General features: G+C 41.5%; 3 protein-coding genes across 3 annotated transcripts; all 3 read right to left on the bottom strand.

The window, feature by feature from the left end:
• Window positions 1-22,120: 22,120 nt before the first annotated feature.
• Window positions 22,121-26,696, bottom strand: LOC307064841 (ciliary microtubule-associated protein 3-like; the record flags this gene model as incomplete). Its single annotated transcript, XM_079721546.1, has 6 exons — window positions 22,121-22,189; window positions 23,195-23,312; window positions 24,705-24,835; window positions 25,570-25,668; window positions 26,298-26,440; window positions 26,678-26,696. 6 exons carry the CDS (start codon window positions 26,694-26,696, stop codon window positions 22,121-22,123), a joined length of 579 nt encoding a protein of 192 aa, XP_079577672.1.
• Window positions 26,697-51,293: 24,597 nt separating this feature from the next.
• Window positions 51,294-58,206, bottom strand: CIMAP3 (ciliary microtubule associated protein 3; the record flags this gene model as incomplete). Its single annotated transcript, XM_079721540.1, has 4 exons — window positions 51,294-51,362; window positions 52,403-52,520; window positions 55,143-55,273; window positions 58,069-58,206. The coding sequence occupies 4 exons, from the start codon at window positions 58,204-58,206 to the stop codon at window positions 51,294-51,296; spliced, it is 456 nt and encodes a 151-aa protein (XP_079577666.1).
• Window positions 58,207-60,366: 2,160 nt separating this feature from the next.
• On the bottom strand, window positions 60,367-66,102 carry LOC307067652 (acidic mammalian chitinase-like; the record flags this gene model as incomplete). The annotated part of the gene is made up of 7 exons (XM_079725158.1): window positions 60,367-60,620; window positions 61,369-61,510; window positions 61,598-61,717; window positions 62,227-62,412; window positions 62,926-63,049; window positions 63,231-63,355; window positions 65,947-66,102. The coding sequence occupies 7 exons, from the start codon at window positions 66,100-66,102 to the stop codon at window positions 60,367-60,369; spliced, it is 1,107 nt and encodes a 368-aa protein (XP_079581284.1).
• Window positions 66,103-72,089: the final 5,987 nt, after the last annotated feature.

Here is a 72,089-nt window from a genome sequence, read left to right as displayed (position 1 = left end):
ACACAGGGAGGGGGAAGGGTATGCTGGGACGAGGTAAGAGAGTGGCATGGACTTATATATACTGCCAAATGTTATCAGCTTTTGAGGCTGAGGCCCAAGCCATCCCTGTCTAATGATCTTGGCAGTTATGTCTGCAGGCAAAGGAACTGTTGTTTTGTGTTATGAAATGGCCAAGATCAGAGCATGCGTCAGGCAGCAATACCCGTAGGCCTGAAGAGCAAGTCCCATTCCAGGGTGAAATTTAAACCTGAGGGATCCATGGAGCTGCAGTCAGACTAAACTTAACTTAGTCTGTACATCTTCGCCTGGTTTTTGTGGGGTTCCCCTCCCCTTTCTCCTCCTCAAGTCTCTCGCCTGACAGCTGCTGTATGCTAACCACTCTTGTCTCCTGCTTAGGACCTAGAGAGTGTTTCATGTGTCCTACGTGACTTGAGGCTCTCCATGGGCTTCCATGAATGCATGTGGTCCAGCTACTGTACCGATCCAGGGAGAGGAAGGCTTGCTGCATCCACTGAAAGCATGCCACTAGTGAGAGCAGAAAAGGAGAGTTAGAGAAAGTTCTGTATTCTGAGTGCAATCAAGCCTACTGTCAATGCCCACCTGAACAGTGATGAGGCAAGCTAGGTGTGTTGATAATTCCTCTGCTTGTATTTCCCCTAGGACTGTTCTGGGAAAATTTTTTTATATTATAGCCTGACACTAGGCATGAAGAGGTGAAAGGGGTCTGGCTCCAGGGTATTCTTCCCAAGACTCCAGCAATAGCTAGTTCATCAGCCCCCTGAGCTATCCACTTCATGAGAAACCAGAGGGGTCTCTGAGGTCACAGAACATCATTATACAGAGCTGAAGGAAGCCTATTTGGAATGCACCTGAATGGCACACTAGTTCATTGGAGATTTAAAGGAATAGAGAAGTTTTTTTCCTGGAAGAAATTCTGAGATCCAAATTGGCAGATAATCAAAGTGCTTTGCAGAGTGACTGTAGTTAATACAGTGTTGCATATTTTTAAAAGTTGCTAAGAGAGTAGATCTTAAAAGTTCTCATGGGACTTCCCAGGTGGAGCAGTGGTTAAGAATCCGCTGCCAATGCAGGGTACATGGGTTCAAGCTCTGGTCCGGGAAGATCTCACATGCCACAGAGCAACTAAACCCGTGTGCCACAACTACTGAGCCTGCACTCTAGAGCCTGTGAGCCACAACTACTGAAGTCCGTGAGCCTAGAGCCCATGCTCCGCAACAAAGAGTAGCCCCCACTCGCCGCAACTAGAGAGAAAGCCTGCGCGCAGCAAGGAAGACCCAATCCAGCCAAAAGTAAATAAATAATTAATTTTTAAAGTAACAATAACAGTTTGGTAATGATGTATAATAAAGTTAATCTAAAAAAATTAAAGTTCTCATCACAAGGGAAAAAAATTGTAATGATGTAAGGTGATGGATATTAATGAAACTTACTTTGGAAATCATTTCACAATGAATGCAAATATTGAATCATATTGCATACCTGAAACGAATATAACATTCCATGTAAATTATTTTTTAAAATAAACTGCTGAGTATTTTTTTAATTAATGAAACTACCATATGATCCAGCAAAAAAACCCACAAAACAACAACAAAAAAAGTGGGGTAGGGGAATCATGTACAATTACATCTGAGAGCACAGACTTGTTTTGTTGGTCCTGAATGAAAAGCTAGTGCCAACAGGAAGAAATTACAGGCAATCATTTTGCAGATCAATAAAACAATTAACTTTCTAGGGCCAGTTGTTAGATTGAGAGCCACATCATAATGGTATCAAATGCCTGATTAGGATTAGCTCAAAAGTGTCCAGCAAAGGCTAAATGAACATTTTTAATGCTCGGGTGGGAAATTACATCAAACCAGTGGCTTTTAAACTTTTGAAAAAGCATTGTAACTCCTTCTCAAATGAAATATTTGTCAGATCTCTAATCAGAAAAGATATAAAAGTGAAAGGATTCTGGTTGACATGGTTCATGCATCCTTGTCCAGGTTTCTAGGATTCTGTGGATCACCACTGAAAACCAAAACAAAAATCCACACCGCCAGATAATCCACTGGGTCCCTGAGAAATGTCTCAGCTGCAGGCATAGCCATGGCCATGACCCCTGTCTCAGCCATCATGACAATGACAGCTTCAGCTGCTGTCCACCCTCCTGTGCCATTTCCCTCCTAGGCTCCTCGGCTTCATCATGTGATGACCTATGATGTTCATGGAGGTTGGGACACTGGCACAGGACAAAACAGCCCCCGCACCAGGATTCCACTGACCATGGAAATTTTGTCTACTTCAACACTGTAAAGTAGGAGCCATTGGTTAGGACTGGGAAGCAGAAATGGGGAGGAAGGTAGAAAGGAACTGGATTTGAGCCTTAAGCTGAATATTCCCCCAGGAACTTGCCACAAGAATATTGGTGAGATAAGGGAGTTTCTGATGAGAAGCTCATCATGGGGTTCACCACGTATGGACAGACCAAACACCTTACTTCTTCAAATGGTGGGCAACACCCACCTCAGGACAGGGTCTGTTGGGACCCACACCCAGGAGGCTGGCTTCTGATCTACCATGAGGTAACTCCTCCCAGGAGAGACTGCAGTGGAAACTCTGGTCAGTTAGGGAGTGAGATTAGATAAACTTTGGGTTCCTTTCAATTATAAAATAACTCTTGTTGCGTAATTGCTTATGTCTCTCCATATACCCCAATTGGAGATGAAAAACATTCCCCAGGAAGAGATAAATCACCTTGGAAATTGAAGTGGTCTTCCCATGTATAAGATGACCTTAGTTTGACTTATAGGAGAGGTAACTCCTTTTAATAGTAAGAGTTTAAACCCAAGTAAAAATGCAAAGTTTTTAAATCTCTGCTTTTTAATTTTTAGAATAAAAAAGCTTTCAGGGAAATAACTCTTTTGTGAGCTCAATGTAATACTCAAGCTACTTCTGTTTAATAAGTATGTCTAAGATAACTTATTGGGCACTTATATATGTCAGGCAGTGTGCTGGACATTGGGAATATAGTTAAGTTAAGACATAGTTTCTGCTCTCATGGAGCTCATAGCCCAAGTATAGGAAGCAAAAACACAAAGGAATAATTACAATAAAGTGTGATTTGTGCAACAGTAGAATTATTCGCATGTGAGCATCTAAGCAAAATATTCACCTTTCCTATTGACAATCCCATCATCATGATTTTGCTCACTTGGTTCCCTCTGCTTAGATATGCACATTTGTTTTTACCTCAAGCCACCATTTCATGGATTAAAGACCAGAAGCCCCCTTAAGACTACAAAGGAATGCATGGATTGGGTTTGACAATACTGAAAGCTATGAGCATAAGTTTAGTTTCAGCCCGTGGACCTTAAGACTATTTACATTATCTCTGCCCTTGAAAAATTCGCTAAGTGGGAAGAGCCCTAGTTAAGATGACAGGAAATAACAATTACAGTCACAGCTTTGTTATGGTCTTACTGTAATTTTAAGCCAATAATTCCCATTATTAAGCTCGTTTCCTAATTTTTAAAACAAGGCCACTGGAATGGATGATTTCTGAGCTGCCTTTCCTATGTTCTTGTGAGACATAGGAAAGGCAGCTCAGGAATCAATAACTGAGATAGCCTCATACACCAGAGGGCAGAGAGCAGAAGCAAGAAGAACTACAATCCTGCAGCCTGTGGAACAAAAACCACATTCACAGAAAGATAGACAAGATGAAAAGGCAGAGGGCTATGTACCAGATGAAGGAACAAGATAAACCCCCAGAAAAACAACTAAATGAAGTGGAGATAGGCAACCTTCCAGAAAAAGAATTCAGAATAATGATAATGAAGATGATCCAGGACCTAGGAAAGACAATGGAGGCAAAGATTGAGAAGATGCAAGAAATGTTTAACAGAGACCTAGAAGAATTAAAGAACAAACACCTAGAAGATTTAAAGAACAAACAAACAGAGATGAACAATACAATAACTGAACTGAAAAATACACTAGAAGGAATCAACAGCAGAATAACTGAGGCAGAATAATAGATAAGTGACCTGGAAGACAGAATGGTGGAATTCACTGCTGCGAAACAGAATAAAGAAAAAATAATGAAAAGAAATGAAGACAGCCTAAGAGGCCTCTGGGACAACATTAAATGCACCAACATTCGCATTATAGGGGTCCCAGAAGGAGAAGAGAGAGAGAAAGGACCAGAGAAAATATTTGAAGAGATTATAGTCGAAAACTTCCCTAACATGGGAAAGGAAATAGCCACCCAAGTCAAGGAAGCACAGAGAGTCCCATACAGGATAAACCCAGGGAGAAACACACCAAGACACATAGTAATCAAATTGGCAAAAATTAAAGACAACAAAAAATTATTGAAAGCAGCAAGGGAAAAATGACAAGTAACATACAAGGGAACACCCATAAGGTTAACAGCTGATTTCTCAGCAGAAGTTCTACAAGCCAGAAGGGGGTGGCATGATATACTTAAAGTGATGAAAGGGAAGAACCTACAACCAAGATTACTCTACCCGGAAAGGATCTCATTCAGATTCGATGGAGAAATCAAAAGCTTTACAGACAAGTAAAAGCTAAGAGAATTCAGCATCACCAAAACAGCTCTAAACAAATGCTAAGGGAACTTCTCTAAGTGGGAAACACAAGAGAAGAAAAGGACCTACAGAAACAAACCCATAACAATTAAGAAAATTGTCATAGGAACATACATATCAATAATTACCTTAAAGGTGAATGGATTAAATGCTCTAACCAATGCTCTAACCATGCTCTTTTGGTTAGAGGCTTGCTGAATGAATATAAAAACAAGACCCATATATATGCTGTCTACAAGAGACCCACTTCAGACGTAGGGACGCATACAAACTGAAAGTGAGGGGATGGAAAAAAATATTCCATGCAAATGGGAATCAAAAGAAAGCTGGAGTAGCAATACTCATATCAGATAATATAGACTTTAAAATGAAGAATGTTACAAGAGACAAGGAAGGACACTACATAATGATCAAGGGATCAACCCAAGAAGAAGATGTAACAATTATAAATATATATGCACCCAACTTGGAGCACCTGAATACATAAGGCAACTGCTAGCAGCTATAAAAGAGGAAATCGACAGTAACACAATAATAGTGGGGGACTTTAACACCTCACTTACACCAATGGACAGATTATCCAAAACGAAAATAAATAAGGAAACAAGCTTTAAATGTCACAACAGACCAGATAGATTTAATTGATATTTATAGGACATGCCATCCAAAAACAACAGATTACACTTTCTTCTCAGGTGCACACGGAACAGGATAGATCACATCTTGGGTCAAAAATCAAACCTCAGTAAATTTAAGAAAATTGAAATCATATCAAGCATCTTTTCTGACCACAACACTATGAGATTAGAAATGAATTACAGGGAAAAAAACATAAAAAACACAAACACATGAAGGTTAAACAATATGTTACTGAATAACCAAGAGATCACTGAAGAAGTCAAAGAGGAAATTAAAAAATACCTTGAGACAAAAGACAATGAAAACATGATGATCCAAAACCTATGGGATGCAGCAGGAGCAGTTCTAAGAGGGAAGTTTATAGCCATAAAAGCCTACCTCAAGAAACAAGAAAAATCTCAAATAAACAATCTAACCTCACACCTAAAGGAACTAGAGGAAGAAGAACAAACAAAACCCAAAGTTAGCGGAAGGAAAGAAATCATAAAAATCAGAGTAGAAAGAAATGAAATAGAAACAAAGAAAACAATAGCTAAGATCAATAAAACTAAAAGCTGGTTCTTTGAGAAGATAAACAAAATTGATAAACCTTTAGCCAGACTCATCAAGAAAAACAGGGAGAGGACTCAAATCCATAAAATTAGAAATGAAAAAGGAGAAGTTACAAGAGACACCGCAAAAATACAAAGCATCCTAAGAGACTACTACAAGCAATTCTACGCCAATAAAATGGACAACCTGGAAGAAATGGACAAATTCTTAGAAAGGTATAATATTTCAAGACTGAACCAGGAAGAAACAGAAAATATGAACAGACCAATCACAAGTAATGAAAATGAAACTGTGATTAAACATCTTCCAACAAACAAAAGTCCAGGACCAGATGGAGTCACAGGTGAATTCTATCAAACATTTAGAGAAGAGCTAACACCCATTCTTCTCAAACTCTCCCAAAAAATTGTGGAGGAAGGAACACTCCCAAATGCATTCTATGAGGTCACCATCACCCTGATAGCAAAACCAGACAAAGATACTACAAAAAAAGAAAATTACAGACCAACATCACTGATGAATATAGATGCAAAAATCCTCAACAAAATACTAGCAAACAGAGTCCAACAACACATTAAAAGGATCATATACCATGGTCAAGTGGGATTTATCCCAGGGATGCAAGGATTCTTCAATATATGCAAATCAATCAATGATGCACCATATTAACAAATTGAAGAATAAAAACAATTTGATCATCCCATAGATGCAGAAAAACTTTTGACAAAATTCAATACCCATTTATGATAAAAAACTCTCCAGAAAGTGGGCATAGAGGGAACCTACCTCAACATAATAAAGGCTCTATGTGACAAACCCACAGGTGAAAAACCGAAAGCATTTCCTCTAAGATCAGGAACAGGACAAGGATGTCCACTCTCACCACTATTATTCAACATAGTTTTGGAAGTCCTAGCCACAGCAATCAGAGAAGAAAAAGAAATAAAAGGAATACAAATCAGATATGAAGAAGTAAAACTGTCACTGTTTGCAGATGACATGATACTATACATAGAGAATCCTTAAGATGCTACCAGAAAACTACTAGAGCTAATCAATGAATTTGGTAAAGTTGCAGGATACAAAATTAATGCCCAGAAATCTTTTGCATTCCTATACACTAATGATGAAAAATCTGAAAGAGAAATTAAGGAAACACTCACATTTACCATTGCAACAAAAAGAATAAAATACCTAGGAATAAACCTACCTAAGGAGACAAAAGACCTGTATACAGAAAACTATAAGACACTGATGAAAGAAATTAAAGATGATACCAACAGATGGAGAGATATACCATGTTCTTGGATTGGAAGAATCAATATTGTGAAAATAACTATACTACCCAAAGCAATCTACAGATTCAATGCAATCCGTATCAGATTACCAATGGCATTTTTTATGGAACTAGAACAAAAAATTTTAAAATTTGTATGGAGACACAAAAGACCCCAAATAGCCAAAACAGTCTTGAGGGAATAAAATGGAGTAGGAGGAATCAGACTCCTTGACTTCAGACTATACTACAAAGCTACAGTAATCAAGACAATATGGTACTGGCACAAAAACAGAAACATAGGTCAATGGAACAGGATAGAAAGCTTAGAGGTAAACCCACGCACCTATGGTCAACTAGTCTATGACAATGGAGGCAAGGATATACAATGGAGAAAAGATAGTCTCTTCAATAAGTTGTGCTGGGAAAACTGAACAGCTACATGTAAAAGAATGAAATTAGAATAGTCCCTAACACCATACAGAAAAATGAACTCAAAATGGATTCGAGACCTAAATGTAAGACCAGAAACTATAAAACTCTTAGAGGAAAACATAGGAAGAACAGTCTTTGACATAAATCTAAGCAATATCTTTTTGATCCACCTCCTAGAGTAATGGAAATAAAAACAAAATAAACAAATGAGACCTAATGAAACTTCAAACTTTTGCACAGCAAAGGAAACCACAAAGAAGATGAAAAGACAACCCTCAGAATGGGAGAAAATATTTGCTAATGAATCAATGGACAAAGGATTAATCTCCAAAATATATAAACAGCTCATGCAGCTCAATATTAAAGAAACAAAGAACACAATCCAAAAATGGGCAGAAGACCTAAATAGACATTTCTCCAAAGAAGACATACAGATGGCCAAGAAGCACATGAAAAGCTGCTCAACATCACTAATTATTAGAGAATTATAAATCAAAACTTCAATGAGGTATCACCTCACACCAGTTAGAATGGGCATCATCAGAAAATCTACAAACAACAAATGCTGGAGAGGGTGTGGAGAACAGGGAACCCTCTTGTACTGTTGGTGGGAATGTAAATTGATACAGCCACTATGGAGGTTCCTTAAAAAACTAAAAATAGAATTAACATATGATCCAGCTATCCCACTACTGGGCATATACCCAGAGAAAACCATAATTCAAAAAGACACATGCACCCCTATATTAATTGCAGCACTATTTACAATAGCCAGGTCATGGAAGCAACATAAATGCCCATCGACAGATGAATGGATAAAGAAGATCTGGTACATATATACAATGGAACATTACTCAGCCATAATAAAGAACGAAATTGGGTCATTTGTTGAGACGTGGATAGATGTAGAGACTGTCATACAGAATGAAGTAAGTCAGAAAGAGAAAAACAAATATCGTATATTAACGCATTTAAGTGAAACATAGAAAAATAATACAGATGAACCGGTTTGCTGGGCAGAACTTGAGACACAGATGTAGAGAACAAACTTATGGACACCAAAGGGTGTAAGCCGCAGGGGGGGTGGGGATGGTGGTGTGATGAATTGGGCGATTGGGATTGACATGTATGCACTGATGTGTATAAAATTGATGACTAATAAGAACCTGCTGTATAAAAAATAAATTAAATTAAATTAAAAAAGAAAACAGTGATTTACATATATGTCAGGATTCATGCTTATGTATTATATATAATTTATATAACACATATGTAATATATATAAAATACATGAACATGAATCACTGACATTTACCTTCTTAGACATGTACACAGACACACATATACACTAATACCCAAAAGACCTTTACAAATAAACACACTCACTTCTGGTTCTTTGTAATCAAATCCAGGGGTTGTGGTAGAGAAGAAATTGAAACTGGAATATTTGTTTTTTCTTCACCAACCCCGACCCACTCTTTTATCTCTAACTGCATGTTCAGCCTTGCCTTTCTATCTCTGTCCTCCCTCCTTTGATAAGTTTAGAGAAGAGTAAGCAAAGGTAAGACAATGGAAGATGAGATTGTCCTGGGGCAGCAGGAAGGAGGTTCTGAGTGTTCATACACCTTTGTTCATAAGAGAGGAGATAGAATTAAAGCTGCCCAAGAGAAGGAACATTACCCCTTATACTGATGAGCAGGGTAACAAAAGTGCCAAACTTTTGCCATGGTGGGGGGTCACAGAGGGCCCAATAATTTTGCTGGTATAACTTTTAAGAAGGAGACGGTAAAGCTAACCATAATCAACCCTATTACCACTAATGCAAGTGTGTGAGAAGTGGGTAGCCTCAGTCTCTCAGACCTTGATGATTCATTGGTGACCAAAAGGGGACTTGATGGTGCCTGTAGGTGCACTTGCCAATAAAATCCTGGCCATAGGACCATGTCTGCATGCTTGTTGGAGGCTGCTGGCACTCCATAAGCGTAACTGAAGACAAAGCTCTCTCTGCTTAGAGAGTTCTTTTTTGAGATTATGACAAAATTTATTTTTATTCCATGGAAAGAGAAGGAAATCTACATGTTATTGATTATCTACAATGTGCTAGCTTTTTTACATATGTTATTCCATTTAATTCTTATAATAAGCCTAGAGGCTGGATTACATGAAGAATGCATGATGAATGTATGCTCAACAAATGGAAGTGTTATTATTATGAAATATGTATTATAATTTTCATTTTCTAATAAGGAAATTGATGCTAAGAGAGGTTAATTTACTTTTGGAGGACATATAGTAAATGGTGTACTAGTATTTGGTTTACAGGTCTGAATAATTCCAAACTTATCCTCTATTCACCACACCTTAACAGTCTCCCAGTTTGTAAGAACACTTGTCATTCCAAGAGCCTCTTGTATAGGGTTCAGTTGGCTTCCTCTTTTGGAAAACAATATGGCTGTATATAACAGGAATTGTGTAAATATGTATACTCTTTAGCCTCCAATTTCAATTCTTGGGTATTTTTGGAAAGACAATATGATCAAAGCATTTATGTAGTAAGGTATTTCTCAGAGTCTTGCTTATGATTGTAAAACATCACAAGAATGAATAATGGTATATTAAATTATATTTCATAAACATGAAAAAGTATTTTAAATCATTAAAAATAAGTATAAAGATTAAGCAGAAACATGAGAAATGTTTATTTGTCATCCAAAGTGAAAACAAAGATAAAAAACAGGATAGAGATGGTTTTTATGCTGTGATGGTGACCTTGTAAATGATGATGGTGGGTGCATGAAGACTGTGATTAACATGCAAAAGTGATGAGTTATTTTACAGTGGTATGATGATGTTTTTCTTTATATTTTCTTTTTACAAAGGTATTGCATAATGCTTTCAATAATTTTATAGTGTTTTTTAAAAAATTTATTTATTATTATTTTATTGTTGGCTGTGTTGGGTCTTCGTTACTGTGCGCGGGCTTTCTCTAGTTGCGGTGAGTGGGGGCTACTCTTCGTTGCAGTGCGCGGGCTTCTCATTGCGGTGGCTTCTCTTGTTGCAGAACATGGGCTCTAGGTGCGCGGGCTTCAGTAGTTGTGGCTCGTGGGCTCAGGAGTTGTGGCTCACGGGCTCTAGAGCGCAGGCTCAGTAGTTGTGCACGGGCTTAGTTGCTCCATGGTATGTGGGATCTTCCTGGACCAGGGCTCGAACCCATGTTCCCTGCATTGGCAAGCGGATTCTCAACCACTGCGCCACCAGGGAAGTCCCTTTTATAGTGTTTTAAGAGACTTTGTGCTAGGTTGATAGATGACACTCATATCACAAGTGAAGTTTCTGAAAGCCAATGGGTTTGATGGATGGTGCCATGGTTTGGGGTCTTGGCTTAGATGACTTCTTGGGAAACTTCTGCAGTGAGGGTTTATACCTTCTGATCTCCAAGCTCAAGTCTCTGCTGGGGCTTTAGACACCAGGTAATTAGAGAAACAACTTGAACCAAAGAAACTATACTTCCATACACATTGTTTCACTTACTGATTCTCTAGGAAACAGAGGCACAAGGCATGATTCCTGCTGTGGGGATTTAAATTTATTTTTACAGAGAAAAATTAAAAATTCTAGCAAGGATGACCATATGCTTTACTTCCCAACCTGGGATACTTTTTTTCCCCTTCTCTAAAAACAACTTTATTGAGGTATAGTTTACATACCATGAACTTTACTCATTTTAACAATATAATTTTACAATTTCACTCATATTACGATTCAAAGATTTTTGTAAAATTTACAGACCTGTCACCACAAATCAATTTTAGAACATTTTCATCATCCTAGAAAGATCTCTCAGGGAACTTTCCTGATTGTCCAGTGGGTAAGACTGCACGCTTCCACTGCAGGGGGCGTGGGTTTGATCCCTGGTAGGGGAACTGAGATCCCACATCCTGCACAGTGTGGCAAAAAAAAAAAAAAAAAAAAAAAAAAAAAAATCCCTCAAACAACACATTTGCAGTCACTCCCCATTCCTGCTCAGCCCCAGGCAACACTAATCTGCTTTCTGTGTCTACAAATTTGTCTCTTCAGGATATTCATATGCACGGAATTGTAGTATTCATGTTGTAAATGTATCAGTACTGGGACATTTTTGAGTGAATAATACTATAACCCTATAGAGTCCACAGAAAAGTGGGATGGATCGTCATCCTATTTAGAGTAGGCCAGGGCCCATGAACCATTTCACCTAGGCATAGGACATTACAATTTAAATGATGTACCATGAGAGTCAGTACCTTGAACATCAAGACAACTTATGGTTTCTAACATTTAATAATTTCTCATCTGAGAGTTTGAGATGGGCTTTTGAGGTAAATTACTGAACAAAACCCTAGAAAATATGCACTTTTCCATCTGTCAGTATGTTATATACAAAATTACTGCCTTGCTATGGTGAACTTGAGGCTAATTCATTTTGCCTATCAAGAAACAGCTATTGCTGTGTAACCCAGCAAAGAAACTAAATACCAAATATTTCAAGACTATATATTTTTTCCAGTCTATCTAGTGAAAGGACTAAAACTAGCATTCTTTTCACTTTGAGCAAAGAATTCTGTGGTAATCTGCAACTCTGCTCTAATCTTTGGTGAAAAGCATCCTCCTACCTCTAATCTGGATTGATTTGGATTTAAGACTTTTCTAATTTTGTATGTTTAGGGTATTGATCCCTCTACTATTCTAGTGAAGAGCTCACTTTAGACTTATCTGAATGTGGAATCAATATGTTGTTTTCTTTCCAGAGATTACCATTGATAAAAAGATGATTCAAATTATAATAAACTAAAAGATCTAGATGAATAAATTGTAGGGAAACATGAACTAATCAAATTGACATAAAAAGAGGTAGAAAACTTAAACAGACCAATAACCTTGGAAGATGTTGAAAGTGCTATTAAAAATTACCCCCAAAGCTACCAGGCCCAGACAGTCCTCAAACATTTAAGAAAGAATTAAGAACTTCCAGAGCCTAGAAAAATCTTTTCAATTTATTTACATTTCAACTAAACCTGATAGAGATAAAGAATAAGCATATATGTATTGAGCATCTATTATTTCCCAGAATTCTGCTAGGCCCTGGGGATCAGAAGCAAATAAAATATATAAATTTCTTTTCTTCATGGCTTTTCTAATCCATCAGAATAAATCATATACCTATATGGGAAAACTCAACACCATAAATCTGTCATTTTTCACATAGTAATTTCTAAATGTATCACAATGTAAAAATCCCAGAGCTGTGTGTGTGTGTATTTTAATTGGATAAACTGATTATCAGGTTAATCAAGAAAAATACACTAGTGAAAGTGGTCAAGAAAATATTTCTTTAAAAATTTGGAATAAGGCTTCCAAATTGCCTTTCAGTGATTCTTGCCTCCTTGTCTTCATGCCCTTGTATCATCCCCTCCCACACTGAGAAGACTGGCCTGTGTAACCAATAAGGACACTGTGGATATGTTGGAGTGGGACTTCCGTCATGCTCCTTCTTGGTTCATTTACCCTGGGAGAATCAGCTGATATTCCACCAGCCCTAAAGAGAAGCCCACAAGGAGGTACTGAGACCTCCTGCCAATAGCCAGCACCAGCTTGCCAGCCATGTGAGTGAGTCATTTTAGGAATGGATCCTTCAGACGCAGTCAAGCCTTCAGTAACTGCTCCAGTCAACATCTTGACTGCAACCTGCAGTCCTCATGAGAGAACCTGATCCAGAACCACTCAGCCAAAGCTGCTCCTGAATTATAGACTCTATATGAAATAATACATATTTCTTATTGTTTTAAGTGGCTAAGTTTGGAGATAATTTGTTATACAGCAATAGATAACAAATAGAGTCAGGAAGAGCTTGGTTGTTGATATTTGGCTATGAGATTGTCCAACACCAGAAGTGTTGAAGAAGAGACATCCATTTATTCAACCAACTTGTATCAAGTGCCTAGTCTGTGTCAACTTCCAGGGACCCAAAGATGAACTCGAGAAGACTTAAAGGAGGCTAGATACACTGAAGAAATTCTTGGCTCAACCTGATGACCTGCTTTAAGGCCAAGGCTGGCAGCTGCCCCTCCACCTGTATCAACTCTTATCTGCCCTGTTGGCTTAGGCCCAGGTTTGAGGGATGTGGCTGCTAGCAGTGGCAAATCTATGGCCTTGGGGCATCAGATGAGATAAAACAGGCCCTGACCTCTGTAACTCCTGCCTGCCTTGTAGCACTGACTACTCTCCCAGGCACACCTCTCCCTCCTTCCCCCACACCTCTAAACCTCATCTGGTTTTCCTAAGGAGTCAAACTCTAGCAAAACTAGGACACAATGTTCCTTATACCCTAATACCACCAGCCCTCCAAGAATGAGGAGGTGGGGGCGGAGATACAAGGTCCATGTTTCTCTGGCAGCAGCTGCTTTCTTTCCATCTCTTCCCTGGGCTGGAATAAGGGTGGAGAGCTGGCAGCTGCAGCATCCTATGTCTGCCCCTGTCCTTTCCCTCCAGAACTATGGCAGTAAAATCACTAGGGGACAAGGGGGAGAAGATGAGCAGGATTAATCCTTCCCTGAACCAGGTTCCTTCCAGTACCCTTGCCACTGGCCTTAAATGGTCCTATAGGAGGAAAATTACATGCCTTAAATGAATACTCAATATCGCAAATAACCGCCCCCTGCAATGTGTTTTCCTGGTTCTGGGCCCTTACCTTGGGACCCTCACTCCAGCATTGTGCCCTTCATTCCTTCCCTGGGCTTCCACATCCCCAGGGAGACTTGGCCTCAGTGCTAAGCTAAGGCTTCCAATAGTAAGCAGTTCTTTCAAAGTAGCCAGTCCTGGGCTAGTGAGGGAACTCTCCTGGGATTCTCTTCCCCTAAGATTCTCATGAATCTGGGATGAGATGGGATGGGTGGAGATATGAATGTGACAGCCTCGGGCATCTGTGATCATAAGATGGCAGCTGTAATGTTCTCAGAATGATAAAAGGGGTCTCCTCTTTACATAAGGACTGCGCCAAGAGGCTGCCCAAGATGGCCAGTGTGTAGGCATGGTGGGGAGGATGCTGGTCTGGGCTTGTGAGTCTCCTACTCTTTTAGCCCTTCTTCCTTCCCACAGGTCATAGGCTTTCCCTGGGAATGGGGAGGAGGGTAGGCTTCTGTTTCAGTGAGGCTTCTATATGCCCCCCCGCACCAATACCTTGGGCTCTGAAAGACCACTGATAAATCCAAAGGCCTTTGGGCCCTTGACATCCTGGAAGTCTCCAGGGTAGCAGCAGGTCCTAACTGGGAAGCCCATTTGAGGACTCCTTGTTTTTGTATTTTGTTTCTTTGTTTGTTTCAGGCTTGGCTCTTCTGCTGCAGGTACAACTAGGTAAGGAGTAACACAGCCTCCTGTCCACACTCCAGTTTTCCTGATTATTACTCTTTTTTCCCTCCTTCCTTCCAACTCTGCATTTCCTTCTCCTTTCGTGATGTCAGGACTAGAACCCCAGTGTGTGTTGGGGCACAGGCTGCTGTGGTCTCAGCAGCAGTCAGCATCCCAGACTGATCCTGATCCACTGCCTCCTTAGGCTCCAACAATGGCTGCCCTTGCCCTGTTGAGATGCCTTCTGGGTCCAAGCCAGCTACATCCCTCCCAACTACATGGTCCGCTGGGCCATAGCAACTCTGACCCTACTGTGGAGCTGCACTGCAGAGAAAGAGTAGCCAGAGCGGGTGCTCTACTGAGGCTGGGGCTCGCACTGGGGAAGTGGTGGGAAATCGGTCAGAGTCCCAAGCAGTTTCAATCTGCTTCCTCCACCTTGTTTTGAGGATTAGCAAGTGTGTGTACACTTTTCAAGAGTGGAGTCTAGGTTTCTTATAGCTCCTTGCCAGTCCCACTAGTTTTCAAAGCTCCTAAGGGGACTTATCCTCCTGGTGTTGGACCCCAGGGCTGAGACGTCCAATATGTGGCCCACCAGAGAGGATCTCTGAGTCCACATAATCCTCCTCCTCTTCTGTGTCCCCTCCCAGGGGTGCAGGTCCTGACCTGATCACTTCTCTTCCCTTCCTACCTGATTACATGTGGATCTTTCTTACAACCTTGGTTGTATAAGAGTCATTCTGCCAGTCTCCAGTTTGTTTTCAATGAGAATTGCTCCACATGTAGATGTGTTTTTGATATGTTCATGGTGGGAGGTGAGTTCCGCGTCCTCTCACTCCGTCATCTTGCTCTCCCCTCTGAGGGTGTATAAACATGTGTTTATAGACTATAAAACTGCTGACTATGGCAGAGGAGCTAAATTTTCTAGATATTAAGACACCTTCAAATACAGGATTCAGAAAATATTTAATAGCATATTCTTTGTGCTGTCAGAAGTGCCTCATTAAATATATTTGCAGATTGTAAATCACATCTTAATTTGGGAACAGTAAGTATAAAAAACAAACATCATAGTATCAAAGAAATATAGTTATCTAAACTACTGCCCCTGAAAGATCTCACTAAAAAAGAAAATGTACATGTACCTTTGATCTTATGAATAAGTAGAAAAATACTATTCAATGGGTATACCAAAGAAAAAAAAGTTTAAATTAAAAATATTCATCCATTAATTAACATTAACATTTTTGAGTTCATCTTAACTGTAAAAATCCAACAGGGGTTATTATAAAATGCAAATTAAAAATTAACATTAGAATGGTGTGGGGAGGACTCCTGGATCTGTGATGTTAATACAGACAAACTCTCTACCTAGATTCACCATCATGGTCTCCACAGCTGTCAAAAGCAAAATCTTCATCCGTCCTCTCATTGACTTCCTTCGTCAACATGGATTTGATGGCATTGACTTGGATATAGAATATCCAGGGGATAAAGAATATCCCAGGGAATATCCCTCCCACCTGAGGACAAACAGTGATTTACCATCTTGATTAAGGTGGGAATGAAGCACTAGCTCTGTGTCTTCTTGTAGAAAGGCTGGTACCTTAGTAGATTTTCTGTGAGAGTTGCATTTCCTGGGGATAGCAAAGGATGCTGCCCTCGGAAGTACACTAGTGAAGGTGTTTGTGGTTTGCAGGCAACAGAAACAGACTCTAGCTAACTCAAGCCAAAAGAGGATTTATCGAAAGGATACTGGTATCTGAAGGAACCCAAGGAGGACATTCTTGAGTTGAGGAGGTGGAACCATTTGTTATATCATTTGTTCAGTAAGTATTTATTAAGCATCTACTGTGATCCAGACATTGTGCTTTTCACTAGAGATAGAGCAGTGAACAAGACAAGCATGATCCCTGCTCTTGCGGGGTTAGAGCATAGTGGAGGATACAGAGGGGGAAAACAAAGAAAAGAAAGAAAAATAAAATGAAAAAAGAAAAAATCAAATAATTGCAAATGGTGATAATAGCAGTGATAGCAGCAAATAGGATGGTTGGGGCGTGGGGCCTTCTCAGAGGAAGTGATATTTAAGCTGCAATATGCAGAGTTAAAAGGAGCCAGGCATACAAAAGGTAGGAAGAAGAATTTTCTAAGGAAGTGGTAACAGCATTAGCAAAGGACTGAAGGCAGGAAAGAGGCATGGCTATTAAAAATTGAGAGACTAGAGCTTTAAAAGGGAGAGTGAAGTCACAGCAGGAAAGATAGCTCCTAGACCCTCTGCCAGGAGTTCCTGGGCTTTTTCTTTAGAATTGTCATTAAATGTGACTTGGATTCAAGGACTGTTAGTGTCCTTGTATCTCTTTGGTCCAAGTTACACCTTGCCAGAACCTATCCCTATATTTCAGGGGTTATTTCCAGAAATAAGGGAATTGCTATAAGCTGGAAAGCAGCCCCAAATGTACATACTATTGGACAGAGATAATGAAGACGACTGCAAAAATTCACCCTTTGTTCTCTCCAGGAAATGCTACAGGCTTTTGAAGAAGAGGTTAATGAAACAGGATACCCAAGACTACTGATCACAGCAGCTGTATCTGCTGGCAAAGGGACCATTGACACAGGATATGAAATTGCAGAGGTTGGGAAGTGAGTGCGATGAACTTCCCAGGGCCCCCAAATCCTAGAGCAGAGATTCATAAACTTTTTGGTGGAGAGCATCCCAAGTAGTTATGTAAACATAATGTTGAGAAAGCTTGTACCTTCAATTGCCAAAGAAGTTCGGGGAATTAATGGCTCCGGGATAAAGAGAAGACTCATTTAAATTGCCACTATCGTGGGTGTTGGGGAAAAGAGGAACAAGATTCAAGGCCTTGGCAAATCCTTATATGTAATAAAAATTCTCATTAGCAGTTCCTTTTCGAAAAGGTTGTAAAATCAGGAAAACTATTATTGACAAAGCTACTCACTTGTGCTTACCATGGCCCTGGAGATGTGTGTTTCTAAAACACACTCTTCTAACAACATATCTTTCCCTCTTCTCTGGGTTTGCCCTTAATCTTTCAAGGAAGTAAAGGAGACTTTCTGTCTAGCCCTATGGGAGTCACAGAAGATAATCTGCTCCCTGGAGACACCAAGGAAGCCACATTAGTGGGGCCATATGGACATCTACTTGACATCATGAATTTCCACAGCTACCATTTCTTGCTCTTAAATTGTCTATAAGAAAATGCTCCCAGAATCTTGATGGCTCAAAATCTATTGTTCCAGGCTCCTTGATCCCATCAGTGTGATGACCTATGACTTCCATGGTGGCTGGGGCACATATACAGGACACAACATTTTCCTGCATGTAGGAAACAAGGATGGAGGTGACATGTGTTATTGCAACTGTGTAAGAAAGAAAAGATTCAAATCATATGTAGAAGGGAGATGGGGAAGGGATTGGGAGCCTTGGTTGTTGGAAAACAGGGTTTCTCTTTGGGGGACAATTAGCTAGACTTTGTTGATCATATGGAACAAACACTGGTGAGCAATAATGTCTGTGTTGCCTTCTGCAGGAGTATGCCATGAAGCCCTGGAGAGACAGTGGGATCCCTTCGGAGAAGCTCATCATGGGTTTCCCCACCTATGGGAGGACTTTCCGGCTCAGCACTTCTGACACCTCAGTCTGTGCCCAGTCTCTGGAGCAGGGTCATTTTGTCCTTATACAAGTGAGGCTGGCTTCTGGTCTTACTATGAAGTAACTAACACAGCTAATTCAGGTTAAAATGCCCTGGGGAAAATTCTTCCACTCTCCAAGCCATCTTGCTACCCTTCTGCTCTTCAGATCCTCTATCCATCCCAGCTTTCACAGATCTGACAGCTCTGAGCATAGAAGCCTGTGGAAAGGCAGGTTGATGGCTGTGTAATACTTTTCACTTAAAAAAATCAATCTGAATTTCCTTTTTGGATTTTGAAGTATATGGCACCATCTTTCCCACAGCCCAAAGCAATACTGAATTTTAGTACATCCATGTAAATAGGTGGAGAAGGATTTCAACAGACTAGCCTGGGGATGGCAAATATTTTGATCTCCCTGCCAATCTGAATTGATTGATTTTACTCAAATTCTATGCTGAAAATCCGGAGAATGATTAACAGTGTTTGCCAAAGACTAGAGTGTTTGTGGAAGAATGATCTCAGCACATATGGTCATGCTTACCATTTCTCAACCTCTGGGTACAAAATTAGAATTTCACTTGTTTGTATCCTGTTTTCATAGAAATTTGTGTTCATTTTATGAAACAAAATCACTTTTGAGAGAAATATGTGAAATTAATGTAGATATTTCACAACGTCCCCTTTTCCATCCCCCTCCCATTTCTTATTATTTTTCTCCCATTTAAGTCCTTTCTCTTCCAATACATGACATAATCTGTGACGTGTTCAATGTTGCCTCCTTCATTCCCCGCATAGATCTGCATATTCCTAAATAAAGACACAAATGCCTGGACTGAAGACCAAAAAGTCCTATATGCTTATAAAAACACTGAATGGTTTGGTTATGACAATATTGAGAGCTATGGATATAAGGTATGAACAGTGTAAAAAAATTACAATTCTAGCTTTGAATCTTAAGCTCATCAGGAGCCCATTTCACTAAGATCTATGGTTTCAAAGTTTAAATATGCACAAAGTGGGGTAGACACCAGGCAATGTCTAGATAAATACTTTGAATGTGACTCCTATGATGTCTGACCTTGACACACCTACAGTAACTTGTGAGACTTCAGGGCATCGTTACAATTGGGAGTGGGGGACAGATACAATCCACTAGTCTCCCTGGGGAGTCCTTCTCATACTTCAGCCAGGCCCAAGGAGCCAGTAGATGAGTTTATTTTGATTCCTGCTGTATCGCCAGTGCTTGCCACTACCTGATCCATGGTAGGAACTCAATATGATGATGTAATGGGAAAGGAGGATTTTTAACTTTTATATATATATATATATATATATATATATATATATATATGTATTTGGCTGCGTGGGGTCTTAGTGGTGGTAGGCAGGCTCCTTAGTTGCAGCTCTAGGGCTCCTTAGTTGCAGCTCACTGGCTCCTTAGTTGGATCACGTGGGCTCCTTATTTGCAGGTTGCTGGCTCCCTAGTTGCGGTACGTGGGCTCCTCAGCTGTGGCAGGCAAACTCTTAGTTGCGGCATGAGTGTGGGATCTAGTTCCCTGACCAGGGATCGAACTCAGGCCCCCTGCATTGGGTGTGCGGAGTCCTATCCACTGTGCCACCAGGGAAGTTCCTGAAAGGGGCGATTTTTGACTCTGTGAGTTTTACATGAATATGGGAAAGGCAATCAAATCAGTACATTCCCACTCCATGCCAGGGAACTCAGACACTTGGAAGAGCTCCTTTTCAGTTATTGTATTCTTCAACTCTGTTTGGTTGTTCTTTATATTTTCTAACTCTTTTTTAGAAACTTCTTGTAACTTCTCACTCTGTGCATCCATTCTTTCTCAAGTTATTGGATCATCTTTACAATCATTACTTTGAACTCTTTCTCAGGTAGATTGGCTCTCTCCACTTCACTTTGCTGTTCTTCTGGGGTTTTATCTTGTTCTTTCATCTGAAACATATTCCTCTGCCATCTCATTTTGTCTAAACTTCTATTTGTATTTTTATGTATGTGGCAGGTTAGTTATATTTCTCAGCCTTGGAGAAGTGGCCCTCTGTAGGGGATGTCTTATGTATCCCAGGAGTACACTCCCCTCTCATCTCCCAAGGACCAGGGACCAGCTGGTCCCAGGGTAGGTTCCGAGCTGTGTTTGAATACTCACTCAGTTCCACAGGCCGCAGGACTGTAGTTTCCTTGCTTCTGGTGTCTGCCCCCTGGTGGGTGAGGCTGGTCTAGAGGTTTGTGCAGGCTTCCTGGTGGGAGGGGTCAGTGCCTGCCTACTGGTGGGTGGAGTTGGAAGTCTTGGCCCTCTGGTGAGTAGGGCCATGCCAAGGGGCATGTCTAGAGGTCGCTGTGGGCTCAGGAAGTCTTTTGACAGCCTGTCTGCTTATGGGTGGGGCTGTATCCCCATCCAGTTTGTTGTTTGTCCTGAGGCGTCCCAGTACTGGAGCCTAGAGGCTGTTGGATGGGGCCAGGTCTTGGTGCTAATGACCCAAGCAAGATGTCAGCCTCCAGCAAGAGTTCATGCAGATGAACACTCCCCAATATTTTCACCACCAGTGTCTATGTCCCCAGGATAAGCTGCCCCTGCCTCCCCAGGAGAACCTCAAATACCAGAAGGTAGGTCATGCCCAGGCTCCTATGAAGTTACTGCCTTTGCTCTGAGACCTGGTGTGTGTGAGATTTTGTGTGCACCCTTTAAGTGAGGTCTCTGTTTCCCCCAGTCCTGTGGAGCTCCTGCAATTAAGCCCCACTGGCCTTCAAAGCCAAATGCTCTGGGGGCTCTTCTTGATGCCAGACCTGCAGACTGGGAGCCTGATGTGTGGTTCAGAACTCTTACACCTGTGGAAGAACTTCTGTGGTATTATTCTTCAGTTTGTGGGTCACCCACCCAGGGTGTGTGGGATTTGATTATATCATGAATGTTCCCCTCCTACTGTCTTGTTGTGGTTACTTCTTTATGTCTTTGGATGTAGAATATTTTTTGGTAGTTTCCAGTCTTTTTTACTGATGGTTGTTCAGCAGTTAGTTGTGGTTTTGGTGTGCTTATGAGAAGAGGTGAGCTCAAAGTCCTTCTACTCTGCCATCTTGTCCAGGAATTGGAAGAGCTCCTAAAACATTTGTTCTGCCTTAAGAATCCTCTGCATACAGCAAGCCCAAACACAAGGCCAAGCAAGTCATCCAAATCTGTGATATGTGTAGACCAACAGTCTCCTATCACCCACCAGGGCTAGTGGTAGAAAACATAAAACTCGTGCCTGGGAATTAGAGCTAGAGGGCAGGGACCCACAAGTATTTCAGAAAAGTGAAGCCACCCCACTGAACACTCAGTAGAAACCCCCCTGGCCCATCTACATGTATACACAACAAACCAGCACATGGAGAGAGAGCCCTCTGAACTAGTCTTTATGCTGTTATATAGTGGTTATGAGCCCCTTGCCCCTCCCTGTGCCCCATGCTGGCAGACAGGTGGGCCAGAGCAATGCAGAAGGACAAGAGCAGCTCTGCCCTCAATCCTGGAGAGTGTGGTCAGGAGGAGCACATGAAGGTAGTCACAGCTTTTCAGTTGTAATACAGGCTTAGGTAAGCCACACGGTTCCGATGCTTTCTAAATTCTTTGTCTGTGGGCAGCTGCAATGGAAGAATGTTGTCTAGGTTAATATTAGAATGAGAACCCTCTGCCTCTGGTCTTCTTGGCTGTGCAAAATAGAACTGTACGTTAGAGCTGTTGTGGCCTAGCTGAACCCCAACCCATAGGAGCCTAGCCTTAGTGAGTCTCTCAACATTGCTATGTACATCTACTCTTTGTCATCTTACTCTAGGATATATCATAGGAATTATTTTCTCTTGGTAAATACTCAAGTATAGCTGGTAAATTTCTTGAAAACAAAGATTATGTGTTTAATTCTTGAATGTTACCGATAGGCCCTATCACAATTAGGTTAATTCATTTGGCATTTAATAAATACTTATAGAATTAATCCAAAGTTCCACTAGGGGAAAAAAGGGCACCTCTGGAATTATGATAGCTGACACGGATTGAGCATTTATTATGTTACAGGTATGGTGCTAAATACTTTTCTACGATCTCTCAATCTTCACAACTTTATCAGATTGAGTCTATTATTACATCCATTTTAAAGACAAGCAAACTGAGACTTAGAAAAGTTAGAGGACACACAGCAAGCAAATATGGAATTAGTATTTGAACCCACTCAGTCCGTCCCTGGTATCCATGTTCTTGCCAGAATGATCTACAGCCGCTTGATGATCTAATACTCAAGTGTTGTGATGGAAAGAGAAGTGGCTTAGGAGTCACAGCTACAAGCTGCTTAATCCGTCTGAGCTTCAGTTTACTCTTCAATCATAGAGGATAATTATCTTGGACTACCACAAAAGGTTGTTTGAGGTTTAAGTAAGAAAATGTGAATTTTGTTCAGCACACACATCTTTAAAATTCAAGTGAAATTGTGTAACTCTGCAAAAAGATCCCCATATCCATATACACACAAAATTGTGCAAGTAATTTCAGGGGAACAAGGACTTCTTGAAGTTTATTCACAGACTCCTGGTTAAGAATCACTAATACACGTGAAGTATTAAATACAGGGCTCCATAGAAGTCCAATCTTATTACCTCAGCTCTCAGGGTCCTTTTCTGTAGACTTGGAACCTGGGCCCAGTCTGGAGATCCAAATTTCATTGGCCAGGTGATTTTTTTGGGTGCCTTTATCTCTGGGTTATATGTGCCAGGGCTAGAAATAAAAATATGAAATATTATGTTGAATGAGTTAGTGACCATATACAAACCTCATCAGTACCACATGTGCACCTGAACTAGTCCTCACTCCTTTAGAAAAGGCAACAGACTGATTAGATCTTAATGTCAGGCAAGCATAGTGTTCCTTTGCCAGTTAGTGTATTTCTAAATAGATGTTAGTGTTCAAGATTTCTAGTCTTGACAGGCAGTGAGGGTAAAAATCGACTCGTTTAAAATATTTCTGAACCTCAGTATTCTTAGCTGAGATACCAAAAGATCCCAGAAATGATGGATGATAAAAGAGATCTTCCACAGTGATGCTTAAGTTCTGCCCATGATGTGAAATTTCCTGACAATGGGATATTTTGTATTGCCTTTGTTCATAACACTTTGTCTTTTGGTGTAGACTCTTTGCTGTGGAAATAACACATAGAATGGTCATGGGAATCAAGATTTAACACTTCTACTCCTTTACTGAAACCTTGAGAGAGGTACACTCACTCTCTGATCCTTGGAATTCTCACCAGTAAAAGAAAGACCTTGACCCTGTGCCCTACAATTCTGCATACTCTGAATGGCTTCCTAAAGCACTTAGAATGCCTTCCTGGTCTACTAGGCCTATATACTCTAGCCCCTCTTCCTCCTCTGTTCTCATTTCCTCCTTGCCCGCTACACTGTAGCCATACTAGTCTTTTTTCCTTTTTCCTCACACCAAATTCTTCCCAATTTACAGCCTTTGTGCTTGCAGTTCCTCCTGCCTGGGAAGCTCTAGGCCTAGATCATCACAGGGCCATTTTAGTCTTATCACTGTGATTTCAGATCAGGTGTCATTTCCATAGAAAGACCTATCTTGACAGTCCTTGCCAAAGTAGATTCCAGCCATCACTCCATATCATATCATCTTGTTTGGTTTTATTAAGCACATCACTAGGTCACTATACTTCCTGGTGTGCTCATGACAGCCCTAGCTTATGGCTACAGTCTTGGTATAATTATTAGTAAGATCCCCTTTCACTCTCAGAAGTGACACACTAGCTAATAAATTATATGGTCACTCTCCTTATTACCACTGATATTTTCTTGTTTATTTGCTTCTCACCTGTCTGGACTCTAGAGTGTAAGCTCCAAGAAATCAGGAACCTTGCATGGTGGGTTTAGTGCAAAATCTTCAGAACCTACAAAACTGCTTGGCCATTTATAAATATTTATTGAATGAATCACTATCCTCTATAATAATTTTGTAATTCTAGAGACCTGGAAGGCAAGAGGTTGAATCTTTAAAGATAGATAGTTTCTTATTTAGAGGGCATGGTTGGGATGTAACCCCTTTTTGTACTTCCTTTCCTATTGCTCTTTGTTGAAGTGCACCAGAAAGAGGGGAACTTACCCAGGATAACAAGTGTCCTTAGAGTATGTCCTAAATCGAGGCAACAAGGCATTAAATGGAGCAAAATTTTGTTTGTGTGTTTGCTCCTGAGGACCAACTGTTTGGTACATGCCTGGGTAAGGTGTCATATCCTATTTCCAAGAAAAAGATCAATAGGTTAGAGGGTAATATATATGCATGTAAAGCCTTCTAAGTAGAAAAAACAAAATCATCATCTCCCTGTTCATGTTATCAGCTATGATTGAACCACCTCAAGCTATAGAAATAGACCTACAATAGGTAGAAAACCAAGATAAGGGTATGGTTCAGCTACCTAAATGTACCTAATGCTTAGGTTGTAGAAGTAAACCTATGGTGGGTAGAGAGCCAAGGTAACTATTGCAGCTACTACCCCCACCATCCCACCATCCCGCTCAGAGATTCTTTTAGAGCCAGTATCCCTCTCGAGCTAAAGCATCAAGAAAATGTCCAACAAGAGATTAGAAACCTATACTGAAGACTTGAAGTCCAATCACACAAAAGGGTGAAGAAGTTGGAATTTGTTTTTTAACTGACAAGATAATATGATGCATATAAACAAAGCTTCCAGTATTTTAACATCAGGTATCTCAGGACTGAAGCCTTGCCTTGGTACCATTCCTTCTGAGAATTATTTTCCACTCTCCCCGGACACTCACACATACACATTTGCAATGTTAACATCTAAGCTTTTCATATAGGCTTCTTAGTAGCTTTCATCTAAATGACTTTTTTTCTCGAATTTCAGGGCATGTCCTTTAGGTAACCTCTAGCTTTGTTCCCCAATGCAAATACATGCAGCATCATGGATCACACTAAAAGCTAAGTACATTCAGACATTTCTAACCTTGCTGATTGGCTTAAACCTCACAGCTGTTCTGGCTCCAAAAGCATATCCTTTTGTACTGGTCGGGATCTTAGAGAGGTTGTATGCCAAGCCATACCTCTTCCGGTAGTATATAGAAAACAAAGAAAGAAAGAAAAAACACACATAGAGAACATTATAGTTATTAAAACAGAATGAACTTAGAGTATTCCTGAATCTTCTCTGCCAAAGTTGCTCTTTCTTTCTTGATTCCTCTGCATCAAGACCATACAAGCAATTACATAAGTAACACAGGCAACTCTACAAAGGAACGTGGCTGGATAGGTAGAGTGAATGACATTTCTATGCATTCCAGTGAATCCAGTTTTCTAAGGCCCACAGAGCTGAATCTTCTCTCATGCAGTTGTCAGTCTGATTATATGATTTCATAAACTGACCTACCAGCACAGCCACAGTCCAGGTTTGGACTAAGGGGAGCTATTGATTCCTTTGTAGGTGGGAAGGGTGTGGGAACTATACTGGGGGCCGCATAAAGCCAAGGCTTGCATTTGGTGGGGATTCAAAGGGGAGCAATGCAAGCAACGCAATTTCTGATATTGGCCCTGACAGCTGGTTGCAGAGGACCAGGGCACTTTCTCATGTTGGGACCCTGAAGGTCACAAATCTTACAGGGCTTTTCTTCCAGGAAACTTAGGTACCCTTAGATAGTCTGGGAACTGAGACCTATTTAAAGAAAAGTGAATACTCACATCTTCTGCTATGTAACATCCAGGCCCTCTGTGGGGCGCTCCCCTAAGAGGGAGAAACTTGTTCCCCAACAAGTTTGGGGGGTGGAAGTGAGGAAAGAGCTTCCTCTGTTGACATGTTCCAAAGGAGTAGTTAACCAGCGTCTCTGGAGAGCAAGAAAGAGGAGAAACTCCACATGAGGGAAGGCCCCATGGTCTAAGTGAGAGCTTGGGGGCAGGTGGGGTGTGGGGAGGGGGAGCAGAGACCTGGGCAGACAGAACTCTGAACAAAGCCGTGACCAACCCAAGGAGGGGGGTGAACACATTTCCCTCCTTTCCCCTTTGGTCTTTCCCAGTCTCCTCAGTCTTCCTCCCGCCTCTACTCTTGACTCAGCCCTCCTCACCTGCTTTGTCGAAGTGCATTGCACCAGTGCCACTAGGGCCAGCGTTTGTGTATTGCGTTGCCTAGGAAACAGAAGCTGGCCGGCAGCTCCAGTTCCGGTGCTCCTTGAGGGGAGTGGCTCCTAGCACACATGCGCGGCAAGCGGAGCTGCCCCGGAGCTGCCCCGGAGCTGCCCCGGAGCTGCCCCGGAGCTGCCCCGGAGCTGCCCCGGAGCCACGTTGGGTGGGAACCTGCACCTCCAGGGCCAGGAGCCCAGGAGAGTGTGAACTAGCAAAAACAAAGTGACTGTATGTGTACCAAGGATATGAGGAACATAAAAAGGCTGAGGAATTACTTCAGACTGAGGGATATTGATGAAACATGAAAATCGAATGCAACACGTATTCCTGAATGAGATAAGAAAGATGTGTTGTTGTGACAATTGCCAAATTTGAATAGGGTCTGTGGATTTAATGATAGTGTTTATCAATGTTGATTTTCATGTTGGTAGGGGTGTATGGTCATAATGTTTGAGAGAATCTCTGGGACAGTAACAGTAGGGTTTTTAGGGTGGTTGGGGAATCATATCAGAAAAATTATCTATACGTGGGACAGGGGTGGGGGCGGGGCGGAGGGAGAGAGAAGTAACATTTAACCGTAAGAAATAGAACGTAATTTTAAAAATGGGTAAAAATTTGAATGTGCACCTCAGAGAAAAGAATGTCCAATCTGTACTACCTGTATCTTTCCGTTTCTTCCCATTTTGCTTTCTTTGTTTTGAATATCAGGCTCAGCAATGGAGACTCTGGAATTTAAAAAAACATCATTTGGATGTTGGCAGACATTCCATGGAAGGTAAAAGTGGGACATTAAAAGTTGAGCCTCTCTGGCAGTTGAGCTTGAACACTACTTATTCAGGACAGCTATGTGGAGGGGTTTTGAACTTAGCCAGTCACTGAGAAGACACTGAATTATTCAACATATTTTTTATGACTCTGTAAGACATTTATTCAAATTGTTCAACAAATATTTATTAGTGTCCAAATAACAGAGAAGATTTAACCATACTGGACTGTGTGTTACACAGATCATTGTGGAGATTCATCTTTGTCTCCTAAGAATTATTTTGCAATGTTTTCTTACTGGAAGCAGGAAAATGGATTTTACTAGCCATTCCATCTTTCCCTGTCTTTTTCTAGAAGCTTTCCCCACCTAATTTTCTGGACTGTTAGTAGGACATCAGTAATGCCAGAATAAAGCCAAATGGCTTGAGAGTTAGTTAAACATTCTAAAGATGCAGACTTTGCTTTTATAGGAATAACTTAATTTGTTAGTTTATTGACAATGGACTACCTGAATCCTAGAAGTGAATTGCTGTCTTGGCATAATCCAAGCTTGTTTTCCTCACCCTCTTCCCCACTCCCAATAGGTGCTGTTGAATTGTGGAAGCTGGATGAGAATGAGACACTCATTGTCAGCAAGTTCTGCAAGTATAAGCATGATGACATCATGTCTACAGTCAGTGTGCTGAGCTCTGGCACAAAAGCTGTCAGTGGTAGCAAAGACTTCTGGTGAGTCCCTGCTCCCATTGAGTCTCTAGGCCTCCTTTGTGTGTCTTTAGTGTCATACTGGCCTCATTAAGTAATGTTTTGGACTTATTATAAGAACCCAGTGACTAATTATGCCATGTCTATAAGGTTTCCTTAGAGATTTTTCGATCTACTGTAAAAATAGGCTGTATCGGATGTCCAGTAGGCAAAGACATAGGATATGTCTGTTAAAGGAATTTCTTGTTTGAACACATGTTTTTATGTAAACAGTGTAGGTCAACATTAAGTTTCTGTTTCCTTTTGCTTCTTAGCATCAAGGTTTGGGACTTTGCTCAGCAAATGGTTCTGAATTCATACCGAGGTGAGTGCATGCTCTTTCTTTTTCAGTCCTAGCCTTGGCCGTTTTGTTTTTAGATGGTACTAGGAATCCACCTGGAAGAGGCTTTCCTTGGCCAGAGTCAAAGTGTAGGTACCAGATGCCCAGTCACTTTGACACAAGTGACAAAATTGTTTTCTTCCCACTAAAGTTCTGCTGACCCCATTTCATGCAGTGGGTCCCAAGAGGAAGGGCTGATTCCTGGGTGGGTCATTTACATTTCCTGGATGGGTGAACAAAGGGGTCAGAGTTGTTATCTTCATGCTTTGTTTTGAAACTTGCCCGTGACTCACGTCTGGAAAGGGCAGGAGGCTGATGGGTAGATGTAGGTTGTGAGGGTCAAGAATGAGGACAGGACTGCCTTAGCAGGGCTTGGGAGACTGAATAAAGGTGATCCTGGGATTTTGAGTGACTTCACCTGAGAAGCTTCAGCTCAGAGCTAGGCTCGGAGTCTTGTTCCAGACCCCTCTTCTCCCCTTTGCAGGCTGCAGTGCCTCTGGCTACCTTCCCGCCTCCCTGGCTTGGCATCCTCAGCAGAGTGAAGTCTTTGTCTTTGGTAAGGCAGCATGTCGAACTGTGTGTTGACTCTGGGAAGGGGAGGATGAGCAAGAGAGCTGACTCCATAATTTGAGGCTCTGGCTGCTCAGTCTCATCAGCACACTTGGGTGCAAGGTGAATTATATTAATGGGGATGTAAGGAGGTGGGATTATCCAAAAGTGGTTTTAGTTTAGCTTTGAAGAACATGATGACTTTTGTCCTAGTAGATTTGATTCCTGACTGTTTGCTGTGGCTCTTGTATTCATGGCTAGAAATCAGTGGGCCGCAAAGCAAGTGGATTGTTACATAGGGAATGCAGTTGTATAGTAGGGACAGTTGTGTTAACATGATGATATGGCTGGGTATATGGTGACATAGTTTGTGATAACAATTATGTCACCCATTAATTTAATTTCCACAACCCCCAAATGACTAGTTATTCCTACTTTACCAAAGAGGAAACTGATGCTCAGAGTGGTTAACTTGTTCATGACGGAGGGCATTCAAATCCAGAACTGGCTGAGTCCAAAGCCCATGCTCGCAACCTCTGTGATGTACTCTCTCTTTCCTTCAGGTGATGAGAATGGGACTGTCTCCCTTGTGGACACCAAGAGTGCAAGCTGTGCCCTCAGCTCAGCTGTGCACTCCCAGTGTGTCACTGGGCTCGTGTTCTCCGTGCACAGTACTGTTCTTTGTCATCAAGGGCCTGGTGGGTATGAATAGGAAGAATGAGAGGGGATGCTTGTGTTGGCGTAGCATTAGCTGATTAGGTAGCTCCTTAAAGCAGGCACTGTTGTAGCTGAGATTTTAGAATGTGAAAGATCTCTTAAGACTGTAGTCCATTTTTTGGGTTGTATGGTCTCTGACTGCAAATGGCTAAAATATGGTCTTTTTCCTGCTTGACATCCAAAATGATTAATATTGTGGGCTTCTAGGGCTGTGTGGTTGGAAAGCCTGCGTTTCTGGGTTATTGCCAAAGCTACAGGGAGGGACCAGATGGGATGGTTAGTTGCCAGGATGGCTGTCAACCCTGGCTTCCCTCCATTTCCTTTATCTTTCCTTGGAACTTGTACTGTAGACTTGAGTGGTAGCCAAAGTGGCTATCAAGCCACCTTCTCTGATCATTTTAGGTGGGCTTTGGGGATTGCCCAGTCAGGTTTTGTCTTGAGACCCATGGGCTTTACCTTTCTCAACCTTCTTCTTCTCTCCTAATGCTCCCTTCCTGGTCTCTGTTAGTGAAGACTGCTCACTTGCTGTGCTGGACTCAGGCTTTTCTGAGCTGTAAGTGTGATGTAGAACCCTGTGATCAGGAATCAGGGAGGGGAGCAGCAGATTGCTGGGTCCTTTTTCTCTTCTGAAAAGTATTGTCTCTTTCAAGGGGACTGGGTGATTGAAGCAAGCAAACTATTGACTGTCTCCCTGTTCTGAGGGGTTGACTCACAACCAGCTCTGTCCCTGGTAGAGGAGGAATGTGGTAGTGGGTGTGAATTCTAAGTCTGATATTCCAGGGGTCAGTGCTGTCTGGAAGTGTGCTTTCAATGTTGCAGCTGCACCCTGAGTCAGCTCCCCAGAGCCAGCTCTGCCCACCAGTACACCTACAGCAGCTCTTGCTAAGCTTCACTTTCAGCCAGCTTGGAGGCTAGTGCCACCTACCAGCACACCCACAACTGTCATAGAACCACCACAACGGGAAGGCCCATGTGGGGTACACCTCTAGAGTGCCTGGCTTTGGTGACCAGAAGTGATTGCTCTCTGGTCCCCATAGGAATTCTTCTACATAAAGCCACTCCTTCAGGACTCGGATATGTAGCTGACCTATCTAATATATAGAAAGAAACAGAGAGTTAGAAAAAATGAGGAGACACAGGAATATGTTCCAATGAAAGAACAAGACTAAACCTCAAAAAAATAATTGAACAAAATGGAGATATGTAATCTACTGATAAGGAGTTCAAAGTAATGGTCATAGAGTAATGATCATAGAGTATGAAAGGATGAACACAGTGAGAATTTCAACAGAGAGATAGAAAATATAAAAAAGAACAAATCGGGAAGAATACAATAACTGAAGTAAAAAATACACTAGATGGAATCAACATCAGATTAGTTGACAGAGAAGAAGAGATCAGTAATCTGGAAGACATAGCAGTGGAAAACATACAATTGGAACAGCAAAAAGAAAAAATAATTTTTAAAATGAGGAGAGTTTAACAAACTTTGGGAACAACATCACATTGTAGTAACATTCATATTATAGGAGTCTGAGAAGGAGGAGAGAGGGAAAGGGACAGAAAGCTTATTTGAAGAAATAATGGCAGAAAACTTCCCTAACCTGGTGAAGAAAACAGACATCTAAGACCAGGAAGCACAAAGAGTCCCAAACAAGATGAACTAGAAGGGACCCACACCAAGACATAATTAAAATGTCTAAAAGTTAAAGATAAAATAAATCTTAAAAGAAGCAAGAGAAAATCAACTAGTTACATTCAAGAGAACCCCCATAAGACTATCAGCTGATTTTTCAGCAGAAAGTTTACAGGCCAGAAGGGAGTGGCATGATATATTAAAGGTGCTGAAAGAAAGAAAAAAAAAAGCAAGAATACTCTACCTAGCAAAGTTATCATTCATAACTGAGGGAGAGGAAAGAGTTTCCCAGAGAAGCAACTGTAAAAGAAGTTCATCACCAGTAAATTGGCCCTGTAAGGAATGTTAAGGGACTTCTTCAAATGGAAAAGAAAAGGCCACAACTAGATACAAAAAATTATGAACGAAAACTCTCACTGGTAAATGGAAACATAAAGTAAAAGGCAGAGGATCAAGCACCTATAGCTAGTATGAAGGCTAAAGGACAAAAGTAGTAAAATAATCTACATCTAAAATGATTAGTTAAGGGTATGCAAAATAAAAATATGTAAAATATGACACCAAAACTATGATACTCCCACAAAAACAGACACATAGATCAATGGACCAGAATAGAGAGCTGAGAAATAAATCCATGCTTATATGGTCAATTAAGCTATGACAAAGGAGGCAAGAATACAGAACAGGGGAGAAAAGAGAGTCTCTTCAATAAATAGTGTTGGGAATGTTGCACAGCTATATGTGAAAGAAGGAATTGGGCCACACTATCTTACAGCATATACAAAGCTAAATTCAAATTGGTTTTAAACACTTGAATGTAAGAATGTAAGACCTGAAACCATAAAACTCCTAGAAGAAAACATAGGCAGTCAGATCTTTGACTTAGATCTTAGCAATATTGTTTTGGATCTGCCTTCTCAGGCAAGGACAACAAAATTGGGGGGAGGAAGAAAGAAAGAAAGAAAGAAAAAGAAAGGAAGAAAGAAAGAAAGAAAAGAGAGAAAGAGAGAAAGAAAGAAAGAAAAATGGAGCTATAGCAAATTAAAAAGCTTTTGCAAGGAAAAGAAACCAGCAACAAAACAGAAAGGCAAACTACTGAATGGTAGAAGACACTTGCAAATCATATATACAATAAGGGGTTAATATCTAGAATAATAAAGCACTCATATAACTTAATATCAAAAAAACCCAAACAACTTGAATAAAAATGAACAGAAGACCTGAAATACATTTTTCCAAATGTAAATAAATAAATAAATAAATATGGCCACCAGACACCTCAAAAAATGCTCAACATCACTAATCGTCAGGAAAATGCAAATCAAAACTACAATGAAATAACACCTCAAACCTGTCAGAATGACTATTATCAAAAACCAAAACATAAACAGGACAGCTACATGTAAAAGAATGAAATCAGAACACTCCCTAACACCATACACAAAAATAAACTCAAAATGGACTAAAGACCTAAATGTAAGGCCAGACACTATAAAACTCTTAGAGGAAAACATAGGCAGAACACTCTATGACATAAATCACAGCAAGATTCTTTTTGACCCACCTCCTAGAGAAATGGAAATAAAAACAAAAATAAACAAATGGAACCTAATGAAACTTAAAAGCTTTTGCACACCAAAGGAAAGCATAAACAAGACAAAATACAACCCTCAGAATGGGCGAAAGTATTTGCAAACGAAGCAACTGACAAAGGATTAATCCCCAAAATTTACAAGCAGCTCATGCAGCTCAATATAAAAAAAAGCAGCTCAATATAAAAAAAACCAAACAACTCAATCCTAAAATGGGCAGAAGACCTAAACAGACATTTCTCCAAAGAAGATATACAGACTGCCAACAAACACATGAAAGAAGGCTCAACATCACTAATCTTTAGAGAAATGCAAATCAAAACTACAATGCGATATCACCTCACACCGGTCAGAATGGCCATCATCAAAAAATCTACAAACAGTAAATGCTGGAGAGGGTGTGGAGAAAAGGGAACCCTCTTGCACTGTTGGTAGGAATATAAATTGATACAGCCACTATGGAGAACAGTATGGAGGTTCCTTAAAAACTAAAAATAGAACTACCATACGACCCAGCAATCCCACTGCTGGGCATATACCCTGAGAAAACCATAATGCAGAGTCATGTACCACAATGTTCATTGCAGCTCTATTTACAATACCCAGGACATGGAAGCAACCTGAGTGTCCATCGACAGATGAATGGATAAAGAATATGTGGCACATACATACAATGAAATTTTACTCAGCCATAAAAAGAAATGAAACTGAGTTATTTGCAGTGAGGTGGATGGACCTAGAGTCTGTCCTACAGAGTGAAGTAAGTCAGAAAGAGAAAAACAAATACCGTATGCTAACACATATATATGGAATCTAAAAAAAAAAAAAAATGTGGTCATGAAGAACCTAGGGGCAAGACTGGAATAAAGACACAGACCTATTAGAGAATGGACATATATACACTGCCTGTGTTTCAAGACTCTTCTATAACATGCCCATTGATTGTAAGTTGCCTTACAGGCTTTCCTTTGAATTCCTGTTTTGATTGATTTAGCCAGAGCCGGTATCTGTTGTTTGCAACCCCACAACTCCAACAATTACTGTCTTGGTCAGTGGGGAAAATGCTGCATGTTCTGTGAGGTTGGAAGTGAATAGAAGCTGTTGTCAGAGTTATGGGAATCTTTCTGCGAAGTCATCACTGTCATCAGGAATAACAGTCCCTCTTCATTGGTTTCTGTGAAGGGTATTGTCTTTCTTGTTCTGACCCTGCTCTTCTGACAGCAACCCCCCAAGAGTCTTTCTGGGCCACATGCACTCTGTTGTGCCACCAAAGGTTGGGCAGCTGCTCATTAACATACACTTTAATAACAGTGTAGCCTGCGCAGTTGACTGTCTAATAACTATTCTCCCTCCTTCCTCCATATTTACCAACAGGACTTTGATTTTGTTCAGGTACGGGTGGCCATGTCCTTTAGAGAAGAAACATGTCAAGACCTTGGGTCCTGGATGATTGTGCTGAACACCTGAATTAAGCAGTGCTGATTAAGCCATCTCTTCTGGGTTTCTTTTAATGGGTGTAAATAAGTTTTCATTTTGGTTAAATTGCTTCTAGTTGAGTGTTCTGTTGCACCTAAAAAAATGCAAATAGTTAACAGTCATATTTTTGAGTACTTAGTCTTTAAACACTCTATTTAAAGTAAGACTTTTAATAATCTGAACACTTGGAAAGAAAATTATTAATATTTTACCGTTATAGGTGGGAAAACAGGCTCATAAAGATTAAGCAACATGATCCAAGATTATATGGTCTGTCAGTCAGGGTCCTAAGGAAAACAGGTGGTACACTCAAATTAAGATAATGTGAGGAGGGTTCATTTACAAAGAGAGTAACTACGGAGTTTTGGGAGTGGTGTAGGGGAATCATAGAGCTAGTATAGGAAGCCAGGGCTAGAACAGTGGAGCTGTTACAGGGAGAGGTTACCTGAAACTGGAAGAAGAGATAGTCAGGTCAAGCACTCTTCCTTGAGAGGAACAGTGAACCTCGAAGGAGGATTATGGTCATCTTGATGTGAATTCACAGGGAGTGATCCCTAGGGGAATAAACTCACTGACCTCACTCTCCTTCCTCCCTCTACTCTTCTGTCAGGCAGAGCCCACTGAGCTATTGGATGTAGTCCAAACAGACTAACTTGCAGGGGCAGAGAGCAAGGTGGAGAAAGATAGGGAGGTAGAGGGATAATTGGAAAATATCTGTTGTGGTCCAGCCTGTTTGCCTCCTACTGTCCTCTCTTGTCCGAAATGCAGGTCAAATGTCGTGACCTCAACACAAGAGATACCCAAAGTTCCATCAGCTATTTATCATCATGGGATGATGTTCATTTGTTCATACTTTCACTTTAAACCTAAACAATTAGCCATCAACAGTGCCCTCATATAAAGTAACAGGAGGGAAATGGGAAGATAAAAACAAGTAATATAAAATATAGCTGTTACAATCCCTGCTTCTATAACTGGACCCAATGCCAGTTGCCTCTTTCTAAGCCAGAGTGTGCTTCTTTTTTTTTTTTTTTTTTTTTTGCAGTACATGGGCCTCTCACTGTTGTGGCCTCTCCCACTGCGGAGAACAGGCTCCGGACGCGCAGGCTCAGCGGCCATGGCTCACGGGCCCAGCCACACTGCAGCATGTGGGATCCTCCCGGACTGGGGCATGAACCCGTGTCCCCTGCATCAGCAGGCAGACTCTCAACCACTGCGCCACCAGGGAAGCCCCAGAGTGTGCTTCTTGGCTGTGCTTTTCCTTAGCTCATTCATTCCAAAGGCAGACTATTTAATTATGGGTTCTGGGGCTACAAAGATAAATCAATCATTTATCCTCACTAAAAGAGCTCACTTTGCAATAGTTGAAACAGTTGTTTAATTTTAAATCTAGGGTAATAAGGGGTAAGTATATACGTGATCTCAGGTTTGTGATGGCATTAAAAGAACACGAACAATAATGAAAGCAGCTCTGCTTTAACTGGGTTTTTTTTTTTCACCCTTGGGATTATTAATTATCAATAATGGATAATTCTTTGCTGTTGGAGGCTGTCTTGTGCCTTGTAGGGTGTTTAGCACCATCCCTGTCTTCTACCCACTAGGTACTAGTAGCACCCCTGTCCCCATCGTGACAAGCAAAAATGTCTCCAGACATTGCCAAGTGTCCCATGGGGGTGATTTATTGCCCAGTAGAAAACCACTGTCTCAAAAGGTAAAGAAAGAGGTCATTGCATGGATGTGCAATAACATATTTATGTGTCTCCAAGTAATGGTCATTTAGTTAGTTGGGAATTCTCTTTTTTGTTGTTGTTACAAATAAACCTGCAGTGAACATACTTTCTTTGTGTACTTGGGCAGATACATCTGCATGGTAAATTTCTAAAAGTGAAGTTGCTGGGTTACAAGATGCGTTTAGGATTGTGGTGTTCTCAAAATGTCTTCTAAGGAGATTGAATGAATAGTGTTACCTTTACTACGTTATTAAAATATTCTTTTTTGAATTGCCTCAAGTTTTACACTTAAATAATATCTAAGAAATCATGGGGTTTTTGGATAATTACATTTTCTAACACATTAAAAATAAGCACATAAATATTAAAATTTAAAAATCCTAATGTACAACCAAAAATCATCTTTTATATTAACTATTGGGAAATAATGCTCTAGTCTATCTCCTTCATTTTAGAGATGTGGTAAAGCTATTTCAAGTTTACACTGATCTGGAGTCAACACTCTTTGTGTTCTTATGTTATTCAACCAATTGCTTTTGTTCGAGTCATACTTCTCCAATTCTTCCACATGAGAATCATGAAAAATTTGGTCAAATGCTTTGTTAAACCCACAGCCCTTCACGTCTGTGATCTTGCTTTCATCTAGTTGAGTGTTGTAGAATGTGGAAGAGGTTGTGCTGCAGTGGGGATTTCTTCAGCAAGCCAACTAAAGGTATTGTACGTGCCTTTTCTCATTTTGTGAGAACAGGCTGAGCATTAGGAAGGAGTGTTTTCCAAGTATCTGGGTGGGTGTGTGAAAATACAAAGCAACGGTTGTACTTTTAACAGCAGGAACCCAAGGAGGAGGATTGGGAGTGAACAGTGCGACATGGCACAGCGATCTTCAACCTGACCCTCACTCAGCATTTCACTATTCATCATCTCCTACACACAGAGGCTTAGTTGCCAATTCTTTGGCACAGTCATCCTTGAATGAAGCAGAGGTCACTCCTGGGCATCCGTTGTTATATCTTGCCGTTCTTCTCAGCATCATTAGTCACTTTTGAATGTATGGAAGAGGGAGGTCTGGGATCCAGCCTTGCCCACTACAGCAGATTAGGAGCCCAGAACACTGAGCCAGGTACAGCTGAAGGAGGTTCGGTTGGCAGGCAGATTTGACCCTGTGATGGTTACAGCATGAACAGCTAGTGCCCCTGGCAGGAGTCTGGGTGGAAGGGCACAAACCTTGTGGGAAATCTCCGTGATGTGGCATCTGGGGAGAAGGAGGTGGTGTGAAGGGAGGCTTAGAAGCAGAGAGAAGCAGGCGTTCACATCAGGGTGGTCTTAAAAGACAGGCAGTAAGGCCCCAGGAGCCTGACAAGAATGAGTTAGGACCCAGGCCCTAGGAACCAACTGTGGTGCCTACAGTTATAAACCAGGAGAAATCAAAGTGGAGACCCAGAAACAAGAATTAGAGCACAAGGGCTAAGAACTGGGAAACAAGTAAGAGCTTGGTCATTAGAGTTAGAAACCACACCAGGGGTAATCTACCAATGGTGTGAGATGTTGCCAAATCTGATCTAGCATTGCATTCAGGGACTTAGTTATCTCCTGATTCAGGTTAATATTAGCCCAAGGTATGGAGGGTGGCATTGAACATGCAGGTGGGACGTAATGATAGTGCAGAGCAGGAACTGGATCTCAATCCTGTTTAGAAACAAAACTCATGTGATTTCCACTGCACTCATCCAAGAGATACAAGAGAGAGACACACACTAGCTCTGGAGGATGTGATCCATGTGCTCACTAGACTAGAAGCTCCTTGAGCAGAAACTGTGTCTTCATCACCACAAACATAGGGTGGCTATCAGGGCCTGGCCCATGCTCAATGAATATTCATTGAATACATAAAGGAAGGCAAAGAGGGCTGAACGAATGGAGACACAGCCTCTGTTGGGTGGGGTATTCCCTCAGGCTTTCCCAAGTTTCAGTGAAATATCCTTGCCCTAAACATTCTATACCATTGTTTATACTTATTGTTTTTATTCCATGATATGCAAGCAACCTGCTGATACAAATTAAACTTTCCTAGTTTCTGCATATTGGAAATGAAGTGAATTCAACCAATAGCCATTGTTATTTGCCAGTGTCAGTTATTATATTGATATCTGGTTAGCACCTCCATGGCGTGTGGATTGGGTCAGCTGTGTGAGTCTCCAAGAGGATGGGCATAGTGGATACAGTGAGAACATCCAGTTTCTGGTCCCCCATGGCTGAGGTTCAGACCCAGAGATATGGGACCTTCTCATGGTCTGAGAGCCTCTGTAGCAGAAAAAAAAGCTGATGGATCATTGGAGTATAGACTTATGTTATTTATCCTTCATAAATTGTTGTACCCTTCATATTATTGCTGTATTATTGTTGTATATTTTAAAAATCCCGGTGTCCAGAACTGGATTCATTATATTCCTTAGGTTCATGACACTTCTCATGACAGTGTCCCCATTGGCTCTTATACTGGCTCAAACATTGTTGACTCAAACAAAAATTCAGATTTTTGTTTTCTCTTGAGAAATTGAAGAATCCTCCAAAAGATTGGTTCTACTTCACTACAATGCAGAAATTAGTGGCTACTCAGAGTGCTGTCCCTGTTCATACCAATCTCTGCTGCCTCCTCATGTTAGCTGAAGTGTGTCACTGAGCTTGAACTGTTATTCTTCCAATTAAGTGGAAAGTGAACTATTCTTTTGTGTCCACTACATTGATTTACATTACCTGCCTGTCAGCATTTGAGTTTGAGAACCCTGCTCTCGGGGAAACTCTTATGGTATCACTAATACCTGCTACCATTAACTGTGCCCTTACTATATGCAAAGCACTGAACTAACAGTTTTTCACACATTATCTCTTTTTTAATTTTTTTAACATCTTTATTGGAGTATTATTGCTTTACAATGTTGTGTTAGTTTCTGCTGTATAACAAAGTGAATCAGCTATATGTATGCATATATCCCCATATCCCCTCCCTCTTGTGTCTCCCCCCCACCCTCCCTATCCCACCCCTCTAGGTGGTCACAAAGAACCGAGTTGATCTACCCTTGTGATGCTGCTGCTTCCCACTAGCTATCTATTTTACATTTGGTAGTGTGTATATGTCAATGCTGGGACGAAGTGACACATTCTCTTTAATATGTATAAAACCCTATGAGGTAAGTTCAAGTGTTATCTCCGTTTTACAAGTGTGGAAGCTGAAGCTCAAAGAGCTAAGTAACTGTCCAAGATGATAAAACTTCTACTTTATTTTTTAAATGAATTTATTTATTTAGTTAATTTTTATTTTTGGCTGCATTGGGTCTTTGTTGCTGCGCACGGGCTTTCTCTAGTTGTGGCGAGCAGGGGCTGCTTTGTTGCAGTGCACAGGCTTCTCATTGCAGTGGCTTCTCTTGTTGCAGAGCATGGGCTCTAGGTGCGTGGGCTTCAGTAGTTGTGGCATGCAGCCTCAGTAGTTGTGGTGCACGGGCTTAGCTGCTCTGCGGCATGTGGGATCTTCCCGGACCAGGGCTCGAACCTGTGCCCCCTGCATTGGCAGGCAGATTCTCAACCACTGTGCCACTAGGGAAGCCCTAAAACTTCTAATTTTTGACACTAGGATTCAGACTTTGGCCTGCCTGAGTCCATGTCTGGTGCTTTTTAACTTTACATTACACAGCTCTCTAAAACCACTGATCTTAAAACAATAGAATTACTGCTGCCCTTCAGTGTTTCTTCCTCATACTCAGTCCACGTGGGGCTGAATTCCAGAAAGAGGGGCTGAGTACCACCCTGCCCTCGCCAGGGCTCATGGTGGACACCCACTCTGTGTCAGTGTCAAAGGGAGTTGTTGCTTTGTTGGATCTGAGAGCTATAGCTCTGCTGGGTGGGAGGACAGGAGATTCTGGGGTCACTGTGACTCTGGGGCAGCTGCCCATTAATCATTGTCCCTGGTTTTGTATGTATTTAGCTGGGCTATCCCAGTGTTGTCCCAGGGTCATACTTGGGGAAGCGCATATAAAGGGGTTCCATGTCTAGGCTTACAGCTCTCAGAACATGGAGATGGGGAAGCTGTTCCTATGGGTTGGTGAGTGTGGTGGGTTCCAGCCCTGCAATGTCTCTCAGTCCAGGGGTGCCAGGCTTCATAAGCTTGTTGTCTCTCTGGTGCCTAAGAAGCATCCTGGGACTCAGGGGCCTGGATTAGGTAGAGGTGGGACATTACACAGTGAAGGGCCAGGGTGGCTCAGGGAGGAGAGATCAGAGCAGTGGTGGAGCTCTGGCTGCACATTAAACATTTTTATGCCTGGCATCCACCTCAGACCTATTCAATCAGAATCCCTGGGGGAGGACACAAGATAACACGACTTTTATTTTATTTATTTCCTTTTTTAAACATCTTTATTGGAGTATAATTGCTTTACAGTGGTGTGTTAGTTTCTGCTTTATAACAAAGTGAATCAGCTATACATATACATATGTCCCCATATCTCTTCCCTCTTGCATCTCCCTCCCTCCCACCCTCCCTGTCCCACCCCTCTAGGTAGTCACAAAGCACCGAGCTTATCTCCCTTTGCTATGCCGCTGCTTCCCTTTAGCTATCTATTTTATGTTTGGTAGTCCATGCTACTCTCTCACTTTGTCCCAGCTTACCCTTCCCCCTTCCTGTATCCTCAAGTGCATTCTCTAGTAGGTCTGTGTCTTTATTTCCATCTTGTCCCTAGGTTTTTCATGATCATTTTTTTTTTAGATTCCGTATATATGTGTTAGTATACGGTATTTGTTTTCCTCTTTCTGACTTACTTCACTCTATATGACAGGCTCTAGGTCCATCCACCTCATGACAAATAACTCAATTTCGTTTCTTTTTATGGCTGAGTAATATTCCATTGTATATATGTGCCACATCTTCTTTATACATTCATCTGTCCATGGACACTTAGGTTGCTTCCATGTCCTGGCTATTGTATATAGTGCTGCAATAAGCATTGTGGTACATGACTCTTTTTGAATGATGGTTTTCTCAGGGTATATGCCCAGTAGTGGGATTGCTGGGTCGTATGGTAGTTCTATTTTTAGTTTTTTAAGGAACCTCCATACTGTTCTCCATAGTGGCTGTATCAATTTGTATTCCCACCAGCAGTGCAAGAGGGTTCCCTTTTCTCCACACCCTCTGCAGCATTTATTGTTTGTAGATTTTTTGATGATGGCCATTCTGACCGGTGTGAGATGATATAACATTATAGTTTTGATTTGCATTTCTCTAATGATTAATGATGTTGAGCCTTCTTTCATGTGTTTGTTGGCAATCTGTATATCTTCTTTGGAGAAATGTCTATTTAGGTCTTCTGCCCATCTTTGGATTGGGTTTTTTTCTTGGTTTTTTTTTTTTTTTTGGATTATTGAGCTGCATGAGCTCCTTGTAAATTTTGGAAATTAATCTTTTGTCAGTTGCTTCATTTGCAAATATTTTCTCCCATTCTGAGGGTTGTCTTTTCATCTTGTTTATGGTTTCCTTTGTTGTGCAAAAGCTTTTAAGTTTCATTAGGTTCCATTTGTTTATTTTTGTTTTTATTTCCATTTCTCTAGGAGGTGGGTCAAAAAGAATCTTGTTGTGATTTATGTCACAGAGTGTTCTGCTATGTTTTCCTCTAAGAGTTTGATAGTGTCTGGCCTTACATTTAGGTCTTTAACCATTTTGAGTTTATTTTTGTGTATGGTGTTAGGGAGTGTTGTTGTCTCATTCTTTTACATGTAGCTGTCCAGTTTTCCCAGTGCCACTTATTGAAGAGACTGTCTTTTCTCCACTGTATATTTTTGCCTCCTTTATCAAAGATAAGGTGACCATATGTGTGTGGGTTTATCTCTGTGCTTTCTATCCTGCTCCATTGATCTATATTTCTGTTTTTGTGCCAGTACCATACTGTCTGATTACTGTAGCTTTGTAGTATAGTCTGAAGTCTGGGAGCCTGATTCCTCCAGCTCCGTTTTTCTTTCTCAAGTTTGCTTTGGCTATATGGGGTCTTTTGTGTTTCCATACAAATTGTGGAATTTTTTGTTCTAGTTCTATGAAAAATGCCATTGGTAGTTTGATAGGGATTGCATTGAATCTGTAGATTGCTTTGGGTAGTACAGTCATTTTCAAAATGGTGATCCTTCCAATCCAAGAACATGGTATATCTCTCCATCTATCTGTATCATCTTTCATTTCTTCCATCAGTGTCTTATAATTTTCTGCATACACGTCTTTTTTCTCCTTAGGTAGGTTTACTCCTAGATATTTTATTCTTTTTGTTGCAATGGTAAATGGAAGTGTTTTCTTAATTTGACTTTCAGATTTTTCATCATTAGTATATAGGAATGAAGAGATTTCTGTGCATTCATTTTGTATCCTGCTACTTTACCAAATTCATTGATTAGCTCTAGTAGTTTTCTGGTAGCATCTTTAGTATTCTCTATGTATAGTATCATGTCATCTGCAAAAGTGAGAGCTTTACTTCTTCTTTTCTAATTTGGATTCCTTTTATTTCTTTTTATTCTCTGATTGCTGTGGCTAAAACTTCCAAAACTATGTTGAATAATAGGATAACACTACTTTTAAATTAGCATCCAAGGTTGAGATCCACTGACCTTGAGCTTTTGCTGGGACTTCTAAATGTCATGGTTGTCCCTGTGCAAAGCATGTGTGTATACATATGGTGTTTACTGAAGTGGTGTTTATTATTTTAGGTAGATCTGGCTTCATCTGCTCAGTGTAGAGAACAGGAAAGAGGGAAGTGTGTGTGTGTCTCCATTTGTGTTAGTTTGTGGATGTACTCAGAACTGGAGGGTGTGCTGGATTGTGTCACTCTGGGTGTGCCTGTGAATCTGCGTGTGATTCCTCCTTTGTGTCCTGCAGGGCTGGTTCTTGTGCTGAAACATGACAAGGGTAAGGACCCTGTGTGGTCCTCTCCAGAGCCAGGGAGAGTGTCCACCTGAGAAGTGCTCCAGGTCGAGTGCCCCTGCAGCCCTGCCCTACCCTGGCTCTGTGTCAGGAATCACTGACCCAATGCAGTTCAGCAGAGGATTTTCAGTCACCTGTTGTTTGGCTTACTCTCTGTGCCAGGATCCAAAGTCGAGGATCCATTCTGACCAGGGTTTCACAAGGCATAATTCCCCCCGCCCCTGGGTACCCCAGCAGTGGGGGAGGGACCTGCCTTCAGTGTAGATTTGGGGTGTGAGTGGGGTGGTGTTACAGTGGCCTTGCTTCTTGAGCTGTGTCCACGCTGCTCTGTGGAAGCTGAGCTCCATCCCCACCTTGCTTTCTGCCAACAAATGCCTGCTCTCCCCTGCCAGGTTCTGCCCACAAACTGGTGTGTTATTTCACCAACTGGGCATTTAGTCGGCCCAGCCCTGCTTCGATCCTGCCCCGGGACCTGGACCCCTTTCTCTGCACCCGCCTGGTATTTGCCTTTTCCTCAATGAACAACAATTGGATTGTTCCTAAGTATCCCCAGGATGAGAAAATCCTCTACCCAGAGTTCAACAAGCTCAAGGAGAGGTGTGTTCACTTTGGATGTGGGGTTGTATTTTACAAATGGAAGAGAGTTAATCCTTTTCTCCTGTAAGTCGTCAACTTTCCTCTGATTCTTGTGTCCTAGCCTCCTGTCCAGGGCGCTCCGGAGCTCCCCTGCCTTGGGAGCTCCTCACTGACCAGCACTCTGAGCTTGTCCTTGTCTCCTTGCCTTCGTGGCTGCTGTGACCCCTGCTTGGAATGGCCTCCTCTCTCTTCTCTGCCTGGTATCTCCCAACTCACCCTTCTAGCCCCGTGTTGAGGATTCTATGTATTAATGCTGTTGAAGTGCTTCAGAGAGGGCTGTGCATCACAAATGCTTCACAAATGCTAGTGTTTCTATTATCATCTATCACCTGCAAATGAGCCCCCCAAGGGAAGGGCCAATGTCTCTGATATCTTTGTTCACCAGTAACTGGGTCAGTGCCCGGCAGAGAGCTGGTGCTCAGTACTCCCTCCCCAGGACTCCTGGGCTCTCCTGCCCCGGGGGTGGTCTGTCACTGCATGCATGGTTATAGAAGGGTGGGGGAAATCCATGTCACTAGATTACAAGCTCTGGAGAGGAGAGCAGGGAGCCTGTCCACTGTTCACTGCTGTATCTCAAGCACCTAAAACAGCCAGTGGCAAATAATAATTGCTCAGTAAATATTTTTTGACTAAGAAAGTGAGTGTAGAGAAATTTTAGGCTGCTTTTTCTTTTCCTTTTTATGGGACTGTCATGGGAGCGGGGAACTTAGGGGTCTTTGGACAGCCAGGGGGTTCCTGGGTGTGATGACTTTTGTGTGGGCTGGTTGTTCTCCCTCTTTTCCTTCTTCCCTTCTTGGGTTCTGCTGGGCTCTGCCCTTTTCTTCCTTAGGTTTCTCCACCCGTCTCCCCCTTTCTGTTGCTGTCGCCCCATCCCCCCCTACATGCCACAGTTTCCCAAATGAATGAATGAGAACCCAGCTCACAGACTCTGTCCTGCATCACAGGAACAGGGAGTTGAAAACACTGCTGTCCATCGGGGGTGGAACTTCGGCACATCGAGGTGAGACTGTGCTGTCAGGTCTTCTCTCTGGGGTGGGGGCAGTGTATGGGGGAGGAGCAGGCAGGCCGGAGGTGAAGACAGAGTGGGGAGCCAGCTGGGCCATGGGGAGACACGCTAGTACTCCCCCGAGTCCTGACCTGGCCCTGGACTCCAGGGTCCCCTGACCTCTCCTCTATGGTGAGTGAGGGGAGACAAGGCAGGTCCAGGAGGTGGTGAGAAAGGGGCTGGGGGGAAATGAGGGGCAAAATGGGGTGCTCACAGTTATCCCCTCAATGCTTCAGAAGAGGCAGGGCTTTTTCCTCAGAGAGGGGAGAAGTCTTGTTTGGGACATGGGTAAACCCCAAGCCTCCCAGGGCCTGGGTTTCCTTGCTTTATAAATGGAGCCAGTGGTATCAACCTGAAAGGATGGGAGGAAAGAAAGTGATATAAATAAGATGCTCAGCTGAGCACCTGGGCACATGGTCTGTGTCCAGTGCATGGTGGCTACTCTTCGTTACCCTCCACTAGGCAGCGTGGTGGTGACAAACTGCCTTCATGTTCTCTGAAGAAACTTGTCCCCTATTTCATGGCTGAGGCCAAGGGTAGAGAGTTGCCTCCCTTCCTGCCTTAGAGGAAGGAGCTGTAGGACAGGGACACCTGGAGGCCTGAGAGTGGGGGAATGTGAGGAAGCACCTGGCCCAGAACCCAGGAGCAATGCAGGGAGGATGCAGGGAGCTGGGTGAGAACCGGCTCTGCCTGACCCCAGGCCTCGTCTCTCCCTGGGCCACGACTTCTTGAACATTCGCTGTGTACAGATGCTGGCCAGAGGCTTTGCATGCATTATCTCATGGTTACTTGGGAGAAGCTTACAGAGTGGCTGTTTACATTCTAAATTTGCAGAGAAAAGCAAGAGTGCGAGCTTAAGAAACTTAACCATATTTCACACAGGTGACCATGAGAGATCGCCCAGCTATGGGTGGAAACCAGATAATGGAACTAGGCCTGCCTAAGTCTGAATCTGGTTAATTTTCTAATCATTGCACTCAGGACTAGTCCCAAATTGCTTAAAGTTCAACTCTGATAAGTTACAAGTTTTCCAATAGTGTTTTCACTGTGGAAGAGAAAGCACTAGAAAAAAAAAAAAAAGAAAAAGAAAACAATCAAACAGCCAAAGAACAAAAGAGCAAAGAGTACTGAACTCCTAGTCAGAGCATGGCCCTCTTGTGCCACGTTAGCTCAGAGATCTTTCTGGAAATGCTGGCCCTTGGCTCATGTTCCCTCCCCTAATCTGTTCAAGCAGAGAAAGTCAGTGCCAGGACAGAGTGTCAGGACTGAACTGTTACCCACGAGGAAACTGCAGAAGGACAGTGCCTGGCTAGGGGCAGACCATGTTTTCAGAGGCCAAGCTGGCCTGAGCCTGCAATCTCCACCCCAGGTTGTGTGCTTGTTTCCATCTGGCAGGGGAAGTTGTGGTTTGCAAATCCTCCCTGGAGCCTGAAGTCCCCATTCCTGGGTATTGTAGTCCCGTGCTGGGATAGGCTTTCAGAGGCTCTGAGAGTTTCAAAGACCCGCCTTCCTTTCCTCAGTCACATCCACTGTGCCCTCCACGGGGTCTTGTAAGGGAGGCTGCGGTTGTGCAGAAAACACTCCTGGTCTCACCTCTGGTCTCCCTGCAGGTTCACCACTATGCTGTCCACATTCACCAACCGGCAGAAGTTTGTCAATTCAGTGATAGCCCTCCTGAGGACACATGGCTTTGATGGTCTGGACCTCTTCTTCTTGTACCCTGGACTCAGAGGCAGCCCCAGTAGTGACCGCTGGACCTGTGTCTTCTTACTTGAAGTAAAGCCAGCCTGGCAGCTCCTGAATCCAGAAATGATTCTACTTTGATCATATCTGGGCTCGGGGCACAGGGGAAGCCTAAGGCTGGGGACAAGGGCAAGACAGCGGTAACAGAAGTTTGTTTACTGCCATCACTTGCAGGTGTTGGACAAAGAGCTGCCTAGCAAGGGCCCTATGGTGGCTCTTTCTGTCTGTCAAATCCGGGCCTTGGACCAGCCAGCCCTCCAGCCTGAGTGATGCCTTCTCTGTGCAGCTCCTGGACTCCCTCAGGTGGGCTGTCTGAACTCTGCTCCTGGGCCTGCCGCCAGCATTCTGTTCAGTGACTTACCACGTTGGCTCACATCCGGCTCTTTCCTTCGCACTGCTCTGTCAGTTCATTTTTACAGAATCCTGGTCAGGAGAAAGGTGATCAACATGGAGGAGGAAGGGGCTGTATGGTGCAGTGGTTAACAGTCTAGACTTTGGTGTCAGATATACCTGGTTCTCAAGTCCTCATCTACGACTGGGTGAGTTCCCATAAATCTGTGAAGGAGTAATAATAATAGGATCTACTTAGTAGTTCCTGTGAAGATTAAGCAAGTAATGAATGTTAAAATGTAGCTTAGCTTGGAATACTAGTATTAAATAAATATTAGCTTTGTTTATATTAATACCCAAGAGTTTATTAACTGGAGCAAGAAAACAAAAATAGAACTGAGTTAGACAATCATACCTTGAATTCACAAAGCACGTATCCTTTCATAAAAGAAAAATTCATAGGGTTTCAACCCACTTGCATTTTTCTCCCTAATATCCCCTTGTCACCCTGTACTCCATTCTTTGTTGTGTAGATGCCATTTGATTCTGGCTACCAAGTGCTGTTTGTGTCTGCAGGTTGACTTTCTTAAGGAGAACAATTTTGGTGGGGCCGTGATTTGGGCCATTGATCTGGATGACTTCTTAGGCTCCTTCTGCAATAAGGGCAAATATTCACTCACAATCAAGCTGAAGTCACTCCTGTGCTTGTCCTCAGGTGCATCACTACTAAGTTCACCACATTGTTCTAAAGATGATGTAGGTCAAGCTGCAAGAATGGCAACTGCAGAAGGGCAAGAGTGCATGGAGGTAGCCACAGAGCGTCATGTGAAAAAGGGACAGATTTACTGGAAGAGGCTTTTTAGAAATATTTTTTTCAATCAAGACACCAGTCTAAGTTCAGTAGCTATGTGGGCAAAGATTTGAATATACCTTATACCCTAGAGGTGGGCCTTTCTTCTCAGGAAAATTTTGTCTGGGAGGAAGAATCTGATATCTTGAAAGTGAGTCTGATGCCTGTGCTGACATTTTCTCTAAACTAGACAGCTTCCCTGTCAGTGCAGTGCACCATATCCTAACTTAGACATAAGCAGGCCAGCTTAGCCACTTCCCACCTGCCTTAGTTACAGATTTTGTCTTTGGGTGCTAGTGGGGAGGGTTGGAGGTAGGTCTTGAAGAAGAGCAGGCACAAAGGCTCATATTGCTGATTGGTCCATGACTCAACAGTGTGAGGAGAGAAACCCCTGCTCTTCACATGGCTTTGTATGTTCCTTGGTTAAGCATCCCTGGGGTAAGGCTAAAGATGGAGGTAGAGAAGTAGAAGATATAAGAGTTCTGTATGTCTCTACTCTCAGGAAATTGACAGAATAATTGATTTTTTAAATTGTAAAACCTGTTAAGAGATGATTATAAAAAGATGGGCTCAAATTATAGAGTGAGGGAGTAAGAGGCAGCAAATTCTAGTGGTGGAGAGGGTTCTAGTAATGGAGTAAAATGAAATATAAAATGTCTGAATTGCCAGAGGGAGAAAGAGGGGAGAAAAAGCAATGTTGAAAGGAAACAAGCAAAAATAAAGCATACGAAACGAAGCATAACAAGATGAAAAAATCTAAGTATAATACTTACTGCTAACAAGATGACAAAATGCAGATGTTTTACTTATGACAGAAATATGGATAAGCCTCCTCTATGAAAACACAAGTATTAATTAGCCCCCCACATAATATCCTTGGTCCAATCACGGTAGGGTTGGGTTCACTTCTCCCTGAGTGGAAACGTAGTATAAGCCTAGGGCTGACATCCTGTTAGGACTCCAGTGGCCCTTGTTCTCCCTTCCTCCTTGCTGTGGACATCTGTCCCCTTGTAACATTCTTCCCAACCATAACTTGAGAACTCTCACAGGGCTCAAGTTCTTGGAGAACAAAACTGATGTAAGAGGAGGTCTATAGTTTTTGCTTCTAGGTTCAAAAACAGCTTATGATGATGCTCTGAAATGGTCTTTTTGTTCTTTAGAATGCACTCCACCAGCCACCAAGACCTGGTAAAAACCACCAGTGACACCCAGAAATGAAGTTTCCTGTGCCAGTATCGGTGGAGACAACCCACCAGTGACACCCGGAAGTGAAGTTTTCTGTGCCAATATCAGTGGAGACAGCGGCAGTGGTGGAGAAGGTGGTGGTGATGGAGGAAGTTGTGGAGGTGACAGTGATGGGGGCAGTGGAGGAGATGAAGGTTTCTGCACTGGTAAAGCAGATGGCATTTATAGCAATCCTAAAGACACCACCAAGTTCCACCAGTGTGTTGGAGGCAAGACCTTCCACTCCCAGTGTGCTCAGGGTCTGGTGTTCCACCAGAACTGCAAGTGTTGTAATTGGCCTTCAATTTAAAATGTTGGAAAAATTCTACTTTGTCGCAAATTCTCTTGTGCTGCATGTTAAACTTAATCTTCTAATACTCCATGTAGTCTACATATTATATCAATCTATCTGTCAATTTGGAAGCCCTACGTTACTAAAGCAGAATTATAATTAGGTTTTACTCCATTAAGCTCTAAAAAAACTGTAAACCCCTTGAACAAAATCCATATGTAAAATAAATGACACTGTATGCTTTATTTTTTGTACTCATTTGTATTTTTTCTTAAGTACTTGTATATACAGTTAAGAATTTCAAGGGACCCTGGAGGTTAACTGAAGCTATAGTAAAATTTTTACTTTTTGTCAAATCAGATTACTATTTTAGAAAGGGGAGTTGCCTTCTCTGGCAAAAGCCTTGAGACGATGAACCAAAAAACAGTGTGAAAAATGTTCTCTCATCCCTGTCAATATCCTCCAAAGAAGGGGCCCAAGACCCTAAGTCAGAAAAAATAATGAATGCTAAATTACCACCTCTGAAAAAAGCAGCATATGTGTGGATCCAAAGGAGAAAAGGGAGGGAGGTGGGCAAAAGCAGTGAGAAATGTAAATCTTGATTTATCTCAAGTCATAAAAATACTTCTTGACAAGATAATAGAAATCTTTAAATGATCAGATTAAATGAAGTAAAAGTTTTTAGACTGAGGTATATTTAGCATTATCTCAATATTCTAATTTGATTTCTGATGGACTTGTTTTTCACCATTTTTCTTCAGAAGATCTTGGCCCCTAAGGAGTTAGGCCTCTCAGCATCATACTCCCAATAGGTTTCAACTCCTAGTGCTTCTTTCACCAGCTAACACTTATCATATGCTGACCCTGAAGAGTACAGCAGTCTACAGCTTTTTGAGGCACTAGCAGCATTTCACTCTTTGGTATCCAGACACATGAAGACTTGCCATTGGTCTGATAATTACTAAGAAGGCTAAGTAGGCACAAAAGGACCTTCCCATTAAAAGATAAGGTAGACTATACTTAATGCCCTTTCTGAAGGACCATACTTGAGTTATTTCAGTTTGTGCTGGAAGGAAAAGGCCTGTCTCCCAGGCCAGTGTCTAGATAAGTACATTGAATGTGGCTGCCATGAGTTCTGACCTTAACACACGTAGAGTAACTTGTAAGGCTTCAGGGCATCGTTCACACTGGGAGTGGGGAACAGATCCAATCCACTAGCCTCCCTGGGGAGTCCTTCTCATACTTCAGTCCAGGCTCAAGAAGCCAGTAAGTGAGTTTATTTTGATTCTTGCTGTATCTCCAGTGTTTGCCACTCTGCCTGATGCATGGTAGGAACTCAATATGATGATGACTGACAGACTAAATAGATGATGTAATGGGAAAGGGGCGATATTTTGATTCTGTGAGTTTTACACAAATCTGGGAAAGGCAATCAAATCAGGACCTCCCCAATCCATGCTGGGGAACTCAGACACTTGGAAGAGCCCCTAAAACCTAAATATTAACTCTGCCTTTAAGTATCCTCTGCATCTAGCAAGCCCAAATACAAGACCAAGCAAGTCATCCAAATCCTTGATATGTATAGACTAACAGTCACCCATCACAAGGGCTAGTGGTAGAAAACATAAAACTCGTGCCTGGGAATTAGAGCTAGAGGGCAGGGACCCACAAGTATTTCAGAAAAGTGAAGCCACCCCACTGAACACTCAGTAGAAACCCCCCTGGCCCATCTACATGTATACACAACAAACCAGCACATGGAGAGAGAGCCCTCTGAACTAGTCTTTATGCTGTTATATAGTGGTTATGAGCCCCTTGCCCCTCCCTGTGCCCCATGCTGGCAGACAGGTGGGCCAGAGCAATGCAGAAGGACAAGAGCAGCTCTGTCCTCAATCCTGGAGAGTCTGTGGTCAGGAGGAACATGTGAAGGTAGTCACAGCTTTTCAGTTGTAATACAGGCTTAGGTAGGCCACACGGTTCCAAGGTTTTCTAAAGTCTTTGTCTGTGGGCAGCTGCAGTGAAAGAATATTTTCTAGGTCAATATTCGAATGAGAACCCTCTGCCTCTGGTCTTCCTGGCTGTGCAAAACAGAACTGTACGTTATAACTGTTGTGGCCTAACTGAACCCCAACTGCATAGTAACCTAGCCTTAGTGAGTCTCTCAGCATTGCTTTGTACATGTACTCTTTGTCATCTTACTCTGGAATATATCATTCTAGGAATTATTTTCTACTTGGTAAATTGTCAAGTGTAGCTGGTAAACTTCTTGAAAATGAAGATTGTGTGTTTAATACTTGAATGTTACCCATAGGCACAATGACGTTAATACGTTTGGTGTTTAATAAATATTTGTAGAATTAATCCAAAGTTCCACTAGGGGAAAAAAGGCACCTCTGGAATTATGATAGCTGACATGGATTGAGATCATTTATTACGTTACAGGTACTGTGCTAAATGCTTTTCTACAATATCTCAATCTTTACAACTTTATCAGATTGAGTCTATTATTATATCCATTTTCAAGATAAACAAACTGAGGCTTAGAATAGTTAGAGGACTTGCACAGGATCACAAAGCAAGCAAATATAGAACTAGTATCTGAACCCAGGCAGTCTGTCCCTGAAATCCATGCTCTTGCTAGAATGATCCACAGCCCCTTGATGATCTAATACACAAGTGGTGTGATGGAAAGAACACTGGCTTAGGACTCACAAGACCTAGCTTCTGGTTGAGCAACTTCTACAAGCCACTTAATTCATCTGAGCCTCAGTTTCCTCCTCAGTCATAGAGGGATAAGTATCTCGGACTACTATAGATTATTTGAGAACTAAATAAGAAAATGTGACTTGTTTGCTCACACGCACATTTAAAAATCAAGTGAAATTGTGTAACTCTCCAAAAAGATCCCCATATGCATATACACACAAAACTGTGCAAATAATTTCAGGGGAACAAGGATTTCTTGATGCTTATTCACAGACTCCTGGTTAAGAATCACTGGTATACAGGGAAGTATTAGGTAAAGGGCTCCATAGAAGTCCAATCCTATTACCTCTGCTCTCAGTGTTCTTTTCTGTAGACATGGAACCTGAGCCCAGTCTGGAGATCCAAATTTCATTGGCCAGGTGACTTTTTTGGGTGGCTTTATCTCTGGGTTGTATGTGGTGGGGCTAGAAACAAAAATACAAAACATCATATGTAATGAGTTAGTGGCCATATATGAATTTCTACCTCTGATCTAGAGTCCTAATTTTTTGGGGAAAGTCAGCCAACTGATTAACATAGGATTCCTTTACCTTTTAATGTATTTCTAACTAAGTTTTAGCATTCAAGATATCTAGTCTTGACAATGTAAAAATCAACTCTATTTTAAAATATTTCCGGAATTTCAGTATCCTTAGCTGAGAGACCATAAGTTCCCAGAAATTGTGGGTGATAAAAGACAGCTAACACAGTGATGCATAAGTACTGCTCATGATATAAATTTGAGGATAAAAGTGCAGTGCTAATTTAAAGTTATCAGTAATCTAGGGGCAGCAAAGCAGAACCAGGTGAAATTTCTGGATAATGGGATTATTTAATAATTGCCTTTGTTCATAACACTTTGTCTTTTGGTGTAGACTCTTTGCTGTGGAAATAACACATAGAATGGATGAGGGAATCAAGATTCAACATCTCCACTTCCTTAGTACAACCTTGAGAAAGTTACACTCACTCTCTGATCCTTGGATTTCTCACCAGTAAAAGAAAGACCCTGTGGCTGTATCAATTTACATTCCCATCAGCAGTGCAAGAGTGTTCCCTTTTCTCCACACCCTCTCCAGCATTTATTGTCTCTAGAATTTTTGATGATGGTCATTCTGACCGGTGTGAAATGATATCTCATTGTAGTTTTGATTTGTATTTCTCTAATGATTAATGATGTTGAGCATTCTTTCATGTGTTTGTTGGCAATCTGTATATCTTTTCTGGAGAAATGTCTATTTAGGTCTTCTGCCCATTTTTGGATTGGGTTTTTTGTTTTTATGTTATTGAGCTGCATGAGCTGCTTGTAAATCTTGGAGATTAATCCTTTGTCAGTTGCTTCATTTGCAAATATTTTCTCCCATTCTGAGGGTTGGTGGGAATGTAAATTGATACAGCCACTATGGAGAACAGTATGGAGGTTCCTTAAAAAACTAAAAATAGAACTACCATACGACCCAGAAATCTCACTACTGGACATATACCCTGAGAAAACCATCATTCAAAAAGAGTCATGTACCAAAATATTCATTGCAGCTCTATTTACAATAGCCAGCACGTGGAAGCAGCTTAAGTGTCCATCATCGGATGAATGGATAAAGAAGATGTGGCACATATATACAATGGAATATTACTCAGCCATAAAAATAAACAAAATTGAGTTATTTGTAGTGAGGTGGATGCACCTAGAGTCTGTCATACGGAGTGAAGTAAGTCAGAAAGAGAAAAACAAATACCGTATGCTAACACATATATATGGAATCTAAGAAAAAAAAAAAAGGTCATGAAGAACCTAGGGGTAAGACAGGAATAAAGACACAGACCTACTAGAGAATGGTCTTGAGGATATGGGGAGGGGGAAGGGTAACCTGTGACAAAGTGAGAGAGTGGCATGGACATATATACACTACCAAACATAAAATAGATAGCTAGTGGGAAGCAGCCGCACAACACAGGGAGATCAGCTCAGTGCTTTGTGACCACCTAGAGGGGAGGGATAGGGAGCGTGGGAGGGAGGGAGACGCAAGAGGGAAGAGATATGGGAATGTGTGTATATGTATAGCTGATTCACTTTGTTATAGAGCAGAAACTAACACACCATTGTAAAGCAATTATACTCCAATAAAGATGTTAAAATAAATAAATAAATTAATTAATTAATTTAATTTAATTTTAAAAAAAAGAAAGAAAGAAAGACCTTGACCCTGTGCCCTACAATTCCACACATTCTGAAAGCCTTCCTAAAGCACTTAGAATGCTTCCCTTGGTCTACTAGGCCTATGTATTCTAGCCCCACCCCTCCTCCTATGTTCTCATTTCCTCCTTGGTCACTGCACTCTAGCCAAACTGATCTTCTTTCTTTTTTCCTCACACCAAATTCCTTCCCAGCTTATAGCACTTGCACTTGCTATTCCTCCTCTCTGAGAAGCTCTGGGCCCAGATCTTCACAGGGCCAGCTCAGTCTTGTCATTGTGATTTCATATAGTGTTATTTCCCCAAAAAGACCTGTCTTGACAATCCTTGCCAAAGTAGATTCCAGTCCACCACTCTGTATGATATCATCATCCTGTTTGATTTTATTCAGCACATCACCAGGTCACCAGACTTCCTGATGCACCCATGACAGCCCTAGTTTATGGCTACCATCTTGGTATAATTGTTAATAAGACACCCTTCATTCTGAGAATTGTCACTGTCTGACTAACAAATAATGTGGTCACTCTCCTTATTACCATTGATATTTTCTTGTTTATTTGCTTCTCATTGTTTGGACTCTAGATATAAGCTCGAAGAAATCAGGAATCTTGTGTGATGGGTTTAATGCAAAATCTCTGAACCCTACAAATCTGCCTGGCTATTTATAAATATTTATTGAATGAATCACTATACTCTACAATTTTATAATTCTAGAGACCTGGAAGGCAAGAGGTTGAATCTTTAAAGATAGATGATTTCTTATTTAGAGGGCATGGTTGGGATGAAACCCCTTTTTGTACTTCCTTTCCTATTGCTATTTGTTGAAGTGCACCAGAAAGAGGGACACATACCCAGGATAACAAGAGTCCTTTGAGTATGTCCTAAATCGAGGCAGCAAAGAATTAAATGGAGCAAAATTGTGTTTGTGTTTTTGCTCTCGAGGATTGACTGTCTGGTACATGCCTGGGTAAGGTGTCATATCCTGTTTCCAAGAAAAAGACCAATATGTTAGAGGGTGATATATATATATATACACACACACACATGAAAAGCCTTCTAAGTAGAGAAACAAAATCATCCTTTTCGTGTTCATGTATCAGCTATGGTTTAGAAACAAGCCTATAGTTGGTAGAAAACTAAGAAAAGGGTATGTATGGTTCAGCTACCTAAAAGTACCTAAGGCTTAGGATGTAGAAATAAACCTATGGTGGGTAGAGAGCCAAGGTAACTTATTGCAGCTACTACCCCCACCATCCCACCATCCCACCATCCCACTCAGAGATTCTTTTTTTTTTTTTGCGGTACGTGGGCCTCTCACTGTTGTGGCCTCTCCCGTTGCGGAGCAACAGGCTCTGGACGCGCAGGCTCAGCGGCCATGACTCACGGGCTTAGCCGCTCTGCGGCATGTGGGATCTTCCCGGACTGGGGCACGAACCCGTGTCCCCTGCATCGGCAGGCGGACTCTCAACCACTGTGCCACCAGGGAAGCCCAGATGGCATGAACTTTGAAGATCTCTGAGAAGCTCTGGACCAGAACTCTCTATCAAAGGGACTTTTAAACACCCTGACTCTCTTGTATATCATCTCCATGAGTGACCACTCTTACAAGTGGACTTTAACCAGGAATTTGATGGGTGTAACTCAGAGTGGCTGCTAAGCAACAGCCCCCCCACCCCTGAAGTCATTGTGACATTGCTTTCTACAAGGCAACATTATGGTGTAGAAGGAGCCAGAAAAGCCCAGCTTTGAAAATAAGCTCTGCTAACTATTAACTTCATAATCTTGGGCAAATTTTCCTCACAATATCTCAATTTCTTCACCTGTAGCACAAGGACAATATTCACCATGTAGGAGATAACCTATATAAAGTCCAATGCTTGGCTTACTCAACTTGTTCATTATTTTCCTTCCTGCCCTCATTGATTTATTCATTCAACAGGTACTTATTAAACTCTTATAATATGTCAGGTACTGCTCTAGGCTTTGGGAATATAGCAGCAAACAGAAATCCTTGTTCTCCTAGAGGTTAATTCTAGCAGGGAAGGCAATAAAAATGGTAAATACATAAAATGTATGGGATGTCAGGTATTGATTTTGCCAAGGAAAAACAAAGGAATCACAGACAGGGAAGAAGGGAAAAGGGAGTTTTATGGCCAGGAAGGGGCCCACTGAGAAGGTGGCTTCAAGGAAAGGCCTACAGGAAGTGAGGCAGAAAGTCAAATAGAAATCTTGGGAAAGATTATTCTAGCTTGTGCAAAAGCCCTGAGACAGTAACATGCCTGGACTATTGAAGAAACAGCAAAGACACCAACATAGTTGAAGTAGAGGTAGTGAGAAGTGTTTTCAACATTTCTTTTAAGGCAGGGTTAGTGGTGATGAACTCCCTCAGGTTTCGTTTGTCTAGGAAAACCTTTATTTCTTCATTATAATTAAGTATAAATTTGCTGGGTAGAGTATTCTCAGCTGACAGTTTTTAATTTTTCAATATTATGAGTATGTCATCCCACTTTCTCCTGGGCTGTAGAGTTTCTGCTAAGGAATCTACTGATAGCCTAATGGGGGTTCCTTGTAGGTTACTGTCTTTTTTTCCCCCCCTGGCTGCCTTTAAAATTCTTTCTTTCTTTCTTTCTTTTTTTTTTTTTTTTTTGCGGTACGCGGGCCTCTCACTGCTGTGGCCTCTCCCATCGCGGAGCAACAGGCTCCGGACGCGCAGGCTCAGCGGCCATGGCTCACGGGCCCAGCCGCTCCGTGGCATGTGTGATCTTCCCAGACCCGGGCACGAACCTGTGTCCCCTGCATCGGCAGGCAGACTCTCAACCACTGCGACACCAGGGAAGCCCTAGAATTCTTTCTTTGTCATTGACTTTTGACGGTTTTAATATAATGTGTCTTGGAAAAGGTCTTCTTGCACTGAGATAATTATGTGTTCTCTTATCTTTGTGAACTTGTATACCCAGTTCTTTCCAGGCTTGGGAGTTCTAACCTATTATTTCTTTAAATAAACTCTGTTCCTTTCTCCCTCTCTTCTCTTTCTGGGATACCCATTAGGCTTATGTTGCCTTTCCTAATGGAATTGGGTAGTTCTCATAGAATTTATTCATTTAAAAAAATTGTAGTTCTCTTTTCTCTTCTACCTGAATCATTCATAGATTTTGAACTTACTAGTTCTCTCTTCCTTATGGTCTGCTCTATTTCCAATGCTTTTAATGCTTTCTTCATCTAATTTATTGAGTTCTTCAGCTCCAGAATTTCTGTTTTGTTCTTCTTTAGAGTTTCAGTCTCTTCAGTAAAGCATTCCTTCTGTTCATTAATTTTATTCCTGAGCTCATTGAACTGTCTTTCTGAGTTTTCTTGTAGCTCATTGAGTTCTTTCATGACAGATATTTTCAATTCCCTATCAGTTAGTTCACACTCTTTCATGACTTTAAGTTTGGTTTCCTGAGAATTGCCATTTTCTTTTTGTGATACCATGTTACCATGGTTTTTCATGGTGCTTAATGAGTTGTTCCTCCGCTGGCACTTTTGAAGTAGCAAACACCTTTTTAAATTAGGTAAAACTCTTTTCACTTTGATTTTAACAATTCAACATGTTGGTTATTAGAGGCCTTTTTTTTTTTTTCTAGTAGGTAGTGCTATAGCACAAGTTTTTGTTTCTCTTACCCGAAATGTCTCTGGCTATATTTGAAAATTGACTTTCCACCCTCCACCACCTCTGCCAGAGGTGTCACTTATGCCCTTGTTGCTTTGCCTCCAGAATCTCTGGTGCCTTGCTGTTGCCAATGTTGCCATTGTTGCCAGGGTCACTGCCAAGGGCATCAAGATGGTGGGCACCTCCACTGGGTCCAGGGATGCTTGGGTGGTGGGCAACTCTGCCACAGCAAGGGCAGAGGGAGGGTGGTGTGGGAAGGGGGTCATGGGTGCCTTTGATGCATCTGGGATTGTCAGATGAAAGAGTGCCAGAGTCCAGGCACCACCAGAACTGGAGGGGCTGAGGTCATGGGCCTTTCCACTGCTGATGCCTGGTTTCCTGTGTCTGGGGTACTGCTGCAGTCTGGAGGCCTAATCTGTGTGTGCTGCCTCCCCTATTACTACTGGGCCCTCTGGAACTGTTGGCTCAGTACTGTCATGGCCATGGAGTCCAGATTGCAAGTACCACCTCTGATGTTCTCCCAATTCCACCTCGTCTATTTGTTCCAGTCTACTTATCTTCAGATGTACAGATGTGTGGATGTCTCCAGAATCCTAGTGTGTTGGACCAGAGGAAGCTTAGTTGAGTTATGAACGTTTTACTCATTGTAGTTTGAAGAGGAGAGATCAACAGACTCTCTCATACTACCATGATATTGACGTCATCCCTGATCTTCTTTTTCCTAACATGCCATGTTCATTCCACCTCAAGGACTTTGTACTTGCTGCACCTCTGCACTTTTCCCAAATCTCAGAATGGCTGGTTCCTCTCTAATATCAAGGTTCATCTCATATGGGATCTCTCCAGAGATGCCTTCCTGGACTGCTCAAACTAAAATAGGCTCCTCCCTTGGTCACTTTCTATCACTGATTCACTTTCCTCATTTCTTTTTTTTTGCTAATTTATTGCTTAACACTCTCATCAGCAAAATATAATCCCCATAAGGGTGAACTCTTTATGTTATTCACCACTATGTCTTTAGTACCTAGAACATTATCTGGCACATAATAAATAATCAAGAAATGTTGTGAGCTCATGAATGAATAGTCATTACCCAGAAAGCTGCATGTGCTTCATCATTACCACCAGTGCTGCCATCTACCATGAGAACACTGAGATCTGTGTCAAAGGAGGCAGTAAAACATAGTAGTTAGGACTGTGAACTCTTTTGGATCTGGCTCTGCAACTTATTAGCTGTGAGATGTTGGGCAGGTTATTTGGTTTCTTGGGTTAATGTTATCTTCCTCACAAAGTTGCTGAGAGAATTAAATAACAAAATACATGTAAAACACTTAAAATGGAGTTTGACATACAGTAAGCATGCCAGAAAATAGGAGCCATTATATTCTTATTACTTAGGATTCTTTCAGTTGCAAATAAAAGAAACAAACTTAAGCCAGCTTATGTAGCAAAGAGCAGTTTATTACATAGTTATAGGGGTGTTTCACAGAACCCAAAGGCAGAAATGCATCTGGGCCTCAGGAAGGAGCTAGAATGAAGAGTTGGAAAGCTATTGATAAATGTTCTCTCTGCATCTTTCATTGTGGCTTTTCTCCATTGCTCCCCTTTAGTCTTCTTGCTCTGCATCCAGGGCAACTTTCCCTTCTCCTCAGTTTCTCACTACAGATCCTGAGCTTACATATTATAGGCAAAGCCAGTCTCAGGGACTGTTAGCCATTCCTTGTTCTCTGTTGCAGATTCCAAGGGGTGATAATCTGATAAACCCTCTTGAATCTGATGTCTATGCCAGTAAATCAGCAAAGCCAGAGGAGGAGATAATGCAGTAAAACCACAGCTGCTAGGGACCACAGCTATGGTTTCAAGGAAAGGACCTCTGCTTTCACTCCTGAGAAAGGCAGACATCCCCAAAGGAGCCCACTGCAAAGACCTTCCCAATGCTGCCAATTCAGGGGAACTGGACCAGCTTTGGGACCTCAGCAGACATGGAAAGAATGTCCTGGCCTTCTGTTCCTTGAGCAAACCAAACAGGCCTGTGCCCCCGAGTCTCCCAGAATCACTTTGGTTCCCTACTGAGAACAGTCACCAAGATGCAGACCTATCTTCTTCATGTCCTCATCCCATGCCAACACCAAACATTCAGATGTTTCCTCCTGACAGCATCCAACCTTTATGCATATCAACCTAAGCCAGTAGAAGGCTTGTGGGTTTGTTGGTGTCATCACTTCCTCACACACTCTCTTCTGCCACTCCACCCCCATGCACAACCTGTATTTTCACATCTAGAAAGGTCTCCACCCAAATCACTTAAAACCAAGGACACTTATGTTTTGACTGATGGATTTTATTGCAGAACTCTAGGTAGGAGCAAGGTGTGCTAACCAAAGGAGACTGTTCAGCACACTAGGGAATGGAGACACAGGTCAGGTTTATGCCAGCTTGCAGCACTGACAGCTGGTGTCAAAGACAAGCCCAGCCCCGCAATACTGCTCGTATGTGATTCCATTTGCACAGTTCACGAAGGCATTTCTGTTATTTGTCACAGGGTAGAGGCCATTGGCTTTGCCGGCACAGTATCCACTACCCACAGAGCTCCCTCCAGAGCTGCTACTCCCACTTCCACTTCCAATCCCACTTCCGGTACCACTGTTGGGCTCTCTGGACTGAGTGGAGGTGGTACAACCTGAAACAGCATGAAGAGCAGACTAGTGGACCTGGCAGAAGCTCTCAGATTCACCTAGAGGTGAAGAACTAGCAGACCTGGGGTGAGGTCTAGAGGTGGAGTGCAGTTCGCTCTGGGTCCCTGTAACTGAGGAGCTCACAAGATAACTCCATCTTAGGAATTAGGAACAGCTATAATTTCAAGCCAGCCCAGTTTTAAATTTTAAAAGTTCTCTCTTATGATGTTAAAATCATTTTTAAAAAATTTTACTGAGCACCCAGTATATGCGAAATGCTTTTCTAGGACCTGGGTATAAGCAGTAAGCAAATAAGCTGTAAGAGAAAATCTGGACAAAATTTAGGGAATTGGTACTTGCCCTGAATTATAGATTAGAAATATTTCAGTACTGCTTAGGGTTTTTTGTTCAATCTCCCCAGGCAGGCTGAAGGAGACTTTTAATAAGGGGTTCATAGAAAAATAAATGCTTATATTGAAGGTCAGCCTAATTTCTTGAGGCTTTTCCACACCTTTAAGAATTAGTAGACCTGGAAAACCCACCCAGTAGGCCTGGTTTCTCATAAGAACATAAAATTCCTGATGTGGACGTTCAAGGGTAAGGAAAGAATATAGGACTTCTCTCTCAGGCAGGCAAGAACAGTGAGGTAAAATGGGAAGAGACTCCTGGGGCAAAGGGGGAAGATGTTAGGCTGTCTTTTGAGTTGGAAAAGGAACATTTATACACCATGGGCATGCCCCTGCTGTCACTTACTTGCACTCTTCAGGCCAAGAACATCCTTCAAGGTGTTGATCAGGGGGAACTTGCCCTGGTTACAGAATGTGCCTGTGAAGTCATCCAGGTCAATGGCCCAGACCATGGCACCTCCAAAGTTGTTCTGCTTAAGCCACTCAGCCTGTTTGAGGATAGAGGACACCAGGAGTCATTTTATTTTGGGGGACTCAGGGCTGAGCTCACAGCACATTGGAGGGGCTGACCTTACCTTGATATTAAAGCTCTTGACATTGTCATAGCCAACCCACTCATTGCTCTTATAGGTGTAGGGCACGTCCTGAGGGGCATCCCATGCCTGAGTGGCTCCATCTTTCAGGAAGGTGCAGATCTTTAAAAAGTCAAGAGATTCAAATCCTTTAAGTATGACTCCCAAAAAAGAGAAAACATACAATTTCCTCTTTGATTTTTTTTCTGTCATGCCTCCAATAGGGGTTTTCATCAGATTTCTAATTATGGGTTTTCATTTGCAGTAAATAAGATCAAGTTGTTTTTGAAATACTCAGATGTTATCCCTATTCTTAGTGCTTGATTTTGAGAACCCATGTTAGTATGGGAGATACAGTTATTTAATTCCCTTAAGTGCTAATATAAATGACCTTAAGTATGTAGACTGTTGTTTGAAGGGATAGTGCACACTACAAATATTCTTCATACTGGATTAGGTAAATGAATAGGTTACTTAAACACCTGAAGTACTTGGAGTAATATCTGTGTTACAGTAGGTAAGTAGTGGACAAAATGAACATTCAGGCTTTACACAGTTCTAGCCCTAAGGCTACTGTGCAGCACAGGGCATGAAATTCACAGAATTTCAACTGTAAGATCCAGGCTACCTACCTCATAGTAGGCCAGGACCCCAGCCTGCCCCGTATAGGGCCCAGCAGGACCAGCACCAGAAGTAGGGGCACCAATGCCATTGTTGGAAGGGTTGCTTAGGATGTAGTTGTGTCCATAGGCAGGGAATCCAACGATGAGCTTCTCAGCTGGGGCCCCATTGTTCTTCCAGTAGTTCATGACATAATCCTGAAAATGTAGCAGGTGAGCATCACCTGCTGATGACCCATTGCTTAGTTATGCTAGTCCACTGACCTAACAGGTAAAATTGAATGATGCTAATAACAGATAGATTAGTTGGGTTGTTTTTTTTTTTTTTTTTTTTTTTTTTTTTTGCGGTGTGCGGGCCTCTCACTGCTGTGGCCTCTCCCGTTGCGGAGCACAGGCTCCGGACGCGCAGGCCCAGCAGCCATGGCTCACGGGCCCAGCCGCTCTGCGGCATGTGGGATCTTCCCGGACTGGGGCACGAACCCGTGTCCCCTGCATCGGCAGGCAGACTCTCAACCACTGCGCCACCAGGGAAGCCCAGTTGGTATTTTTTGAAACATTTTGGTGAGGTTATAGTTAATGAAATATGATCAGCCACTTAAGAAGAGAGTTGTCCAAATGAGACTTCTGCAGAATTTATATTTCTTTTGTCTCTGAATCTCCATGTGATTTACAACATCTCTGGTCTGAACCTGCATCTGTGTGGGTACTCACCACATTGAGGTAAGCATTGTTGCCAGTGTCAGTTGGGTATTTGTAGAGGGGGCTGTTCTCTCCAGTGTGGCCCTCCCAGGGGCCATAGAGGTCATAAGTCATGACATGGATGTAGTCTAGGTACCTGAGGTGGGATAAAGCATTTAAAAACATTTCCAATTGTTATTTCCCACACCTGTGCAGACAAAAGATACCACTTCCAATGCCTCTTAAACGAAGTCCCTGAGTGGCAAGACAGACTAAGGACAAGTCTACTTTGCAAAACTGATACCTATAGGAGTTTGAGGATAAGGTGAGTCACTCACTGGGACAGCTGAGGAATCTCATAGCCAGACTGGATGTTGGAGATGCCAGCAGCTACTGCAGCAGTGACCAGCAGCCTGGGCTTGTTGGTTTGGATGGCCTCCTGCTCAAAAGCTTCACGCATTTCCTATAGAATAATCAAGTATAGTAGGACATCTATGAAACTGATTTCAGCTCCTTAAATATTAATAAATATATGTTTGTATAATGCTTTTCTTTTTCAAAGTGCTTTCACATATTTTACCTTTAGTTTCTCAATATCCCTATAAAGTAGACAGAATTGATGGTATTCATTTTATAGCTAATATGCATAGAAGTTAGACAATTTCACCAAAGTCTCACAGCAAGTTAGTATCCAGGTCATGACCAGAACCCAGGTCCCAGATGACCAGTCAGAGCTCTACTTATATCACTACACTTTGAAGTTATACTTGCTACAGTAACCTATATCCAGCTTTTAGTAATATAGAGATTTGCTTCCCTTTGTCCAGTAAATGAGCTACTTTATAAGACTGACATCTCATCCAACGAAATGCTGAATTGGCCAGTGAGGAAGGTGGTAACAGCCAGGTGACAGGTTCCCGTTCAATGCTAGAGGTTAATCCACTGTTATTTTGTGACTCTAATCTTACCCGGAGCACTGGATTCCGTTTTTTTTGTTTTTGTTTTGTTTTTTTTTTTTGCCATACGCGGGCCTCTCGCTGTTGTGGCCTCTCCGGTTGCGGAGCACAGGCTACGGACGCGCAGGATCAGCGGCCATGGCTCACGGGCCCAGCCGCTCCGTGGCATGTGGAATCTTCCCGGACCGGGGCACGAACCCGCGCCCCCTGCATCGGCAGGTGGACTCTCAACCACTGCGCCACCAGGGAAGCCCTGGATTCAGTTTTTATAACTGCATTATTAGGGTGTACCAGAGTGTGTTCCAGTGAAGAGTGGGTCTGAAAATTGTTGTATGGGTACTTGTTAAAGGAACTAGGTTATTTAACTGGAAGGAGAAAAATTATAGGCAAGATATAGCTGTCTTCAAATATTGAACTAATATATTGCAAAAGGTGCAGCTTTATTCTATGTTACTTCAGCGGGCAGAGCTAGAACCACTAATTGGAAGTTATTATGACTGGACGCATGTATTGACTAAGAATACAGATGTTCTTTTTTATCTCTAGAGCTGTTCAACAAGTAAGTAGGTTTATTTTTCAACCAGTGAGTTATTTAATATTGAAACTATTGGAGGCTGCCTGACAATCTGGTATACCAGATGGTATAGGAAAAAACCCTGTCTTGGGGGAGGGTAAATCTAAAAGCCATCCTTGGCTTTTCTCACTCCATTCATTTTTCCCTGGTGATCTCTTAATTATTTACCTTTGCTGATGACGTCAATACAGTATATCAAATCAAGTCCTTTGTTCTGAACTCCAGCTTGGCATTCATCCAATATCTATTCATCCAGTGTCTATTAGGCAAAACTATAGGATGTCCTACAGATTCCTCTCACTCAGCATTGTTCAAAGACAAATTAATGAGTCCTTTTCCTTGCTCCAAATCTACCCATTTTCCTGTATTTACCACCTTAGTAAACAGGACCATAGTCAAACTAGTTCTCAAGGTCAGAAAACTGGAAGTTCTCTCTTTTTCCACTTCCAATTGGTCTCCAAATCCTATTGAGTCTACCCTCCTAATATCTCTTATATACTTCCTTTTTCTGTTCTCACTATTAGGGTCTTTGTTCAGACCCTCAGCATCTCTTGCTCAATTTATTGCAATAGCCTCCTAACTCTATCCCTGCCTCCTTACCTTCTTCTAATTCATCCGCTGTGGTTAAAGCCAGAGTGATCCTTCTAAAACATGAGCTTTGTCATATCTTTCCATTACTTGAAAATACTTCAAAGTTGCCTTGAATGTAATGTCCAAATTACTTAACATAATATACAAATCCTACATGATCTGATTCTTGTCTCTGGTGCAGCCTCAAAATCCATTACTCACATACTGCTCACACATATCTATGTGTCTTCATTTGTGCAATCCCATCATCACTTAATTGGTTAACACCACTTTCAAGACTAAGCTCTTCTTGATCCTGCCCCAGAGCAGAATTAGGTACCTTCTCTCTGTGCTGCTTTTGCACTCTGAATACCTCTATCATGACATTTACCTAAGTGTACTGTAGTTGTTGGTTATTTTTCAGGCTTCCACCTAAGATTGTGTATTCTTTAAAGCCAAGGATTGTGTCTTATTCTTTAGCCTGACACTTAATGCAGTGTCTAGGATGGTGTAAGTGCTCAGTGATAATAGGCAGTCTAGTATGAAGGTTAGAAGCAATGGGCTCTGTAGTCAGACTACTTGGGTAGTTACAACACCTATTAGTTGTGTGACATTAGGCAAGTTACTTAAACCCGCTATATATTAGCTTCCTCATCTGTAAAATAAAGATTATGGTACTTACACTACCTATATCATAGAGTAGATATGAAGATGAAATGAGCTAGCATTCTAAAAACAGCTTGTAGAATTGTGCCTGACACATAGAACACATAATAATGGTATTATTATTCTTAAATGCTGTTGAAGGTAGGCATGATATCTAAGAATCTTTGCAATGTAAAGTTTCGAAAATTCTAAATTCCAGTTTAGTTTCACTCTGGAACCACCAGGTTCTCCTTGAAAAGAACAGGCTTTGAATTTTCTTGGGCTAAACACTGCCACCTCCCTCCTCACCTGCACCAGGACAGTGAAGAGATGCTTGTCCTGAGAAGGGCTTCCACGAGAGCCAGGATACTCCCAATCGAAGTCCAGCCCATCAAATCCATACTGACGCAGGAATTTGATGACTGAAGAAATGAAAGTCTTGCGATTCTCTGGAGTGGAAACCATGGCAGTGAAACTGAAGGAGATCCAAAGAAGGCAGGGTGAGGCCTTGGTAGTCCCAACATCTTGTAATGAGGTCAAACTCCTATATTTCTGCCTCAGAGCTTTTCACCAAGACCCACATCCCAGATAAAACTATGTTCCTGGTTTTCTCCTGTGCTTACTTTGTAATCACTACTCTGTTACCCATGGCACCTCAGTATTCTCTGTGTTTTGTTATCCACCCAACTCTGATCTTTCTCCAAAACTGTACCTGTTGCTTTGAACACCTGGCTACCTTGGCTCACTGTGTTGTCTCTCCAAATAGTCCTTGATGTTCGTATACCCGCAAAAAAGTCTTCTTGTTTATTTACATGACTTTCTCTTCCCTTCTCCCAGAAGGTAAATAGACAGAAGTGCTATAACACTCTCCTCAGGGGTTGTACTTCTGAAATACTTTGAGAAGAGGTTGTTTTGAAATCTCAGTAACTAAGCTTCTGTGAATGTAGTCCCAGAATATCCATCTAAATGTAAACGTACAAAATAAATGGTGTTCTAATTAATACTGAGATTCTGGTGTAGTAATTTATTTAAGTAGCATATTTGTTTAATGTATATCCTTAATATCCTGTCTTAAGTTGTGAAATCTGAAGGGACGTAGGTCACATTGGGCTAACTTGTTTTCCATAACAAATGAACACCAGGCTCTCTCGTAGAGGACTTACGGGGCAGTTCCAAAATTCCAGCCTCCAATGGCCAGGAGAGTTTTCAGCTGGCTGTTCCTTTAAAGCAAAGGATAGAAAAGAAAAACTTCAAAATCCATGAGTTCCTCAATTTAAAATAACATTGCTTCGGTATTGGGCCTGGTCAGAAACTTTGATGTTGCCTTGATAAAATATTCTGTAGAACAATTTTCCTTCACTACTGAACACTTTATAAAAATTATTTGTGTTATCATTATGAATGCATTCAGAGTTCTTTAGAAAAATCTAAATTAAGAGACTGGGTTTCTTAAAAATAGGAATGTATTGGCAATTCTTACATTCTACTCTATCAGATGAAATGGTAAATATTGCTTGAACATAATTACTTTCTCAGACTTTATGATAATGAATATAAATCAGTTGGCTTAAAATCATGCACATTTTCTGGAATAGTGGTTCTCAAACATCAGTCTATATAAGAATGAAGTACAAGGACCAGAGTTGGAGGACGACATTAAAATTCCAGGTTTTTAACCCTTTTCTCAGAGATTGTGATTCAGTTGGATTAGGGATTGAGATTTTTATCAAGTGACTCATGTGATTTTGATGCATGGTCAATGAATCACACTTTGAGAAATACCACTCTGAAGGGGTTTATTTCTTCTTAGGTATCATTACTCAAATTCTAGGGGCTGCATTCAAGATATTGCCACTACTGAAGGTAGCAATAGCCTGTAGCCTTACTTCTCCTAGATGTAACTAACTGAACAAATTAGAAGTTAAAAGATACCAGGGTTTTTGTTTTGTTTTGTTTTGTTTTTACACAGAACAGAACTCTATTAAAATACAGCAAACTCTTCTGATTTCTTGGGCTCTGTTATGTCTAATCTTCGGTATCCTCTGCCTCCTGTTCTCTAATGCAAGTAGCTAAGATGGTTTGCAATTTCCTGAGTCATAAAAAAAAAAATTACAGTGAAAGGAAGATACAGAACTATTTTTTAATACTAGCTAGAGCAGGCAACTTGCTACGTTATCTATATCCTCGATACTTAAAGTGTAGCTCCTGGACCAGAAGCATCAGCATCATAGGGAAGCTTGTTAGAAATACAGAGTCTTGGTTCCCACCTCAGACTCACTGAACCTGAACTGCAGAGATACCAACTTAGATATCTTCCCATTCTCTTACTTGTTTTTCAGGCTATTGAAAGATTGGTAGAGAGTCACATCATTCCATTCAATGGTGGTGATCTCGTTGTTTCTCAACCCAGCAAAGGCATAAATCAGGTGAGTACAGAGGCAGGGGTCAATGTTGTCAGGCTTGAAACTTCCCAGGCCTGGCCGGTACTGGGACCAGTTGGTGAAGTAGCATATTAGCTGGTAGGCAGAACCTGAGAGTGGTAAGAAGCAAGAAAAATGGCCTGACTTAAGTGCCACTGAAATGTGCCGTAAGTTTTAGCCCTGCTTCTGTTTCCCTCCCTTTGCCTCAGATACCTGATCTCTGTGTAAGGGTGGTTAACAGGAACAATCTTGCAAATGATTTCAAAGCTTCCAACTTGGAAACTAGTCACTGACTTTCAAGTTGGTTATTACTTTGACAGATTCACTTTGGGATCTTGGTGAAGCCTAGGAACCACTGAAGAAAAAATGCCCAGTAGTCCTATGAAGCCCAGTGAATACCAACTTACAACTCTCAGGTGGTCATGCTGAAGAGAATAACAGCGGCAGCCAATACAAAATAACAGGTTCTCCCAACATCAAATCCACCTGTCTGTAAAGAAGACAGTAGCTTTCTTTCCTAGTATAACTTATCTATCTCTTGATATGCTTTTTAAAAAGTAATATTAGAATATGAAAAAAATCACATTTAATACATTAAGCAGACAATTGCATTATGAATAATTTATAAAGATTTTAGGTTTATTGTAGGAAAAAATTATGTCAAGGATACAATACAGAGTCCATGACTTACCTAGCTGAGCATTCAGCAGAAGGGTCAGACCTAGAGAGAAAGAAAACACATGTATTCTGAACCAATTGTCTATATCTTGTAGAATATAATTCTGAGGCCTTGGGTACCATCCTATGGGTCACAGGTTTTTATAGCCCAAGTGGCACTTGGGGGTTATGCCAAAGTGTAGGCTTTTCAGTGAAGGCACCAATAAATCTGTACTTCCCTTCTCTTAGTCAAAAATGAGCATGGCTCTCTCTTCTTCCAACTTCCATGTCAGTAACAAATGTTACGGAAGGCAGAATTGGAAGTCTACTACCTATGGGAGATCTACGTACTGAAACTACCCAAAGTTACTCTACTCAATGACTACACACCCATCCATGCTTCACCACCCTTAACTGGGATGAATACAGCTTCGCACACAAAGCATCCTCTAAATCAGTGAATTCAGTATCTCTTGGGGCCTTCGAGTTTTTTTATACCAAATTTAAGAGCCCTTACAGTAGAAGAGAACTAGAAACTGTTAGACAAGGCTCCAGATGCTGTTCCCTGGCTTCTACCAGGACACTTTTGACCTGATTGCTTTATAAATTGAGCTAGAGGTTTCATTTGGAAAAGGTTCTGAAGCTATAAAAAGTTTGTAAATCTCAGCTCTAGAGCAACTAATAACCTATGGATACAAATTGGCTCTAAACAATGTACTGAATCAACCCCTTTAAATGATTGAATTCTATCTGATATTTTTATAATACATGAGCAACTCAGTAAGACAGTAAGGGATTAAAGAGAAATAATTCTGAAAACAGTAGAACAAAGATAACTTGCATAACTCTCTCTCAGTTCCCACTGATTTTCATCTCTGAAAAAGATAGACCAAAATCACAAACATGTAAATTAAAATAATATCAATTAAAATGAGGTGGTGCAGGAAGATGAATAGAGAAATGGGAACAACCCAACAAGGAATGGGAGTGTAAGACAAGCATTGGAAGAAAACTAGCCTTTCTTTTAGGACCATGCTTGTGGCATCAATGAAGGTAGAAATGCTGCCAGAGTCAATTGAGATTAAGAGAATCAGAAGTAGACTTATTTGTGTATGTCTGGATTCTCTTGGAAATTTGAAATGATGAAAGAACAATAGAAAAGCATAGAAGTGTGTGTGAAGACTATTTCATGTCTGTCAGATGCAGAGAGAAAAAGAAATCAGGTAAGAACAAGGCTCTATCTCCAATTACAGACTCACCTGTGAGAATAAGCTTTGCCATGGTTGCCATTGGCACTGGTCTAGCAGAGCCTGGATTTTCTTTTTATACCATCTGAGTACCAGGTTATCACAAAGGATATCTTCCAAGTGGAGAGCATTTAACCCAGATGTGTGTATAGCTAATCAGTAAGTCAACAGATCTCCTCCCCTGCAAACACCACTTTGTGTACCTCCAACCTGCACTCCCCTCACCACCACCTTCTCTGCTCAATAAGGACAAAATGTCTTGGCTCCTAACAGGGTGGTAGAGACCATCACCATGAAAAGCACTGGCTTATTAGCTTTTCTGGCAGTTCTCAGGGCTGATAAGTATCTGTTTAAACATTGTGGTTTTCATGAGGTGGACATTTCGTGCCTGGCATCAAAGGACATTTTTATTGGAAAATAAACAATAAAAACCCTTGGAAGGTACTAGCTGTTCTTAAAACTTTTCTTAACCCTCAGAATGGGAGAAAATATTTGCAAATGAAGCAACTGACAAAAGATTAATCTCCAAAATTTACAAGCAGCCCATGCAGCTCAATAACAAAAAAACAAACAACCCAATCCAAAAATGGGCAGAAAACCTAAATAGACATTTCTCCAAAGAAGATATACAGATTGCCAACAAACACATTAAAGAATTCTCAATATCATTAATCATTAGAGAAATGCAAATCAAAACTACAATGAGATATCATCTCACACCAGTCAGAATGGCCATCACCAAAAAATCTAGAAACACTAAATGCTGGAGAGGGTGTGGAGAAAAGGGAACCCTCTTGCACTGCTGGTGGGAATGTGAATTGGTACAGCCACTATGGAGAACAGTATGGAGGTTCCTTAAAAACCTAAAAGTAGAACTACCATACGACCCAGCAATCCCACTACTGGGCATATACCTTGAGAAAACCATATTCAAAAAGAGTCATGTACCAAAATGTTCATTGCAGCTCTATTTACAATAGCCAGGACATGGAATCAACCTAAGTGTCCATCATCGGATGAATGGGTAAAGAAGATGTGGCACATATATACAATGGAATATTACTCAGCCATAAAAAGAAACGAAATTGAGTTATTTGTAGTGAGGTGGATGGAGCTAGAGTCTGTCATACAGAGTGAGGTAAGTCAGAAAGAGAAAAACAAATACCGTATGCTAACACATATATATGGAACTTAAGAAAAAAAAAAGTCATGAAGAACCTAGGGGTAAGACGGGAATAAAGACACAGACCTACTAGAGAATGGACTTGAGGTTATGGGGAGGGGGAAGGGTAAGCTGTGACAAAGTGAGAGAGTGGCATGGACATATATACACTACCAAACATAGAATAGATAGCTAGTGGGAAGCAGCCACATAGCACAGGGAGATCAGCTCTGTGCTTTGTGACCACCTAGAGGGGTGGGATAGGGAGGGTGGGAGGGAAGGACACGCAAGAGGGAAGAGATATGGGAACATATGTATATGTATAACTGATTCACTTTGTTATAAAGCAGAAACTAACACACCACTGTAAAGCAATTATACTCCAATAAAGATGTTAAAAAAAAAGAAAAGAAAAAAATATTAAATTGAGAATTTGGTTCCTGCATATATCTCAGCAGCACAGTGGAGGAGATAGCAAAACTTGGACTATTATCTGAAAAACATGGTAGAAGTAGGTTTGTAACTTTATTCTTATATTTCAGAAGTGCTCACAGTGATTAGAAGAAAAGCAAGGATACCTCTTTTAGGGAGCAGTTGCATCTGATGTTCTGGACAGAAGCCTCCAATTTTAAGAAAGACAAACATTCTTTAGAAATTTAGAAACAAGTCTGTTCATTACACATTTTTAAGTATTGCTGCATAGCACCTGGCACAAAGCCTGGCATTTACCTAATAATGAAAACGTTAATATACAACAATAATTATTGCAACCATTAGGTCCTTTTTGCACATCAGCACTACCTAAAAAGTTTGCTTGCATTGCCTGCCCTCACAACTTCATCCTTAGGTTGATTCTGTTATTTGCCTCATTGTATAGTTTTTTTTTTTAATTGAAGCACAGAGACATTTAAAAAATTGCCTAAAAAAAGAAGAAAAGAAAAAAAGAAATTGCCTGAAGTTAAACAA

The sequence above is a fragment of the Hyperoodon ampullatus genome (genome assembly GCF_949752795.1).
Source record: "Hyperoodon ampullatus genome assembly, chromosome: 2".
NCBI lineage: Eukaryota > Metazoa > Chordata > Mammalia > Artiodactyla > Ziphiidae > Hyperoodon > Hyperoodon ampullatus.
This window is presented reverse-complemented; position numbering and strand designations above follow the sequence as displayed.